This window comes from Hibiscus syriacus, unplaced genomic scaffold (assembly GCF_006381635.1).
Source record: "Hibiscus syriacus cultivar Baekdansim isolate YM2019G1 unplaced genomic scaffold, ASM638163v2 tig00110678_pilon, whole genome shotgun sequence".
Lineage (NCBI taxonomy): Eukaryota > Viridiplantae > Streptophyta > Magnoliopsida > Malvales > Malvaceae > Hibiscus > Hibiscus syriacus.
The window spans coordinates 1156153-1228241 of NW_024062822.1; the positions used below are offsets into that span (position 1 = coordinate 1156153).

The 72089-nt window shown below is 33.9% G+C and overlaps 5 protein-coding genes, 1 long non-coding RNA gene and 3 pseudogenes across 7 annotated transcripts; 5 read left to right on the forward strand and 4 right to left on the reverse strand.

The window, feature by feature from the left end:
• The first annotated feature begins 335 nt into the window (after positions 1-335).
• On the forward strand, positions 336-878 carry LOC120138194 (protein JINGUBANG-like). Its single transcript, XM_039153760.1, has one exon. The coding sequence runs from the start codon at positions 336-338 to the stop codon at positions 876-878; it is 543 nt and encodes a 180-aa protein (XP_039009691.1).
• A 5903-nt stretch (positions 879-6781) lies between these two features.
• On the reverse strand, positions 6782-18778 carry LOC120138115. Its single transcript, XR_005517492.1, has 3 exons — positions 18766-18778; positions 18438-18444; positions 6782-6905 (listed from the first exon to the last, which is right to left on the reverse strand). It is a non-coding gene; the product is annotated as an uncharacterized LOC120138115 (long non-coding RNA).
• On the forward strand, positions 11746-13107 carry LOC120138114 (annotated as a pseudogene).
• A 217-nt stretch (positions 18779-18995) lies between the features above and the next one.
• Positions 18996-20197, forward strand: LOC120138155 (dof zinc finger protein DOF3.4-like). The gene has a single exon (XM_039153732.1). It carries the CDS (start codon positions 19231-19233, stop codon positions 19933-19935), a length of 705 nt encoding a protein of 234 aa, XP_039009663.1. The 5' UTR covers positions 18996-19230; the 3' UTR covers positions 19936-20197.
• A 4962-nt stretch (positions 20198-25159) lies between these two features.
• Positions 25160-26961, reverse strand: LOC120138097 (annotated as a pseudogene).
• A 3418-nt stretch (positions 26962-30379) lies between these two features.
• Positions 30380-31469, forward strand: LOC120138095 (methylesterase 10-like). Its single transcript, XM_039153689.1, has 3 exons — positions 30380-30780; positions 30859-30996; positions 31075-31469. Exons 1-3 carry the CDS (start codon positions 30412-30414, stop codon positions 31357-31359), a joined length of 792 nt encoding a protein of 263 aa, XP_039009620.1. The 5' UTR covers positions 30380-30411; the 3' UTR covers positions 31360-31469.
• Positions 31470-33300: 1831 nt separating this feature from the next.
• On the reverse strand, positions 33301-35956 carry LOC120138096 (autophagy-related protein 101-like). Of its 2 annotated transcripts, none has more exons than XM_039153691.1 (7): positions 35769-35956; positions 35616-35652; positions 35378-35463; positions 35156-35251; positions 34825-34990; positions 34551-34710; positions 33301-33609 (listed from the first exon to the last, which is right to left on the reverse strand). In XM_039153691.1, exons 1-7 carry the CDS (start codon positions 35799-35801, stop codon positions 33597-33599), a joined length of 591 nt encoding a protein of 196 aa, XP_039009622.1. In that variant the 5' UTR covers positions 35802-35956; the 3' UTR covers positions 33301-33596. The 2 variants fall into 2 exon arrangements, with proteins under 2 accessions (XP_039009622.1, XP_039009621.1); XM_039153690.1 differs by having other exon boundaries at positions 33301-33548; positions 35769-35948.
• A 31252-nt stretch (positions 35957-67208) lies between these two features.
• Positions 67209-68590, forward strand: LOC120138108 (dof zinc finger protein DOF5.7-like). The gene has a single exon (XM_039153702.1). The coding sequence runs from the start codon at positions 67462-67464 to the stop codon at positions 68470-68472; it is 1011 nt and encodes a 336-aa protein (XP_039009633.1). The 5' UTR covers positions 67209-67461; the 3' UTR covers positions 68473-68590.
• A 1134-nt stretch (positions 68591-69724) lies between these two features.
• LOC120138153 overlaps positions 69725-72089 on the reverse strand; it is a 14998-nt pseudogene continuing 12633 nt past the window's right edge.

Sequence of the window (72089 nt, forward strand, 5' to 3'; positions counted from 1 at the left end):
CTAATTATTTGCACCTCTATTTTTACTTGAGTATAGTTTAAACGACGTGAGTTCAAATTAATCTGAATAATATAATCTTTACCTTTAAAATAATGGGCTTATCTTCTTTGGTTGTCTAAATGATAGAACGAGTCATACTCATTCAACGGTTAAACTACTAATATAATGGTGATAATGGTGGTGTGATGTCAAACAAGTGAATATGAACCCTGGCATTGTTCAAAGCTGAACCGTCTGATATAATAATTGCCTTTGAATGAAAATTTTGAAAGAGAAATTATTGAAGATAGATTTCTAAATGAGAAAAGAAAACACTTTTCTTTCTCTATTTCTAAATGGGACGGTCAAGGTGTGGAGGAGAGAGTACCCAGGGAAAAGAACCCAGCATTTCTTTTCAGACATTGCTGAAACAAGACTGTTCTGTCACGGCACTGGCTTTGAGCCCGGATGCTACGGTTGTTTACTGTGGCTCGTCCGATGCCTTGGTTCACTTCTGGGAACCTGAAAACCAATTCTCTCACGTCGGTGTTTTGAGATGCCATAAACAGGCCGTTCTCTGCTTGGTTGCCGCCGGAAAGCTTGTTATCAGCGGATCAGCTGATATGGGGATTTCTGTGTGGAAAAGATCTGGGAAGGAGCATTTTTGTTCGTCGATTTTAACCGGACACAGCGGTCTGGTTAAGTGCTTGGCCATCGAAAGAGATCAGGAATCGACATCGGGTGAAGTACGATGGATTCTTTACAGCAGTAGCCTAGATAAGGCAGTTAAGATGTGGCGCATATCGGAACTAGCACCGCCGATTAAGCAAGAGCAGCTTCGGTCCGATAACAAATGTATTCCCTCGTGGCAGTATAATAAGCTACCAAAATCTTTTTGACATTCAATTTTTCAACGTGTATGCTAAACATGTACAAAACTTTTAATTCATAGAAAATTTTCGCATTTACGACACCAAACCTCATTAAACAAGTAAATATATTACAGAAAATATTAGTATGATATTTATTCATCAACCAGGGGTCCGGATTTTCCAAATAAAATCTCCGGAATTGAACTTACTGGTTATTTCTACGTACGTCGAACCTACTTCGTGGTTTGCCAATTCAAAGCAATGTAAGGCGCTGGCCAGTGACAAATGAATTACTTGTAGAGCTCTACGTCCGGTACCCAACGGAAGGAGTTCGAAATTCCTACCCTTCAAATGTGCGTTGTTAGAGACCTCTTGGGCTTGAACTCATCGGGATTGGTCCGCAGGCGCTCGTCACGCTGAATCTGCCATACATTTAGCAGCAGACTTGTGCTAGGACTCACTCGGTAATCGTTTGAACCCCTATCTGCTTGAAGTTGCAGTGGTTAGAGAGAAGCTCCAGTAAGATCGGTATAGAGCGAACCCGAACGTGGCATAGTCATAACCGAGTAGCTTGGAGGCAGATAGGCTTGACCTGGTAGCAAAAATCTTATCTTGGATGGTTAAAATTTCCGAATTACCAACCACCAAAGCTTTATGGGATCCTAGTCTGAGACTCAACACGGGTCCATACTTTTGAGGTAAGGCATATAAAATGGGTGCCCCAATACTAGATTGAGAACAACTTCCGTAGTAGACCTTCAAATTATGAAATGCGAACTCGATCCCACGACTTCAAGATTTAGAACATTGTGTTCTACCAACTGAGCGGGAGGTAAGACATATAGTGTTCTGTAAAGTTTTTGTTGCTTAAGAGGTAGAGGTGGCTGACGACCGGTCAAGCACACCGCCGCTCTTTGGCCTGAAGCTGGTAAGTTTCTTTGAGAAACCATAGATGAGGAGGCTACAAGGGTAGCAATGAGAATAATGGGGAACTGGAAGGGTATAATCTATATCCTGAACCAGTGGTATATTAAATGCAGGAATGGACGTTTGGATCAAAATGAAGAGAGATGAATGTTTTTCATTCAAACAAGGGATAGAAGAATTTTGTTTCCAATGGATATTGAACTTATAGTGTAATTTTGTTCTTAATGAATATTGTACCCATAGTATAAGGAAAATAAAATGGGCTAATCGAGAACTTCTAACCATTTATCCTTGAGATTATTGAAAAGAGAAGTGAATGTTAAAGTTATTATTTAACCATTTACCCTTGGTGTTGGTGATATATGTGAAACCTTGAAGACTCGTTCTGGTTGTTTTGTGTATGATGAGTTTCTTAGAACAAACTTACAAGTTAAAAAGCTCAATCATAACGAAATTTAGAACAAACTTGCAAGAAAACTAATAGAATGTAAAATCAACTGCGCCATTTTCTGCTGAAAAATACTTATTCCCATAGCAACACAGCATCTACGATTAAGAAAGATAATAGGAACCCAGACTGTACGTCAGTTTCAACAAAGCCAAGAGCAGAATCTAAACATTACCGTGCTTAGCTTCCCTTTACTATTCTCCTTTCCCTTCTGTGAACTGCCTTAGTAAAGAGTGGGGATTTTTTATTTTTTATATTTTTGAATACAAAGGAATGGCAAATCAGCTAGATTTCAATACTAGAGCCAGGCTCTTCACTGAGTAGAGAACGAGCAGTAGGAAGCGGGAGAACAGAGCTGTGTAGACCAAAGTATAAAAACCAAGACAGCTTAGCCATAGCGTCTGCGAAAAAATGGGGAATTGCTAGTAATTAAAGAGCAACTAATACGATTTTAATGATATACCAGCTATTCAATGTTGATTTACTGTTTGCAGTACGGTAGAAATAAAAAAAAATCGATTCATTAATGACAGAAACAGTTATGTTCTGCCACTGCAGCTAGGGTGTGCATTATCGGATATCGGATATTATTCGATCCGAATTTTTGGATATCCGAAAATTTCAGATACCTAAAATAATGATCCGTATCTGATCTGAAATATTCGGATATCCGAATATCCGGATCCGAATCCGAATTTTTTTTTGTGCAAAAAATTTAAAGTACAACAGCATAATAAAAGCATTAATCAACATAAAATTAAAAATTTAAGTATTAAAATTGATAATTTAGATACTAAACGCATAAATTATCCTATTATTATTCATAATCTTATACTAAAATAACACATTTAATAAGCATAAAATTAATGTTCTACTTCACTCCTCGTTTTTACTATATTGTATTGAATCATAACTATTTATCTCTAATGTATATATTTTATTTTTTTACCATTCTCATTGCAAATAAAATCCAAATCCAATTTCCCAATCGGAGCGTTTAAGGAATTTTGGTTTATATTTCTTTCTAAAATAGAAAATTGTACCCATCCTTATTTCTTTGGAACCTAAAAAAAGTCGTATCCATCTCTGGGGCAGTCGCTTCAATTTAATGACCAAAATCAAGTCCTGGTCATATGCTCGAGTTGTTCAATGACTGGTTAGATACCTGGCATACAATAATAGAAGACAACTGCAACTAACTTGAAAAAAAAGAGTTGGAACATTCTGTGTAAACCATGAAATTAAATAGCTCCACTTTAAACGTATTTGAGGACTGCATATAACGAGTCTTTCTATAAAACATAGTAAAAGCAGAAAAACAATAGGACCGAACTTCACAAGATGTTCATATTAAAAATACCACACAAGAGTATCAAATCTTAACAACACAATCAAATCAACACAAGATGTTCAAAATAAAATACCACACAAGAGTGTTAAGTCTTAATAACATAAAAAAAGAGATAGGATCACTAAGTACTTAAAAATTTCAAAGTACAAATTTTACAAATCATCCAAAGTATTAATTGTCTCGTCAATTATGATCTCTGGTTGCTCTAAAGCTAGATCCTTTATGGCTACATCACACAAAATAAAATAAAAAAGATTAAAATATAAATTTATGTTTAAACTTTAAATATTGAACAAACAAAAAAATAAGCAATCAAACATAAAAATAAACTTACCTTCCTCCAACTCTTCCAATGCAGTTAAACTTTCTTCTATTATAATAGGTGACCGAGAGGTGCGTAACCAATCTTGAGTGCAAACAAGTGCTTCAACCATTTTTGGAGTCAATGAAGTACGAAAAGAATCAAGGACACGACCCCCGTACTAAAAGCCGACTCAGAAACTACAGTAGAGATAGGTATGGCAAGTACATCTTTAGCCATCCTATGAAGAATCGGATATCTTTTTTGTTGATCTTTCCACCATTGTAGGATATCAAAATTTGAAACATGAGACTCACAAGCATCTTCTAAATACTTCTCCAACTCATTTTTATTGGCACTAGTTAACAAACAACCCGTATCCCTTTGAAATTTTGAAGCCATAAGTTGTTGAAGATCAATCTTACCTCTACTTTGATTCCCACCTTGAGTGAAATTAGATAAAGAAGTAGAAGTGGATGAAGACATATCACTTGTCTTTTAAGAAGGCATTGAAGAAGCATATGAGTCAAATAAATATTGCAAAACCATTTAATTTTGAGGAACAAAAGAGTGGCTTGTGTTTCATCATAAGAATCATGCACAATCCAATTAACATAATTCAATTTGTGCCTAGGGTCAAGGATCACAGCCACAAACATCATAATATTGATATTATCAATGTTCCCATAATACTTATCATACTTAGACATCATTTGGGCTGCCATTTTCTTAATACCCTCTTCATCATCACTTATGTTGGAAATCATTAATCTAGTCCCGTAAATCCCGTGTGTATAATGGTTACAAGTAACATAACGAGAACCAGATAACCTTAATGTTGCATCATAAAAAATGCTCAAGAAAGGTAAAAAACTACTCACCCTCTTCCAATCATCTTTAATGGGACCACCACCAACCTTTCTAAGCTCCTTGAAACAAGAGGAGTCTTTCATGTATAAACTAGCAAATGCCTTTTTAAACTTGATAGCAGATTCGAGCATTAGGAAAGTTGAATTCCATCTAGTTTCAACATCTAAAGTAACAAGACTTTTGCTATCCTCTTTCTCCTCTTCTATGCAAGTTTTAAATTTTTAAAGTTTAGCGGGAGATGATCTAACATATCTCACAAGAGTTCAAACTTTCATAATGGAAAAATCAAGTTCTTTCAAACCCTCTTTCACAATCAAATTCAAAATGTGGGATGCACATCTCATATATAAATATCGACCCTCCAATAAACTAGACACCCAAATGGTAAGTCTTCTTCTCAAGTATTCAATTGCTAAATCATTTGAGCTAGCATTGTCTACAGCTATAGTCATAATGTTTTTCAAACCCCATTCAATCAAGCATTTTTCAACAGCTCTGCCAATAAGTTGTCCGGAATGACCAGCAATTGGACAAAAATTAATTATCCTCTTATGCAAATTCCATTCATCATCAATAAAATGGGCTGTCAAACACATATAGCTTAAATTTTGACCCGATGTCCAAGTGTCTGTGGTTAGACAAACCCTAGAATGTAAGTTCTTAACAGTCTTTTTCAACTCATTTCTTTGTTCAATAAAAAGAGCATAACAATCTCTAGTGGCAGTTGTACGAGAAGGAAGCTTAAAGAGAGGATTTAAAGCCTTGTAGAATTCAATGAAACCTTCACGTTCGACAAAAGCAAAAGGCAATTCATCCACAATAAGCATTTTTGCAAGCTTCTTCCTACACAAATCATGATCAAATTTCCAGCATTTTGGAACGCTAACTATTTCAGTACTTCCATCTTCATTTACCAACGTTTCACTTTCAAAATCAATCAATTTTTGTTTCTTATCCAAATTTGGGGGATATTTTTTGCACCTACTAATGTGATTTGCTAAAGGTGTAGTGCCATTTTTGGTTTTACAACCAATAAGTTTTTGACAATACTTACAGGAAGCAATACTGGGATCCTCCTCATCAACTGAAAAATGACTCCACCACTTGGACTTTCTCTTCCTATTTCCGGTATTTTTATCGAGAGAAGCTTTTTTTGCTGTTGAATTTTGTCTTCTCTCCTCATTAGACTCCATCATCGAGTCAACAAATACGGAATTAAAATCTCCATTCTCAGCAAAAGATGACATATTCTGTAAACAAGCAATAAAATATATTACAAAAATGTAATGTAAAAGATTTCTAACACAATTAGTTAAACTGAAACCAAATTAAGATTTGTTGCAGCCTCCACCGACAGTATATTAACACACGTGCAGTTAGAAAATAATGAAGAATGAAATCCTATTATCCAGGGAGAATTTGGTTGGATACGGATGGAAATCCATTTAATTACGTCATTAATAATTACTTTTAATAAGATTCTAACACACTCATGAAATGCCACAATAGGCTCTGTGAACCATGGACATAAAAACATGGAGCAATTTTTATATGCATATACAGATGTGGTACTGTATAAATAAAGGCATTTGATGACATGGACCAAGATGTTCCAGGACGTCAAGAATTTATGTCTAAGCTATTAAATCCGAAATATATTTTTTATTCAAAAAGAAAAAGATTTAGAAGAAATGGTTTTGCCATCAAAACACAGCACTAGTCTAGCAATTTGGATTTAACTTTGCAACTAAGAGCATATCCACCAAGATTTGAAATATATTTGCCTAAGAAATCAGATACTGATGTAAGGTTCTAAATCAAAAGGAACACTGAGAAGAATTAGCTTTCATGATACGGGTCTAGGGTCATGCTGATACTCTCAACTGCCAGAGAACATTTTAGGGGTTTTATAGTCATGCCGGTACAGTTCATATGGAGGGTTGAAGGTTGATTCTTAATTAAGCTTCGTGTTTAACCTCCCCGAGATTCGGCCTATGTTTAGGATAGTTTTGTATCACCCTAAAGAAGGTTCTTACATACTGGAGATCCAAACCAGTAAAGTAATTATGTTTCTTCCATAAAACAACTCATATTCCACAAACATACAATCCTTAGACTCATATTATAGAAATCTCTGATGCTTGGCTTGATACAATACTAACTATTCATGTTTTACTTAATCTAAAAAAGATTCGGCATCTAAAGTTCAATAGGATTGAATCCCTAGAAAATATGAAGTGATTTCGTTGATTTCTAAAGTTCAACACCCTACCCTCTTCTTTTTCATAATTAAATATTAACCATCAAACATGAAATCAAACTCAAAGCAAGAACCATTAGAAAAATTGCAAGAAGGGAAAGTTTACCGGTAGAAGTTGAGATGGTGAAGGTAGCTGGCTTGCCTCTAGCCACAGGATTAGGTGAAATGCTTTGAAGAGCGCCAAAGTCGCGTAAGAATGTAAGAGAAATAATCAAGAGAAGGGGAGTAGGGGACGACGAAAAACAGAGAAATGAAATGAGGGTTTGAAACAATCAAGCGAAATTTCGGGCGAGAATTAAAAAAAAAAGGAAATGGCACAGGCAGAACAAGGTTTGACTAGCCCAAACAGCTATGGACTAATAATATAGCCCAATTTTTTTTTCAGATTTTCGGATAATCCGAAACTGGATTTTGCTCGATCCGTATCCGATCCAAAAATCCGAAATTTTTTTTGGATATCCGATCCGAACTATCCGAAAATTAAAAAACGGACCGAATATCCGAATTTTTAGATCGAATCAACAGATCAACGGATCAGATCGATCGGATCGAATTTTTTTGCACACCCTAACTGCAGCAACCTACCTCCCGCCATTATATATATTTCCATATTAAGCTCCTTCCCGGCGTTTTACTTTTAAAACTATAAAAATATACTTTAAATTATAATTTTATGAAATATATATATATATATATATATATATATATATATATATATATATATATTTGTTGTTGTGTGAATTTTTTTTCTTGGGCAAGTCGTTTTTATTTATTATCCAGAGAAGTAGCCAAGCTGGTACAAACAGTATACCCTCACCTGCCAAACTAAACAAGGCAGATTAAAAGAACACTACATTAGTATATACATAAAATAAGGCGCTACTAATTTTATTATTATTTTAAATAATAAAATCGGTAAAAAATTATCGAAAATATCATTATTTTGACCAGTTATAATTATTTATATAGGTGAAAGCGATAAAAAAATCCGGTCAAAAAACATTAGTGTTTGGCCGGATTTTTTCTACAACATTTACCTATATAAGTAATTATAACCGGTCAAAATAATGATGTTTTCGGTTATTTTTTATCGTTTTTGTTATTTAAAATAATAACAAAACCGATAGCGTCTTATTTTAGCCGTATACTAAAACGCCGCACGTGAGCATTTCCCAACACTAAATCCCCCAATCTGCACATTAGGGTGTTCAAAATACTTGACTTGATTGACCAGATTCGATCGATCCGATCCGTTCACCTATCCACCAGATTAAAAAATATCGGATATTTATATTGAAAATATCTAATTTTTTGGGTCGGGTACTAAGCCGGTTAATTTTTTTGTGTTTCTAGGTCGGGTTCAGATCACAAAATTATGCTTACTCGATACTTGTCGACCCGATATCCGGTTTACTATATATATATATTATTTATTTGATATTAAATTTTTATTTATAATTTTCAAATTATTTCACGCTAACATTCTGAATTCTGAATTTCTTAAATTGTCACCATAACATTTTAAATTATTAATTTCTTAAATTATTTCACATTAACATTCTAAATTATTTTTAAAATATTTATATTAATTTCAAAACACTTGAAATTTAATTATATTTTTATTTTATTATTTAATAAATTCTTTTTCAATTATGGATTTGAATTTTAAAACTTTATGTGTGAATTATGTATTAAATAACTTTAAATTTTAAATTTTAGAATTTATATATATATATATATATATATATATATATATATTAAAAATAATATAATTTAAAAAAAATTATGAATCAGATACTAGTGACCTGAAAATACGAATACCCAGATCGGGAAACAGGCCGACATTTTGGTAAGGTTTTGAACACCCTTACTGCACACAACATTAAATTCACTCTATCACTCCTATCAATAAAACACCTACTCAATTTTATCCTAACCATCTCCTTAATGCACTTAACACTTGACAATATCACTCACCAGTCGGCTAGTGTTCCTAAACAATTGATAATTGCACTCCTCCCAGATGCAATAAAGAAACCCCGCCCAAGCTAACTTCAAAATTCTAACAAGTAAAGAACCACCTTTCAAATTCTCAACTGCCCACGCAAGCTCATCATCCCAACTCAATCCTCTCCATTGCAACCCGTAAACACCCAAAATCCCCATCTAAACATCCTTTGGAAAAGGAACATTCAGCGAACAAATGACTTCTAGACTCTATAGCAACATCACACAGCCCACACCAGCCATCCGTGGACATTCCAAACCGAATCAGTCTGTCTTCTGTGTGAATTTCTATGTTGCTTAACCTTTCAAGTTTTCACACATGATATATCACTTTTTATCTATAAAATTGAAAATATTATTTATCTTATTATTTATCAGAATTCATACATAACGATGTTAACAGGTTTTTACTATATAAGCTGAATAATGGATATTAATGATAAAATATTTGTATTGAATTATTATGTTTTTTATGACATATATGTTAACTTAGAGCTCTAAGAAATATGCTGTTTCTTTAACCGTCAACTATAGATAACCTGTTAATGTTGCGGTGGAAGTAAATTGAATTAAAACAATACTGACAGACATGAATATGACGGCAAGTCCCACCCCGCAAGCAACAACAAGGCGTGTAAAATTTGGCATTCAGTTCATTAGTAAAAAAGTGGCAGTTGCAAAGTAATAATGTAGCTACACAATTTCAGACTGCAGATGTTCTTACCAAACCACCGCCGGTTCAAAGATTTGTTAGTGTGGTTGATCTCAAAGAAGCTAAGAAAGGCAACATAGAGAATGTTAAGAGTGTACTTATAGTTGGGCTTACTGTTGGATTTTACAACTGGAAGCTGCACTTCGGGCTTTAAATATGTTTAGCAGTATTGGGCTAAAACACTAAACTCTAGTGATAGGGATTTAGGGAATTTCTTCCGAGTTTATGAACCCTAAAATGTTCTTTCCCTTCTAATCCCATCTTCTGTATTTATGATTTCATTTATTGTTCATAGTGTTGTGTTATTTTAAGGGCTTTTTTTTATTAGTATGGATTATTATAAGAGAATATATGTTGAAAATACTTTTAATTATTTGACAATAAACGTTCAAACACAATGTACTCGAACTCGAGACTTCAAAAGATAACAATTATTCATTTAATCATTTTTTTCTTTTGATTTCACAAAATGAGGAAGGAATTAAAAAATTCTCGTCTTTCAATTAGAGATAGACATAGGATCCAAACCAGATAAGTTTCAGCCAATCCTATGGGGTCAAGTTTTTTTTAAAAAAAGATTTAAGTTTGGGTTGGGTTTGATTTCTTTAGATTATATGTTTGGGTTGGTTAAGATTCGAATTTAATATAAAAACTTTGGTGGAAAATATATGACCTTACCTGAAAAATAATATAATTATACTTTATATATTTATAGATAATTGTAATAATATTTTGTCTATATTATTTTTAAATTAGATTCATATCTTATTGATTAGAGTTAAAAATTACATATACTTATATCAGATAAGTTCAAATACAAATTTTATATCAGAAGATAAATTGAATAACATCATCTTAAACTCGAATTAAATCAAATTTATCGAAAACTCAACCCAATTCTAATTTTGAAAATTAAACCAATTCATGCCACTCTGGTTTAGAAAATTAAACAGATGTACCTCCCCACTCTCAACCACTATGGTTTAGAAAATTAAACCAAATTGCAATGTTTAGTCATTATTCTCTCAATTAAACTCCACTACCCACAGTTCACGCCAATCCTAATCTCGTGAGTCTTTGTTAAAATTACCCTTTAAGGACTCCACACTTAACAACTCTCCTTCAATTACTAAATTTTGCTAAGAGAATATTCAATTTAGCTTCTTGGACCCTAAAGTTCAAACAAAACTCATAAAAATAGGTATAAATTGACATAAAGTTGAAATCGAGGGAATAAATTCAGTTATTTAATGGTTAGATGATCTAATCCACTCAACCACATTACGTTCGACTGAAAATAGCCAATCCTATTCTTTTTGCCGAGCTATGGGCTGTCCTGGATGGTCTCGAGCTTGCCTGGGATCGTGGCTATCGATAAGTGACAGTGGAGATGGACGGCAAACAGGCTATCCAGTGCATAAAATAGGACACCCAGACGTACACCCTTTCTTTGGTCAGGAGGATTCGGTGCCTATTGCTTCGCCAATGGTCTGTCACGTTCAATTACACTCCTCGCGAAGCAAATCAACTCGCTGATGGCATGGCCAGCTTGGGTCGGCAATTAAATTTGGAACGCTGCGTTTACACTCGACCGCCAAGAGAAGTCGAAAGTATTCTGAGACTGGATCAGGTTGAGATAAGGAGAAGACATTTGCTTTGCTAATTTAGCTCTCTATTTCTTGCAACCAAAAAAAAAAAAAAAAAAATTAATATTGGTTTTCTCCCAATTGTGTAGAACATTATTTTCCCATCACTTGTTAAATTATTACCAAAGCTGCACCTGACCCAGAGCATTCTCAATTCATCGATTTAATTATCAAATACAAAATGTTTAATCAACACCCTTTTGTAATTAACCATATATAAAATATAATCTAGGCCGCCATTGACGTATGGCCAAAGCAAGTCCTACAAAGTTGACAGAAACTATGTAACTTGTTTGATGAACTACCCTGCATCAAACCAAAATTCAAATTCCATATAAAAACACTCCGAAGTTTACTGGCAGAACACTTAATACACCATATAATCGACGGTTGATTCGAATTAGCTTCAAGTTGATAACCATGGATAGGATGAAACCTTGGGGCCCTGTTTTGGTAGTTTTGTGTATGAACAGTTTGAACTCCACGGTTAATGGTGCTGGTGGTGGTAATAATGAAGATCTAGGAGCTTCTTTCATCTTTGGCGACTCTTTGGTGGGTGCTGGTAATAATAACTACCTGCAAACTTTGTCCAAGGCAAATATTCCGCCTAATGGGATCGACTTCAAAGCCTCCGGTGGCCAACCTACCGGTCGCTTCACCAACGGCAGAACCATTGGTGACATTGTAGGTAAGCTTTTTCTCTTCTCGTTTATCTTTAACCGCAATAAACATGATGCGTCCGTAATTTTCTGGATAATGGACTAAAGGCTGTCGTTTGCATATTTCCAGGGGAAGAATTGGGAATACCGGATTATGCAGTTCCATATCTTGCTCCAAATTCTACAGGGAAAGCTATATTATATGGTGTAAATTATGCATCAGGGGGAGGAGGGATTATGAATGCAACTGGAAGCATATTTGTTAGTTTATTTTTGCAGTATTTTAAATTATCCATTTCCACATGTGTTTATGTAAATCTAGAGTTATCTGAAATTCGCAGGTTAACAGGCTAGGATTGGATTCCAAATCGACTACATCAACAACACAAGACAACAGTTGGACAAATTATTGGGACCGTCAAAAGCCAAAGATTATATTTCCAAGAGTTCCATCTTCTCAATTACAATTGGATCCAATGATTTTCTCAACAATTATCTTCTCCCACTTGTTTCCACTGGAACAAGGATTTCCGAAAACCCTGATGCTTTTATCGATGACATGATCAATCACTTTCGGAACCAATTAACAGTACGCTCCCCTATTTTAGTACACGTGCATTTGAGTCCAAGAAACATCGTCTAAAATTCATTAACTTGTTCTGTTGATGGTGGCAGAGACTATATCAACTCAATGCTCGGAAGTTTGTCATCGGAAACGTCGGTCCAATCGGTTGCATACCTTATCAGAAAACCATCAATCAATTGAAGGAAAATCAATGTGTTGGTTTGTCAAATAGGCTAGCAATGCAATACAACCGCCAATTAAAGAATTTGCTGACTGAACTAAATTGGAATCTCCAAGGAGCCATATTTGTTCATGCCAATGTGTATGACCTAGTGATGGAGCTCGTCACAAATTATGCAAAATATGGTCTTCGCATCGATACACACAGACCCTGATCTATTTTTTTCAATATTTAAAATTAAGATTCGAATTATTTATTTATTTTATACGTAGGTTTCACAACGGGCAAGCAGAGCATGTTGTGGAAATGGAGGCCAATTTGCAGGGATAATTCCATGTGGACCGATATCAAGCATGTGTGAAGATCGAGAGAAGCATGTGTTCTGGGATCCTTACCATCCTAGTGAGGCGGCCAATCTTATAATCGCAAGGCAACTTGTGTATGGAAGTACCAAATATATTTCACCAATCAATCTTCAACAGCTTCGTAATCTCTAGTTGTGCTTATTATTCTTATTATTTTATTTTCCAATTCACGGTCTGGATCAAAAATATTGTTATTCCTGCAATAGTTTATTCAAAAAAAATTAATTTTCATTGTGTTTATCAAGATTACAAACGTACCGACTAATAAAAAAAATTGTTCAAAAAAAATCATCAGGGTAACCTGTGTGCAGAGAAACAGTAGACAACCTACCTTGGTAAGACTTAAATTGCTGAGGCAAACAAACAAGTAGGTGGCTTGAATTTGATTGGTGATTGTCGTCATGTTGAAAATTAATACAATTGTGAGCTGTCCTTAATTATCGATGATTTAGTTCATAAATAATCATTATGGTTTGAACAAAGAAATGGAAGCAAATGTCAGTTATAGTGGGCGACCGAATAAGCACAGGTCGAAGATTGGTGATGGCCACAGTGCCTGAGGTTTTGTTAGTAGTTGATAACGACACATCATACGGTGCTGGAGACACTTAGATAGCTACTCGGTCCTTCGCGTGCTATCCCGGCCCCCCTAACCCCAACTTTCAACAGACAGCGCCGGTCCATTACTCACTGTGCCTTCTTCCCCTACCTACCCTTTACCTAATTACTTTGGTTTATATGCTTCTATGTACTGTTCAAATTCACACTTGTTTTGGTTTCTTCTCCATCGCATTTAACTAGGGAGTGTAAATAGATTGAGAGGTCGATGAAATATTTGTTTATGTCTATTTATTAAATTAAACAAATGCTTATAAATAAAATATTTTATATTTATTTAATAAACGAACGAACACGAATTGATGTGTGTTATATTCGTTTATGCTCACAAATAAATTTGTTTATCGGTTTGTTTATAAATTTTCTTATCGACTCGTTGATAAGCTCATTTCTTGGCTTATTTATCAGTTTATTTATTCGGTTCTCCTTTTCTTTTTAATATTTACATTTTAAATATTTGTGAAAATGAAGACTAAATTGAACATAAGATAAACTTCAAAGTTTAAATTATGAAACTTAAGTAAATTAAGGATATGTGGCATAATTTCACTATTTTTTACTTGCAAATAAAAGAAGAAAATGAGGGATGGTTGCCGAAGACTAAATGAATATTCGCGAACGTTAAATAAATAAACACGAACAATTCTAAAAATAAATAAACAAACACAAACAAGAACTGAACATAGACACATTTAAAAAATAAACAAACACTGATATAATTTTATTTATTCAAATTCAGATCATTTACATCCCTACATTTAACTACGATTTTTCTTCTCATTTTAAATGGAAATCTTGAAGAAGAAAAATTGAATTTGTATTGTTTTTGTTATATTATTTTTTGTATTTATCGAGGATACTGTGTATAAGATGATAAAATCTAGTTGTTACTTGATATGTTAGAAGGTCTTTGTCTTTGCTTGTTTTGCACATGTATATTTTACCCATTTTTCCATGGTTGATTCGAGATTATGATCCATAGTTCCAAAGTATGTAGTTGGCTCCCACAAGGCGGGTCAGTCAGTTAGGTGCGTGTCAAATATTTTGACTTATTTGATCTGAAATGAACAAAATGATTATAAATAAATTAGATTATGGTTTATCCGTTTGAATGTAGTATTTTTATGAAATGACATTTTTTTATTCACTTAGGATAAATATAAAATAGTATAAGTTCAATGATAATATTTAATTATTTGACGTTAAACGCTTAAATTTATGACATTCATGATACTTAAACTCGAGACCTCAAGATATAATAGTAATTCATTTACCGTCGAAGTTACTTAGTTCATTCTTATTAGATAAGATTTTAAATAAGATATTTTGAATTTCAGTTACTTTATATTTATTTCATAATTCATAGTTATATATACCAATAAATTATTTACATACTGAAAAATTACGCAAACACATATGGAGTTACGAAGTTGAATTATAGCACGAACCAAACGATTCGGTGGTAAATGAATTATTGTTATTCCTTAAGATCCTGAGTTCTAGCACCAGGATTTTAGAGGTGTTAGCGTTCAATGTCAAATAGTTGAGAGTTATCTTTGAACATATATTGCTTTGTACTTACCCCAGATTAATTGAAGGGAAAAAAGTTGAATTATATTTCACTTTTTGATCTTATTAAAAAAAATTAATAATTTTTAAAATAAATTATAAACTTATAATTGAAAAATATAAAACAGTATTTCTTCTTTGGAGATTAGCAAAGGATTTTTATCTTTTTTATTATTATTAGATTAAAATACATTTAATAAGATATATTAAATTCTTTCGAAATAAAATAAAAAGAATACTAACTAATTAAAGTCAAGTGCTTCTACGATTATGCATCAAATATTAAGGGTTTGTTTAGTTAGGAAAAACTGCACAGGCTTATTTAAATACGTTATAATATTTCAAGGGCTTTCTTAACAAATAAACCAGAAAATATATGGTATTTGCATTAATGTGTTCTACGTGTAGAGGGCCTGAGTGAGTTTTAAAATTAATGGGTTACACCAATATTTTTATGGGTAAACTATTTATTTGCTATCACATGGATTTTTTTTTGTAGTTTTAATTGGATCATCTAATTATTATTTTTACTTATCCAACAAAGTGGATGATTAAATGGGAACTTTTAAAACTTTGGAATGACGTTGATTAAGGTTTGAAAATCAACATGGGAATTGGATGATTAAGGTTTATAAAATCTAAAGAAATCTGGTTGAAATTTAATGAGTAAATGTTAATGGTAAATCAAATTAGAAGTAGAGAAGTCAAGAGAAAGGTAGAGATAAAAGAAGACAGAGAATGAGAAAATTGAGGTTTGATTTTTTTTAATACAAGTAGTTAGTTTTATTAAAAAAAGTAAATTATCCAAAATTATAATAAGGATTTATAACAATATCGTAAACTAAATACATAATTTGAGCATATTCTTATAACGTTGAAACTAGTCATTTTATATCATGTAAGGATCATACATAGAAAATGTTAAAAATCCAATGAAAAGATTCGAACGAAAAATTGATACACGAATAAAACTGGTTGCATCGACAAACAAACCACAAAAGGATTAAGCTATTGAAATACCACCAAGAATCGCAAATCAAAGCCAAGCATCGTAAGAAATTATCCACGAACACAAAATCATGTATCCAAATTCAATATGAGAGTCAAAAGCAAGGAATATTAACATGATTTCAAATAAGTGTCATTTTGATCAGTCGTTACGTCATTATATCTAACCCTAAAAAATATAAAAATAAAAAGAACGGTTAAATGGTCAACAAAAAAGATAAAAAATGTGTCACAATGAAATAAAAAAAACGTGTCATAAAGATAAAATTATTTTTATTAAAGAATTAAAAACAAAGAAAGAAAAAGGAGAGATGAATAATACACCATTATTATTCTTAGCGAATGGCGTAAATTATTATTTTTTAAATTGAATCGACGGTGCACAAACAACATCAAAATTTATATCGATGCGACTAAACAAAATCAAAAAAGAAAAAATTAATATAATCTATAAAAAATAACACACCCTTAAAAAAAAGAGCGGCTAAGATTTCCCCCCTTGAGTAATGTTTTAATGTTCTAGTTTATGTTGAATAAAATTCTTTACCCATATATTACTAGAATTGTAATTATCATGTTTATAAGTTGAGGTTTGACTTAAATATTTAAAATGATGATTAAATTGCTCAAATATGTAAGTTTTAGAAGATTAAAATTTTATTATATCAGATCATATCTACAATGTATTTAATTTTTTAATGTCGGTGAATAAAATAAAATAAAATATTAATATAATATTAATGATATTTTTTATAAAAAAAAGTAATTAAATAACTAAAAAAGAAACACAGAAAGAGATGAGGTACCAAATAAGTATTTAGCCTATTGTTTATTAAAAATCAGGAACAAATGAAATTGCCGCTGGGGGGGAGGAACAGAGAAAGAGATGAAGGGTGGAGATGTGAAGAGAGAAATGCGGTGACGGAGAAAGAGGAATCCAGAGGGAAGAGAGTCAATAATTACGGGCCACGCAGCCCGACAGCAATTATTCTGTCCCACCCACGCCAATCACTTCAATCTTCCTATATTATTTTAATCTGTTATTATCAAAATTACTTGTAAAATTTGATAATTTCTACGATACAACATTTTTAATATACAGTTGAAAGATAATATTATCGATTTTTTTATTATTTAAGTAATAAAATTAATAAAAATTATTTAAAATATTATTATTTTTATCTAAAATATCAATATTTTTTAATATTTTTATAAAATGTCTAACAATAACAAAATTAATAGAAAAAATAACAATATCAATAATAATAATATTAATAATAATAATCTTTTATCAATTTTATTATTTAAATAATAATAAAATCGATAATATTTTTTTTAAACTATATATTAAGACGATCACACGTACTCATCTCCCGCAAAATTTCAGATTTTGGTTTTGTGCTTTTCCTTAGCCTTAAGCAGTCCCAAGTTTGTTAGACAACGATAGCAACCCAAGGACGGCTTTGCTGGTTGACACCTATTACCGTCGGATTTAATTTTGGACTCAATTTTAATTTCTTTTTTCAATTAAAAATGCATGATTTACAGAATCTACAGACCATACTTTGTCGTTTTGTTTCTCTCTCCTCTCTCGCAACTTTTTTGTTTTCGTACCCCGTGTATTATTTTCAGTAAAACTAGCCGATTTATTTATTTTATTAACGCTAATATCATAAATAAGGATTTAAAGTATATTATTTTTTATTTAAATACTTAAAGTGTTTTCTTAGTTAAAATAAAGATCTAAATTATATCTTTGATTAACACAAGTATTTAAAATATTTTTTATTAAAATAGATATTAAAAGTATTCAATTGTTTTATTTGATTATCGAAAATATTCTTTAATTAATATCAAATGTCAAATCTTTTAAAATTTATATAAAAAATTAAATATTTTAAATATCTATTTTGAGAAAAAGAATATTTTAAAAAACTATTTTAACAAAAATAATTCTACATATTTATTTTAATAGAAAATTACTTTAAATACTTAAATAAAAAATATACTTTAGTATTGGATTCATCATCAGGGATGAAAGCAATGGAAGAGGAAGAGCCAAAGCAAATTTGGAAATGGATATACATTGGGAGTTGAACAGAAATACTCGTATATGATTGAATATTGATCCAGCGGTGAGGTGTAGTTTTCATCTCTGCTGGAATGTCCCCTCAAAGCCCTATTTTTCTACCATTGGTGAGAAAAATGTTGTTGTCAATCCTATCCAAATCACTTATAATTCAAATAAAAAGTCTATAAATTCAATCGATGTATTATTTTGGCAGTGTAATGGCATACTTTGAAGGCCATTTTTTTTTTGTTAAAAATAAAAGTTTTAGTTAGAAGTGACTCTCTCAATTTTTAAGGTATATCTAAGATCTATTTAAAATTTATATAAAAATTTATAAATTATTTTAAAAAAATAACAATAATAAAATTCAAATTTTATCTTATAAATTTAAATTTTTAAATTTTAACCATTTGTGTCTATACTCATTAAACTTCATTATCCATTACTGAGTATTTCCCCTAATGGGGCATCATTACAGGCTCTGCTTATCCATCCGATGATTATCATTTTACAAATGCCAAAACAGGTAAACAAAAATCCAGAAAGTAAAAAAGGAACAACTTAAAAACCAGTTAAACAGACACAAAGCCGCATTCCTAGTCGATCCAGCCGACCCTAATCGGACCCCTCACTGTCTAGCTAGCTCACTGTCGTGCCCAAACACAACACTGTAAAAGTCTGCTCTCCTCTCTCTCTTATGTCCCATGTAACCTTCAGAACGTGTTTTCAGTCTCTCCCATGAAATCCCCTCTTCGTATATAACACACAACAACACTGCGTAATCTACTATAATTTGAATTTGCTTCTGTTTTGGTCTGAAAATGCCAACGGATTCCGGAGATCAGAATAGGCGTTTAAGCAAGGCGGTTTATCCGGGAGCGCCACCTCCAGAACAGGAACAGCTACCCTGCCCACGTTGTGACTCTACTAATACTAAGTTTTGCTACTACAACAACTACAACTTTTCTCAGCCTCGTCATTTCTGCAAGTCATGTCGTCGTTACTGGACTCATGGTGGTACTCTCCGGGACATCCCTGTTGGCGGTGGCACCAGGAAAAACGCTAAGCGTTCACGCACTGCTGCCTCCCACGTCGTCGCCGCCACTACCAGCACAACCGCTAGTCATAATAACTTCCCTTTACCTGCTACGCCAGTTTTGTTGCCGATCTCGGGTAATCAAGCAAGTTTTGGCATTAGTGGAGAATCCAAGTGCAATGGTAGTGGTGGAAGTTTTACTTCATTGCTGAATACTCAAGGGCCTGGTTTTCTGGCTCTTGGTGGGTTTGGGTTTGGTATTGCTCCGGCACTCGAGGATGTTGGGTTTGGGCTTGGGAGAGGAATGTGGGGCTTTTCAGGAATAGGAGACGTAGCCGCCGCCGTCGGTGGCGGGGCTGCTGCTGCTACGGGAATGGGAATGGGGACCACATGGCAGTATGAAGGTGGAGAAACTGGGTTCGTTGGCGGTGGGGATTGCTTTTCTTGGCCTGATCTTGCTATTTCAACACCAGGAAATGGGATCAAGTGAATCTTCTTCCTTTTTCTTCTTTTTTTCTAGTGTAAGTTGAATTAGTGAGTGCCTGAGTAAAACATTAGCAATATCAAAGTAGATATAGGACTGTGACTCTGGTTTTTACTTCATTAGATGACTCAATGCCATGTGATTTGGTTTGTTTTGCCTACCATATTCGTGTAGAGACATGGCTCAGAGTGTGTTGCTCTTGGTTGTTGATATGCTCAAATATTTAGACAGTAGTGCTTTTGTTTAACCAGAAGGAATGCCAGTTAAACCTTATTCAATATGCAATCGTTTCAAACTGTTCTTGTTCTCAGAGACAACTGGAGCAAATTGTATAATGCAACCTTAAAAGGTGTTATAGTTACAATAAACTATAAAGAGAGGGAAAAAACGGGGTTGAATTCGGTAGACCAACATTTCGACCGTAGCACACAGATAGCAGCAAGAATATAATTTTATGGCGGTTAAATTCAGTACAAAATCTATAACTAGTGTTGTAAATGCAAGCCCCCAAACTGCAAATTTTCATCTGCATTAATGTTCCCAACTTTTAAGCTCCGTCGGCATGAAGTTTCTGGTCAAGACTCTTTGATTAACTCCTCTGAATCCAATGCACTCGATGCCCAAGAGCCCAAGTTACGCGTGTATATATATATATTGAATAATTTATAGACATTTTCCATAATATTAAATAATTTGAAGGGATTATAATATAATAATTATTTGTTATCCTTTTAGTTATGAACAACATACATTTTCATATGCCACTGCCAGGTAGGGGTGTCAAACGGGAAGGTGTGGATATCCCATTCTCATACCCACCTAATATTTTTGTATTCACCATCTACCCACCACCCATTACGGGTAATTTTTTTTAAATCTACACATGCTTACGAGGTTACATTCTCAAATCCACACCCATCCATGTAGAATCTTGTGATATCCACACCCATCCATATAGAATCATATGACCACTGACAAAATGACACGTGACAGTTTAAAAAATATTTTAAAAAATAAAACTCATTTTCTTTTACTTTGACAAAAACATAAAACACATGCATACATCGATGTGTAAGTGTTATATATTTTTGTTAAAATAGGGAGGAAATGAGTTTTTTTAAAATTAAAAATTAAAAATTAAAAAATATATTTTTATAAATTGTCACATGTCTTTTTATCATTGGTCAATAGGCTTCCATGTCACTTTCCGTGATGGAAGTGAGTGAACCCATTAATGATAATAAACACCATGTATGAAATCTAAAATATTAAAACATTATGTATGAAAGTGAGAATTTAATATACTTCATGTATGAATGGGATAATTAACCCAATTCATAATGTTCTAAAATTTTACAATGGATAATTAGTAGGCGGGCGGATGTAGGGCGGGCGGATACGAGACAGGTAAAGTCTCAAACCCATCACCTACACACTACCCACTGCGGGTATGACTTTTTACATCGAAACCCGCCCACCCCCACTAGACTTATACCCATCCCTGCCCTAATTGGAACAAGTGCGGTGCAGAATCCATAAAATTATACCCATATACCATTCCTAAATCCATATCTTCTAAGGATAACAACATTTCTTTCTACTATTAATACCACTCAATGAATTTATTTATTGAACACAATTAACTTCTCCAACGAATATAAATAAAGTAAAGCTATCTATAAGTCGTCTAAATCACTAAAAAAAGGTTCTTTAAATAGACAACTTCTTCCTTTGTTTGTGAGTAATCCTTGTAGAACTTGAAGACTGTTTGGGTGTGTTTAAAATAGAAATTTGACTATTTACCGTAATTAAATCAGAGTAAGACCGATAAGAGTTTTGGATTAAAACGAAGTTTCATTATTAGGATAAAAAATTGATTTATGCTAATGACTTCGTTCTTCAAAATTAAAGAGATTTCTTCAACTAGTTTGATATTCATATTAGGAAGTGTAATCCAAACGAGAACAATAAAATAAGGAATACAACTGTCGATGAATCATAAAACAGTGACTGTAATGTGATGTTATGGCCATTTTTTACGGTTTCACTTTTTTTTACTGTATATATAATATAATCACCATAATTACGTGTGATAGATGGGAATTTCCATAGTCATCTTCTTCCTCTAGGTTGTTCCTCCAATTCCAGCTCCTGCTGCGAGTTGCAGATTGCCATAGAAATTACCTGCACTTAAGAATTCACATTTACATTATAGTTTACATAAAGTTTACCTTTTCCTCTCTGTTAAAATTTCCCCTTCGAATGTAAAGTTGAACAACAATGCAACCTACTGGTTTTAACTAATCTATCTCAAAAAGATGAATGGAAAGGGAAAAGAAATTAAGCGAAATTGAAACCAAACATAATATAAAGCATCTATGTCTTCATTTATGACACAAAACAAACCTCCGACCACCGTTGGAACGCTTGACATAAGCCGATAGTAACACAAATATCATGATTTCAATGATGTATTCCACCCCCTGCACACCAACCCGAAAGCTGAAACCAGGAAAAGAGCTAGCTAGTCCAGTGTGCAAGAGATGGAATATAACATAAACCCATGCCAATGCCTGCTAGTATTTCTCCTAGCTAGGGATGCCGGAATTTTTATAATGGAGCAGGGATGTTGTTTTTACGTGAAAATAACGCATCAAAAGCACCCTTTTCCAGGATTCAGAAAATCCCGGTAATTTTGTTGGTGGAAAAGAAAGAAAAAAAGTGGTAGGGTGAGGTGGAAATCACCAACAATGGCCTGACATCAGCCATTGAAGGTGGGGTGTCCATAAATCTTTTACAATCTTCACTCCATTTTGTTCATGCCTACGATTGAGTGCACAATATCTTTAAGCCATCTTCAATCCTTTTAATGGACGGATTGCTTATGACTTCACCCAATAATTAATTGGTTAATGATCTTTCCACTTAGTTTACATACTCCATCTCCTTCCTTGGGTATATACATCAAACCTATAATCAAGCTCGATCGTGTATACGTCAGAATCCCAACTTTTTAATAAATTTGATAGGGAATAAAAGGTGGAAAAAATAACTAATACGGAAGATATATAAAACTCAAACCCTTAAATGCTAAACCTTAAATAACAAAAATAAACGTTTTACCACAAATTCGTATAAAAATATTAGTATGGTTCTACTAAATCCAGTTACTTTAAATTCACGTCAAGAGGAATGATCATTTATATATTGGTGCAATTTTCCAAATTTCCATGTATTTTATACTCAATTTTTTGTATTCAAGGTTGTACTAAAACAAGTCATGCATAACTGCATAAGTTTCCCATGCTCAACTATTTGTATGAAATAACAAAAAAATCCAATAATTATATTAATTTTTTGGCAAAAGGTTACCTGATTTTTTTGTATGAATCCCCTTTACTTTTCTAAAAAAATCAATGTGGTCATCGAATTTATTTGCACTCAATGTGACCCTCGAATATAGAAAAAGAACCTAATGTAACTCTTTGACCAACGGTTTCATCGTTTACCATTACGATGTTGATGCGACATTTCACAGTGCCAATGTGGCAATCCATGGTGTTGACAATATTGACATAGCAGTTAACGGTCATTAATGACGTGATTGATGGGCTAAATTAGTTTTTTTCTCAAGTTCAGGGGTTAAATTGATTTTTTTTAAGTTTAAGGACTATTTTTATTTTTTAGAAAAATATAAATATTTTAAATTTAAAACATAAAATATTAAAAAGTTAAATATAAAAATATCATTAATTTTTAGTATTATTTATTAAAAAATAAATTTTATTTAATTTAAAATATTATTATTTAATTTAATTTACTATTTTATTTTCCATTTAAATTACAAAACCCTTCGTATGATTTCTCATGTTTTTCACAAAACTGGTAGCTGGTTCACTCCATTTTCTTAAGATCATTGTTACTTGAACAACCAAGTAAAGGAGAAGCACGAATTCGACTAGATATTTTATAATTTCAATGGAAAATAAAATAATAAGTAAAATAATAATATTTTAAAAATAAACATAACCTAATTATTGAATAAATAATACTAACAATGAATTGTATTTTCATATTTAACTTTTAATATTTTTATATTCTAAATTGAAAATATTTATATTTTAAAAAAAAATCAAATAAATCCTTAAACTTTTAAAAAATAAATTTGACCATGAATTTGAAAAAAAAAACCAATTTAGTGAATCTACCACATCATCAACCACCGGGACTTCCACTTCAGCACCGTGGACCGCCACACAGAGATGGACCGAGGGGGTGGGTGGGGCAGTCACCCTTCTGAAAATTTAAAATTACTATATATTTTAGATTTTTTATATGTATTTTCTATTAAAAATATGTTTTCTTCCCTGGAATTTTATAAGTTAAAGTTCTCCCCTAACATAAGATCATATGTTCGTCCTTGTCGTCACATCAGCACCATGAAGTGCTACATTAACATCGTAACATTCAACGATAGAAACCATTGGTCAAAGATTATATTGAATTCTTTTTCTAAGTTTGAGTGTCACATTAAGTGCAAAAAAAATCGAAGATCATATTAGTTTTCTAGAAAAGTAAAAGCGTATGAGGTACTCATTTACCTAATTTTTCTTCTTCTTTTAAGTGCATGAAGAGAAGGATTATTTTATAGTCATCTTATCAAAAATACTAATCATATATAGAATTATAAAATATTTAAAATTAATATGAATTTAATATCTTTATTCATCCTTTTGACTTAAAAAAGGTCAATTTTTATGATTTCGTCATGCATTATAAATAAGTTATGAATTAATTTATATACTTTAATTTAATTAATTTTAATTTATTTATTTTAAATATTTTGAAATTTCAGTAATAAGTTACGTAAAAAATAATATAAGTAAACTATAAGGATTAAAAATGATCAGATTTTAAAAATATAAAAATTAAATATACAACAAGGATTAAAGAATGTAAAAATTAAATATACAGCTTATCCATAATACAATAATTAATAGTAAAATTTAATTGAACAAATTTAAAAACTATGCGTTTAATTAAAATTAAATTTGTGAAGTTTAAAAAATAATTAAGGAAAAAAGAGAAAAGATATACATAAGTTATGGTTGACCTCGATGATTTTCCATCTATAGGGTTTAAAAATAAGGGTTTTTCGTCCTCAATCTAAATTTCTCGACTAGTAGAACCCTATTTTTTGTTTACAGGGAGCAACAACAATGTCCCTCTTTGCAACTCCACAACCCCAGCAACCTCAGTCGTTTCAACTCCAACAGCAACAATCACCTTACCAGCATGGTGATTCGATGATCGTCTTCTCAGCCTCGTCTAATAACCCGGCTCGACAAAGCAAACTCGTCATGCAGGAATAGTTCTTGAGTCCTGCGGTGCAACCATTTCCGTCATACAAGCCCAAAAGAACCCTCCTCTCTCAACCAAGCCACTGTGACTACAAGCAGATAGGAGAGACAAAAATGTTACTTGATCTGGCTTTAGTTCATGTTTTAGGATCTCGTCAAATAGCCTCAATGCATCTTCTGCCATTCCATGGAGGCTATATGCCCCAATCATTGCATTCCAACACTTCAAATCAGGGTAAGAAACGTAGGAAAATATGGATTTAGCTGCTTGAAGGTTTCCATTTTTGGCATACATATCAATCAGGCTACCAGAAACAGACATTTCAACTTCATATCCAGATTTTATAGCCTGAGAATGAATCATCTCACCTTGTTTCAGCATTGCAAGGTCAGCACAAGCACTTAATGCACCACCGAGAACAAAGCTATCAATCTTAAATCCTATTTGACACATTTGAACCAACAATCTAATTGCACTCTCCCCATCAGCCATTCTAGAGTAACCCATAATCATTTCAGTCCAAAGAACCACATCTTTCTTCAAGATCATACTAAAAACTGCCTCAGCAGATTTACAGTTACCATTTTTGAAATACATGGACACAAGTGTGGTTCCTACGAAAACACTACTTCCCATTCCTGATTTTGTGATTTGATCATGCAGGGGCTTCCCATAATCAGAAGCTAGGAGTGCACTGGTTGCAGAAATGACAGAAGCAAAAGTGTATTCATCAGGCTTAAGAAAAGACATCCCCTTCAACACAACAAATAGCTCCATGGCTCTTATGCCATCTCCATGCTCTGCCAATCCCGCAAGCATTGAATTCCAAGAAACCAAATCAAGGTTTTCAATCCTACTAAAAACATTCAACCCCGTTTCAATATCACCACAATTGCAGTACATGTCAAGCAAGGCATTTTGCAAAGGTAAATCAACTACAATATTTGAAACAACGATTCGGGCATGGATAACTTTCCCTCAGGCATAATTCCCCTCCTTACCACAGGCATTTAACACCATGGAATATGTAAATGGAGTTGGGAAAACCCCAAACTTAATCATATAAAAAACGAAAGCCAGCCCTTCCTTTATCTTACCATTCCTCAAGTTCCTAAATATCATAGAATTCCAAGCAACATCCCTACCACCTATACAAGCAAAAATTGCATTAGCAGATTCCAAATCCCCACAATTCGAGTACACCCCAACTAAGGCATTTTGAACAATAACGTCACCTAAAAAACCGAACTTTACAACAAGAGCATGTATTGACGAACCAATCAATCTATCGTCAACCAATAAAGCAGCTTGTAATAAGCTCGTGAAAGTGGCACCATTAGGCCTTAAACACTAAAACCCCATCTGGGGAACCAATCTAAAGGCTAAGTTAGCATGGTTTGGTGCTCGAGAATACGCTGAGATGAGCACGTTGTATGAAACTACATTTCTATTGGGAGTTTTGTCGAACACTTTCTTGGCATCCGAAAGGGAGTTGCATCTAGAATACATGGAAACAAGATTGTTGTGGAGGTACGGGGAAAGGGAATGGAGGGGCATAGTGGAGATGATCAGTAGGAAAGCGTGGAGCTGTCGCGCTTTTCTTAGGGTCGTTATGGAGCTGCATCTCTGTACGAGGGACGCTAGGTAGGAGGTTTCATATGACGGTGGCATTTACGCGACGGGGGAGAGCAGGGGATATTGATCCTTACACAAAATTCATGCGCTTTGAAAGAATCCTTAGTTACTGCTGCAACATTTTGAATCACCAAAAACAAATCTTTGCCGTGGATTGGTCCTCAACCCTGTCTCCAAAATATATGACCAAATTTTATACACTCCCGAAGTTAATATAATAGTTCTCCATAGTTCTTCAAATTTTGTATATTAAAATATTAAAGTAAAAAAGTATTGATATTACTCTTCAACGAAATAGATTTTAACTCGAAAAGTGGGGAAAAAATAAAGAGAAAAAAACAGAGGAAGAAAATATAGTCTATATAATTTTTATTGAGTAGTTGGGGTTAATTCTTACACGTGCACCATTATTGATTGTTCGACCTATGGTCCTATTAACACATATTAAAATATAGGTTTAATATAAAAATAAATAATTAAATTATATATCGAAAAATATTTTAGTGTTTAATTTTTTTGTGACTAACATTTTCTTAATTATAATTTTAGGTGTCTATCGTTTATTTTTTATTTTTTAACAATACAAATATTATTTTTAATTAAAAAAGAAAAAATATTTATAAAACCCCCTAATTTTTTTACTAAAATTATAAAAAAATCTAAAAAACTAAATTATTATCAACCGTTGCCGATCATCTCCAATCACCATCGTCATAGCCGAATAGTCACCCGTCCGTCATCACCTCATTGATCAATCGTCGTCTTTACCGTCACCCAAAATCCCCAAAATCTAAATCCTTAATTCAAAATTTCAATTTCTCCACTCAAACGGTCGTTGACCATCTCCATCCATTATCTTCATCGTCGAACAATTGAGTTCTGATTGGAATTGCACGATGGTTCGAATGGTGGTGGCAGTGTGACTTATGGATGTCAGAATCGACGAAGAACGACGACAGTATTCGACGAACCTTTGAACACTTCTCTATGAAAAATGATGGCATATTATGATGAAAGATCAATGGGACTTTCATTGGGTTGACGTAGGTGCTGATGACGGTGGTGGTGACGATCACCTCTGGTTGACCGACGGTTATAGAAGGGGAAGGGAGAAGGGGGAGATTCTTTTTTACAAAAAATATTTTTATTTTTTATTTTTTAAATAAATTCTTAAAATTATCAGAATGTGACATGTGTCACTTAACGGGAATTTTTAACGACGGTTAATGTTCGGGTACCTAAAAATATAAAGTTTGAAACATTAGACACGTATTTTTAGTGAAAAATTCTTTAGGCACTAAAACATTTTTCGAGACATAATTCGGACACTTATTTTTGTATTAAGCCTAAAATATAACACGTTACTTCTGATTACTGTAATATTTAAAAAGTAATTTTCTGACTGTTTAAATTTCACATATTTTTATTGTTTTAATTTTCTATTGTAATGGTTTATCCCTATGATCTTTTCTATAAATAATAACGTTTGATTCATTGGTGTATGCACTAAAAATGGATTTTGTATCCTTCCTTTCTCCTTCAAAGTTCTCACTGTTATTGCTTCGGTTTAGTTTTTTTTCCCCAAGGCCCAAACTTTTTTATTGAAGTTGACTTTAAAGTTTGGGGCATTAATCGACTTGAAACAAATTTTTAAGCAAGATCCAAACGTTTCCAGATCATTATGCATGATGCCTTCTTGAGATAGAACCAAGTTTAAGTTAGTTTTTAAACACATTTTGAAACGTCTTAATTGGACATCGAAAACTCAAGATAAGACAAAACCTGTAGAAAATTGAGTACGGTTCCAATACGAAAATTTTGTTCAAAGAGAACAACAATAAAAGGGAAATTTTGTTTCAAAGGTATTTTTGTTCAATGTCATTCAATGTATTATAATATGAAGATAAGAGCACTAAAAGAAGAATTTTTGTTCAATGGTTTTTTTTCTTCCTGTTTAGTGTGTGTTCTTATTGTTTAGATCACTTGGCCACTGCTTTTTTTTTTTTAATTCAATCGTTGAGAGAACCAGTGAAATAAGAAAAAGACTTTAAAATAAATTTTCATAGACCTAGTCTTTTTTAAGGGTTTTCAATAAAAATCAGTGGAAGATCTTGAATTAAAAGTTTATTCTTTTAGTTTATTTTTTTTTAAAATTATATTTTGTATTTGATTAAATGACCCAATGACTCGATTCAAATTCTTATAAAATTTGAGGGCTTTCACATGGGTAGGAAATAATTACAGACATCACCCAATGATATTTTTTAGATTTGATATATTTTCAGATTCTTTCTAAAATTAACTTTTATTTAACTTTTTCCTATTCTTTAGGTTAACATTCTAGAAATACATTTTATTTTTAAACTTTTTTCTTCATACTTATGATACATTTATTTATATGCTCTATCGTTTCATTAAATCTGTCTACTGTTGATTTTTTTTAGTCAATTTTTTGAGTTTGACTCATTATTATTTAAATTTAATAATGATAAAATATGAAAAATATATATTTAAAAACTTTAAATCAAATAGTTTTCAAATACATATTTTATAAAATTTAATTGTTTAAATTATTTAAAATAATCAAGGTCAAAATTTAAAATTTTTTGACTTTTTAAAAGTCAATAATAAACACTTTTAATGGGATGGAAGAGAATTAAATATATCTTATTTATTTATTATTGCATGCTTTATAAATTTCCCTTTTTATTTTAATTTCAGTATTGGCATACCTTCTCGTTTACATTTTATATTATTTTCTTTGTTGTATTACCCGTAATCTTTTTTGCCTCACTTCTACAGATTAGATATAATTTTTACTTTTTTTTACATCCCTAATTTTCTTAATTTTACAATGGTAAGTAATTGTGTTGGTACCAAAAGGATAATGTGAGGGTGCTTATTCTTACTCACATATAATCGACTTCAAAATCCTTTTAAATGTAAATAAAGAAATATTGTACTAGTTTTTAGATATGTTCATTTTACAATTATATCAATTATAATAAAACCGTATAAGTTAAGGTGATTACAAAGTAGTATTTGTTCTAAATATTCTCAACCATTTTGACAATGAATATTCAATCATCCTACTGTAATCGTTAGTGCTTGACCTCTAGAAATAATAATAATTCCTTTAAATGCTTACTATTGATTTTGATGTTTAACGGCCGACTTGCATGATCGATGCTCTCTTTGATTCCGTCGGGAGGCGTTCAATCCTAGAAATGGAACAATGAAAGATGGGTGGTTTATAATTACACTTTTTTTTTTTGCTTATATAGAACAATAATACTCGTCTTTTAGGTATGGCGTTTTTGTTTTATAGTAAATTTTAGATGTTATTTGAGAAATTGGGAAACAGAGACTACTAGAACACACTGAAAACGACAATAAAGTTGACGTAGCCGCAAATAATTTTGAGATAAATTGGCAAAAAGGATTCCAAAGGGAAGCCGTTGAAGTTAAGAGACTGAAGCAAAAGAGATGGAGAAGAAGAAAGAGGGTCATTTCGTGCTAGTTCATGGAGCCTGCCATGGAGCTTGGTGCTGGTATAAAGTGATAGCTCAGCTCAAATCAATGGGCCATAAGGTTACAGCTTTGGACATGGCTGGTTCCGGTGTTCATCCGAAGCAAGTTCACGAGATTCACTCGTTTTCCGATTACTTCGAACCGTTGATGACCTTCATGGCGTCTCTAAAACCAGAAGAGAAGGTGATTCTAGTGGGTCACAGTTTTGGTGGGTATAGCATAGCAACTGCCATGGAACGATTCCATGAACAAGTTGCAGTTGCAGTATTCGCCACTGCTTTCATGCCTAGTCCAAATCTCCCTTATCTAACTCTTTCTCAACAGGTACATGCTCTTCTGCACTTCTTAATATAAAATCATGAGTTCCGCTCCTAATAACCGTTGTTTTTTTCTCTCGGACAGTTCGATGAAACAATGGATTCCGACAAGACCATGGACACAGAGTATGTGTTCCCCAATGGAACAGATAAGCCTCCAACATCAGGACTATTGGGGCCTAATTTCATGGCAACCAAGTTATACCAGTTATCCCCACCTGAGGCAAGAGTTCTCAAATTCAATCAACACCCTTCATCATTAACATATTTCTTTTCACTTATTAAACTCTCCATTGAGCAGGATTTAGCGCTGGCACTGACTTTGGTCAGGCATGTTGGTCTCTTCCATGATGAAGAATCAATCAAGGCTGTTGCAGTAACCAACGAGAAATATGGATCGGTTCATCGAGTTTTTTTCGTGTGCTGCAAAGATTATGTTATTAAAGAAGAATACCAGAGGTGGATGATCAAAAACAATCCACCCGATGAGGTGAAGTCAATTTCGGATTCGGATCATATGGTCATGTTTTCGAACCCCATCGACCTGTGCTCTTGCCTTCAAGAAATTGCGGACAAATATACCTGAGGAAGCCATCGATGGCTACTCTCAATACTTGGAATTGGCTTTTAGTTTACTGTTTAAGTCTTCTTGAAGGGAAACAGCTTAAATAAAATGTCAAACTTCCACTGTTTTACAATAGCTGGCGATCTGCAAGTTTCTCTGCAATCTTAAATTGCTAATCTTACACAGAAGTTGGAAAATTTCTAATACCTTAAGCCATAAATAAAAGTGGTTGTCGTTTTCACTGTGTATAAAAAATAATTCCATGATTTGTCATGCCACTACTACACTATACTACGATAGATTCATGGTGGATTTTATTAATTAAAATGCCATCTTGTCAACGTGCAATACCGTATGAAAAAAAATTAAGCATATCTGTTTGCAATGTCCAAGAGAATGTGAGGAAGTTGTTTGGTTTTGGAGAACATAGGCATATGATCGGCACCAGCGATCTCCATCACAGCTCGAGGGGGATTGTTGCTGATCATTCAGCGTTGGTGTTCCAAGTACATCGCTTTATCCTCCTCGCAAACTACAAAAACCCTCGTCACTGTTCCATACCCTTGTTCCGAGAATTTCTTCGCCTTGGACAAATCATGTTCGTACAATGATCCTGGCCTCACCAGCGTTTTCGCCAGTTCCAGGTCCTTCAGGAAAAGGAAAATACTCATCAGTTTCTTTTATTTTATGTTATGCCTTCGGAAAGTTAATTTTATTTTTCTAAATAGATTTTCTCTCGTTGCCTACTAAGATCATCTCTATAGATATGTGTTGGAAACAAAAAATCCTCAATGAGATTTTCGACAAGAAATTTAAAATTTATCAGAACAAATATATAAACTGACAATTGTGTTTATATACTCTATTTTACTAGCTTATGCATAACAATTGACTCTAGACATGACAGTTACTCTAATGATAGGAAAAAAAGTCCTCTTTCTAGAACTACTTCTACTTTGACGTAGATTCCGTTCAACTTTTCTGTCACATATGTATCACTAAAATTATTGATCAATTATCGTCAGATCACCAACTATAACTCTTCATTCAAATTAAGAAGGATTAATTACACTGATACAATCAGTCTATTCCTGTCAATAACTTACATGGGAAATATGTTTGGTATAATATCAAGATTAGTTCCCAACATTTATTAAAATGGTCACTTTAATCATTATCTTTTATAGCATTTTAGCCCTAACATTTTATTTTGCAGTAAAAAGACCCATAACCATTAATGTTATAAAATATGAGTTTTTTTTAACCTAAAATGAAATATTGAGGGTTAAAATGCTCTAAAAAAATAATGAGAGCCAAAATAACTATTCGGTTAAATCTTAGGAGCATTTATGTTCTAAAATGGAACGTTGGGAGCCAAAATACTAAAAAAATAATATAGACCAAAATAATTATTCAGTTAAATGTTAACGACATTTTTGTTCTAAAATAAAACGTTAGAATCCAAAATGTAGAACACAAATGAGTAAGTCCAATTGGAATCATGCGATGTTAAATTCTCCCAAACAATATCAGAAGTTTAAATCCTACTATTGTGAATGAAAAGGTTAAAATGGCTGCCTCTACAATAAAATCCTATAGTACCCTATCCAGATTAGTCGACTAATAAATTAAGCAATAGATCCTATACTAATGGTTATAAACAAAACAAATGATTTTTTCCATATAAGGTGACAAATTATATTTATTTTGGAAAATACTATTGTTCACCCATAGAGTAGGTGACACATTCCAGTATCATACAACATAAAAACATGACATGAGTCCAACGCTCTTAAACATGGAAACGATATAACATACACAAATTATATTTATTAAAAAATTACTATTGTTCACCCATAGAGTTCCTTGTAAGTAATAGTGTTATACAGTCAATAATGATGGCATCTTAAGAAAGTAAAAAAATAAGGATAATAGATGGCATATGATATTTACAAGCTGATGGATTCAGTTTTGCACCATGCTATTATACCTTCAGATATTAAAATCCAGCTTGTTTGCCTCGTTAGCTTTCGTCTGATCATCACTTTGCTTTGTTACAAATTCTATTTTAAGAATATCTCAAGTATAGGAACAGTTTTTTACCCGAGTTGAAAACGCTTGCCCAGTCCAATAATCAGCTGAGCATGGTTGGATGCCCGCTGTGGAGCATCCTCTTGATCATGTCCATTCCGAACGCAGAATCTGATGAACTGAGTAATGGCAGCAGAATATTAACTCACCATTTCTAAACATGTTCCTCATTGAAAATTCCTAACAAACAGAGATGAGAATGGCAACAACAGTTCATCAAACAAAGGCAAGGAAATGGGCGCCAGTCAATAGATCCTAGTCTATTTGATCAATTTTGACGATAGCTATGTTTTGCTTAGTTCAAATATCTCGGTCAGGAAAATGTCAATCAACATAAAGCGACTAGTTCCAGTTACAACCTAACTTCTTAACCATAATAAATCGTCCAAATTTCTACATCATCATAGCTAGCTGATAAAAACACTTAGAATACGATACCATTTCAATTCAATCAAAAAGAAAAGCAAGCAACATTCCAGACCTCCATTATAGATATAATACTTTATCTTCTCTTTCTTGTATTAAAAGACATGACAAACATCTTACATCCATCACAGTTCACAAGTGAGAACTTGTCACACTGGAATCAAATGGTCGGATACTCGAAGCTAGACAGACAAATGTTTTCTTGTTGGAAAGCAGGCTTCTAGTTTCCAAAAAAAAAAAATCTTATGATGCATTCTGATCCCATTGAAAGTGGACAAATACTATTAACGGTTTACTCAATCAAGCCAAAAGCCACCCAAATGTAAGTACTACAACGCGTACTCTGTAACAGATGACAATAGGGATAAATATACTTAATGTTAGAAAGTAAGTTTTACTAGATTCAGGAAGAATCTCACTGATACTTTATTCATAATTTGAGTTCGAATCTACTTTCAGATTCATCCATTAAAATTTTTAAGCATTCATCATTAGGCCGGTCATTTATTTCACAAACTTCTTAGACATCAACTCTTTGGACTTTCCAACTTGATGTTTCACAAAAGAAGATTTTGACAAGAAACACAAAAGCTCTGGTGCAAAAGAGCAGAACAAATAACAATGCAACTTTTCACTACCATAATTCATGTCACACCAAACCTGAAAAAAGAAAATTTAATGAAGAGAGGGCTGACCTTGGTATGGTAATTTCATATGGAAAATAGATAGCACCCTCGGATATAGGGGGCACATGGTCCTTCTTCTCATTAACAAACTTTATTATTTGAAACAGAACCTCTCGAAGAGATGCTTCAACCATTGCTCTGCGAGAACTTTTCTCCTCAGTAGCACTCTCTATATCGATGAACATTATCAATCATTGAGAAAGAAGAAAACAACTTAGTTTCCAAAGAAAGTAAAAACAATATACAATTCTTTCTAAAGTTAAGGGCATAAGCATGGGTGTACCTACGGGGTCAACAACCACTTTGGTATGATGAGATTTGCTCGAATGGTGTTTAGGGTGTTGAGTCACATTCAAATCGACATACCACTGCTCCCAATACAAACGCTCAGTTTTGTTAGTGAACCAAGATGGCTGCTTGCTTTTTACCTCATAAAACGATAAGCATATCTGCACCACAAGAACTCATATTTGAAACAAGATGCATGCTAAAATGTAAAAGGCGATGACCGTACATTACGGAACATAAGCAAATATAAAACATAAACGTAAAATAAGAGTCAAGGTTACTATATTCAAAATGAGATTGCAAACTATAACTTTAGAGATACAGACCTGACTTTTCTTATTGGGATGTTTTTCCAACCAACTTATGAAATGGTCAATCTTCTCGTCTATTTTCTTCTCAAGTTCCACATCCCCACATTGCACCTACTTATCACAAGTGTGAATTTGGAGAACATGCAAAAACAAAGATTTCAAACTCCAGTGAAAAATCAGGAAACAAATGCAGTAATTTTGATCGGAAAAGTAGAACTGAAAACAAAAATTACTCACATAAGTAATTTCAAAAAGCTCCAAATCAACATCTTTGGGCCGAACTAGGCCTAATGCTCCATGAAACAATGTTGTATGTAAAATGCCTGCCATCATGAATTTAATAGGAAGAAAAAGAATATTTAACAGCGTAAATTAATCAAGGGGAAAAACACTAGAAACAGAGTGGAAAAAACGTTCGATAAACAAAATTAATTATTAAAAATAGGAAAATGTAGAAATTGAACAGTGAACTTACAACGCAAAACTTCTCGTATTTCGAAATGCTCCACTTCCTAAGTAGAATTTTGTTAAAATTAGCGAAAAGTAAAGGAAAATTACAATCAGAAGCATAAACAGTACATTCAATTTGTAACATTGAAAGAAACAGTAAAGAAAAAATTTTGATTACCAGTTCTTTGAGTTGACAGACTTCGTAATTCATGATGATAGTTTCAAGAGGAAAAAAAACAAAACAAACAACTAGAAAACAAAATTAAATTAGAGAAAGATGGATCGATGAAACCCTAGATCTCGATCGTAGACTTTGATGAATTGCGATTTTTTAATCGATGAGAGTCCTACTTTGTTTAAGCTTGGAAAAATATTCTCCCCTCCCATTCTTTCCTGGTGTTTGGATAATATAATAAGGCTAAACTACAGAATTAGTCACTTGATTTTAGGTCTTGTCTCGTTTTGGTCATTAATCTATAAAATGTTTCAACTTTGTCAAACTTTTTCCAATTAATTTTTTGGGCAAATTTTTTTCAATAATGTTACTTAAAAAATGATCGAATAATAAGATATTGAGATTATTTCTTCAGATAAGTAATTTGATACAGTAACGTGAGAGTTGTATGGTGGTTCATGTTATTAGGGGTGAGTAAAACTCGACTCAATTTAAAAATCTGATTTTTTTTACTACACTCAAATTAACTTCGAGTTGTAATTTCATAAACTCAACTCGAAAAAATTTCGAGTTAAAACCTAGTTATAAAATACAACTTGAATAACTCAAAAATTTTAGTAATTTGTGTATTGATTTTCAAGTTTGAGTTGAGTATCTCGATTTTGTATCATAAATGTATATTACATATGAAAAAAAATATGAAGAAGTATGCATGTATTGTATATAGTTATAAAAATATTTAAATTGGAATCAAATAATATCGTAATATTATAAATATTTATAATTAAATTTAAATAGAAACTCGAAAATATGATTCGACTCGACTCGAATTTTATAAACTCAACTCAACTCAACTCGAAAAAATTTCAAGTCAAGTTCGATTTGTAAAATAATTGTAAAATAATACTTATCAACTCGAATAACTCAAAACTTTTTGACTCGATTCGATCGAACTCTCACTCCTACATGCGATCAAGCTTGGACGCCACCAACTCAGTGCGTCTTCAGTTGAGTGTATGGGAGATACTAGGACCGCAATGCGTCTCCCAATTGCTCCTGCTGTGACCCGTGAGTCTGCTGCCTGCACCCTACATGAACCTGTTACCCGTGAGCCTGCTGCCTGCATACATGACGCTGCATTACAGCAATAATGGTAGCATTATTTGTAACCACATAGACCCGGCTTATGCGTTTCGACTAAGTCTAGTGGATCACATTATGATTATTAAAGACATTTTTCGAAACCGTTATTCCATCAATATAAAATCACATTATAAATAACATGAAATTATAAACAAATTATACTATCAAAAATCCAACTCGTAAATATAGTACCAATAAATAATAATTTAATTTAAAACTTGTCTTCAAATTCAATATCACAATAAACCGAGCAGTATTAGCAAAAGAGTTATCATTATAAAATCCGATATTTTAAAATAAGGTCCATGTCACCAAAATAAAGTCAACTTGCCAGATAAAAACATTACAATTTGATTTACTTCAAGAGATATGTTGATCCTCCAAGTGCTCAAACCAAGGTATCTAACCAACAATATCTGAAAGGGGAAAACATTTTCAAAAGGTGAGCTAGGCTCAGTGTGTTCCAACATTTCCATAAAATCACAATAGGTACAAATCATAGTCCAGTAATCTCACAAATTCGTAAAAGAGTTTAACTTTTTGAAAATCATAGTTTAAACCCTTTTCTGGTACACCATCAGTAGTTCCCAAAAGTATTTTCCATATAGCTTACTTTATGCACATAGCAAAAAGAAAGCCGACTTAAGGATAGGCTATGAAGGTTGTATCCTTAAGCCCAAGTCAATAAGTCCATATAGCTTACCCTAAGCACACAGCAAAGGAAAGCCGACCTAATGAAACATCTTGGGGCCCTCAAGAGTCACATTAGGCCCAGTTAGCTTGATCAGAGCTATTCCATCGTAATTCAATTCCAAAATTCAATTGCACCGTGACATAAATTCCATAAATCCAAAAACATGGTAATCATATACCATTTCAAAACAAAAATTAGATAGCAGCCATATTCCATAAATTGTCACATTAAATTGGTGCATCCATAAAGCAATAACCAATGAATTCGGTGTACCACATATTAAAACCAATAAAACAGTTCAATAATAAGTAGGGAACACACCTCGACAATAGGTTCAAATAGCAAATTTACTGATTGCTGGTTTCACCACGCTCTGCTACAATTTTTGAACGGGTGAATACTGGCACACGTGGTTTAACTGATCTAGAAGAGCTGGGTCGAGCTGTCGAACGATCCGGAGAGTCTCTTGTACCTTCAAACAATAATAATCTATCAGTCCCAAATCCTATTTAATTGTTCAAAGCTAGTCTTCTTAAGTATATAAGCATTTTTCGAGTTTGACTATCAATTTGGGGTATTTCGAGTCTGAATTTGGCCAAACGGATTACGGAAACGGAATCAGGATGTCGAAAAATATAAAGTATGACTTTTCGGAAATTCAGATTCTTGGTCAAAGTCAAAGTCAACCACTTTGACCGTCGATTTGGAGACCTTCGGGTTTGAATTTGGTGAAACGGACTGCGGAAATGGATTTGGCACGTCGAAAACTATCAGGATAGGTATACTCGGAAAAGATTTACGGTCGTTTAAGGGTCGGTCAAAGCCATTTTAAGTTTTAGTCAAAGAAAGTCAACGGTCAACGGTCACGGTCAACGGTCGGGTCGGGTCAATCCGGTTCAGACCGGTCAAACCGGTTCGAACCGGTCAAACCGGTTCAAAACTGGTCAAACCGGTTTTCCAGCAGCTCACTCTCCCTGCGGCGGCGCGTGCGGCACGTGAACAGTGCCACGGTGTCGGAAAATTCCCGGAAAAATTTCTAAAAATTATTTTGAGCGATTCCGAGATACTTACAACGATCGGTTCAAATTTTTGAACGGCGGAGAGCTCGTATTTCAACTCGGCCGAATCTTTGACTGCTCCACCTCCTCACGCGCCGCCGTCGACGGCGAACAAGGTTGACACCGGCGGACTCGAAACGACACAAGGAACACGATGGTGCAGGAGGTGTCGTAAACGGAACAACGATCGGCGGTGAATTTAAGTTTTTCCCGGCGATAGAGCTAAAAAAAACGACGATGCTTTGACTGAAAATTCCCGACGTTTGGCAGCGTTTCACTTCAATTAATTTGAAGGGTTTGTTCCTCGCTTGATGATGAACACAACGGTGGTTTCAATTTTACGATTGGACGTCGAACGGCGTCGGAATCGGGCTTGGAAGTAAGGGTACGAGAGAAGGAAAATTGAGCAAATTCTCAATTGTGTTTTCTGATTTACAATCAGAAACCACGCTTAAATTATAAGCCTACCGACACTCCTTGGAGGAATTCAGGGTTTGGTCCCTGAATTTCCTTCAACTTATAAAATGGCCTATAACTTTTCATAAATTTTAGTTCAATCATTAAATTTCACCAATTTTCACAATTAACGTCCAATTTCAATTAAATATTATTTTGTAAATATTCGAGTTGTTACAATTCTCCCCCTCTACAAGAAATTTCGTCCTCGAAATTTACCTTATGAGAATAGTTGAGGAAACTGAGCCTCCATTGACTCCAATGTCTCCCAAGTAGCTTCTGAGGGGCCTCGATTACTCCACTGAACTTTGACCATTGGAATTCGCCTATTCCGAAGAACTTTTTCATCTCTTTCTAAAATCTGAATGGGCTCCTCCTCATATGACAAATCCGGTCTCAGCTCTACTTCTTCAACCTGAATAATGTGACCTGGATCTGGACGGTATCGCCTTAACATAGACACATGAAAAACATCATGAATACGACTGAGGTGGGAAGGCAACTCAAACTGATAAGCAACAGGTCCAACTTTCTTCAGAATACGATACGGCCCAATAAATCGTGGACTCAATTTACCCTTACGCCCGAATCTCAATACTTTCTTCCACGGTGAAACTTTTAAGAAGACCTGATCACCAACCTCAAATTGTATATCTTTCCTTCTCTGATCTGCATAAGACTTCTGCCTATCAAATGCCTCTTTCAAACGGTCATGTATCAATCTGACTGTGTCATCCGTCTCTCGCACTAACTCAGGTCCCAACGTTTTCCTATCACGCAACTCAGTCCAACAGATCGGAGTGCGACATTTACGCCCATAGAGTGCTTCATAGGGTGACATACGAATGATGGTCTGATAACTGTTATTGTAAGCAAATTCAGCCAAAGGCAAAAATTTCTCCCATCTACCATGAAAATCGATTACGCAACCCCACAACATATCCTCAAGTATCTGAATCACTCTCTCAGATTGACCATCAGTTTGTGGGTGAAAGGATGTGCTATAATCCAATCTTGTTCCCAAAGCCGTATGTAGCGCCTTCCAAAATCTCGAAGTAAATCTCGGATCTCGATCAGAAATAATAGACAATGGAACACCATGCAATCTGACAATCTCTGAAATATACAATCTTGCCAGCTTGTCCAAAGTATAATTTACTCGCACAAGAATAAAGTGAGTTGACTTTGTAAGTCTGTCAACAATCACCCAAACTGAATTTTTTTTCGAAGGAGTCATAGGCAAGCTAGTAACAAAATCCATAGTAATACGCTCCCATTTCCATTCAGGAATCTTAATAGGCTGTAACAAACCTGATAGATGTTGATGTTCTGCCTTAACTTGTTGACAAGTCAAACACCTCGCTACAAAATTTGAGATGTCCTTCTTCATGCCGATCCAATGATACCTCTCTCTCAAATTCCGATACATCTTATCTCCACCGGGGTGCATAGCATATGGACTACTATGAGCCTCAGTAAGGATAGTCTGTCTCAACTCAGCATCATCAGGCACACAATACCGACCTTTGAAGCATAGAACTTCATCCCGGTCAAGGGCGTAATATAAGCTTGTCCCCTGCTCTACTTGCTCAAAGATGGGAAGCAAGGAGCTATCAAAGGGCTGCTTAGCCTTGATCTCATCAACCAAGGTCGGCTTAACTTGCAATTCTGCTAACAAAGTGCCATCATCATATAAATTCATCCTGGCCATTAAAGATCTCAACTCCGATACCGTCTTTCGACTCAAAGCATCCGCTACAATGTTAGCTTTACCAGGGTGATAATCAATCACACAATCATAATCCTTCAGAAGCTCTAGCCAGCGCCGTTGTCTCAAATTAAGCTCCTTCTGGGTCAGGAGATACTTTAAGCTCTTATGATCCGTGAAAATATAACACTTCTCTCCATAAAGATAGTGTCTCCAAATCTTCAAGGCAAAAATCACTGCTGCTAACTCCAAATCGTGAGTAGGATAATTACACTCATGAGGTCGCAGCTGACGAGATGCATAAGCCACCACTTTACCTTCCTGCATTAAAACACAGCCAAGTCCTGAGTGTGAAGCATCACTATACACTGTAAAATCCTTCCCGGACTCTGGTTGAATCAACACCGGTGCTTGAGTCAAAACCGCCTTTAATTTCTTAAAGCTCTCCTGTTGTGCCTCGCCCCAGTCAAACGGCACATTCTTCCTTAACAACTTTGTCAAAGGAGAAGCAATGATCGAGAAGCCCTCAACAAAACGTCGATAATAACCAGCCAAACCCAAGAAACTGCGGATCTCAGATATGTTCTTAGGTCGTTTCCAATTCATAATAGCCTCTATCTTGCTGGGATCGACCTGAACACCTCGCGCAGAAATAATATGCCCCAGAAACGACACTTCTTGAAGCCAAAATTCACACTTGCTTAGTTTGGCATATAGACGATGCTCTCTCAAAGTCCGCAGAACGGTCTTCAAATGCTCATCATGCTCTGCCTCAGTACGAGAATAGATCAGAATATCGTCAATGAAGACCACCACAAATTGATCCAAATATGGTCGGAACACCCGATTCATCAAATCCATGAAAGCTGCAGGAGCGTTCGTCAAACCAAAAGGCATCACTAAGAATTCATAATGACCATATCTAGTGCGAATAGCCGTTTTTGCAATATCTGATTCTTTAACTTTCAATTGATAATACCCCGAACGAAGATCAATCTTAGAGAATACAGTAGCTCCTCGCAATTGATCAAATAAATCATCAATCCTGGGTAGTGGGTATTTATTCTTGACCGTCATCTTGTTCAATTTCCGATAGTCAATACATAATCTTAGCGACCCATCCTTCTTTTTCACGAACAGAACTGGAGCTCCCCATGGTGAAGTACTATGTCGGATAAATCCTCGATCGAATAATTCTTGCAATTGGACTTTCAACTCTTTAAGTTCCCTTGGAGTCATACGATAAGGTGCCATAGAAATAGGTGACGATCCCGGATAAGTCTTAATCTCGAACTCTACCTCTCTATCAGGAGGTAACCCAGGCAACTCCTCCGGAAAAACATCAGGAAACTCGCTAACTGTACGAATCTCCTCGATCGTGGACAATACACCCTTGGTGTTCAAAATACAAGCAATGAAGGTCTCATATCCCTTCCGGATCATACGATCAATTTCCATCGCTGAAACTATATTGGAGAGATAACCACGCCGTTCACCAATTAACACAACAGTCCGACCATCTGAAGTCTTCAGAGTAGCCCGCTTGTATTCGCAATCCAGCTTTACCTTGTGTTTATTCAACCAATCCATTCCAAGAATTAGATCAAACTCCTCTAAAGGAAGCTCCATAAGATCAGCGAGAAAAATTTCTCCCTGAACCTCGAGAGGACAACGCCGGAATACTTTATTCACTAATACCGCTTGTCCTACTGGACTTGTAACTGTAACAGTATTTTCAGTGTTCTCGATCGGAATTTGAAGGTTTCGAGATACTGAGCTCGATACATAGGAGTGAGTGGAACCATTGTCCAATAATGCAAAGTATGGGGTAGAATAAATAGTAAATGTACCTGCAATAACCTCAGGCTCATCTCTGTCATCACGACGTCTAGTTGCATAAACCAAAGATGGCTGTCTAGCCTCAGAAGCTGTTGGCCCTCTATTTTTGCTGAGGTCGGGCTCTACTGTCTGTCCTGGACGCTGATCCTCGAGTCTTTCTTTGACTACGATCTCTAATTGGGGTCTGTACTGTAGTCTGCGAACGCACAGGAGTTTGGGTAGTGGTCTGCTCAAACGAAACTAACTGAGGACAATCCCTCCGATAATGACCACTAGATCCACACTGATAGCAAAGACCCATCTTCTTACGACACTCTCCTGAGTGCTGTTTACCACAATACTCACAAAGGGGCCCATTATAATACGACGAGGAACCGCCTCGACTGACAGCTAAAGGTGAGGATGTTGCAGGCCTGAAATGTGTATTGCTTCTCTGAGGGGGCTGAAGTACGAGTCCTCTTTCCGGACTGTGCTGATGACTCCATCGGGCCTGAAAATTTCTTAGATCGATCTTGATCAACACGCTCTCTACCAGAAGCTAAAACCTCCACCTCTTCCGTATCTTTGGCTCTGCCCACCAGCACATCAAATATCTCATCCTGATGGGTTACAACTTGCCTACGCAGCTCGTATCTGAGTCCAAGGGCAAATTTACGACATCGATCTCTCTCCGTAGGTACCATACTGAATCCATACTTCAGCAATTTCAGGAACTTGATCTCATATTCAGAAACAGTCATGTCTCCCTGAACCAGGTCTTGAAACTATTGTCGTCTCTGAGCTAAGTAGCGCTCTCCCAGAAAACGACTCCGAAAGCGATCCTTAAAGAAATTCCAGGTCAAACGATCGGTAGGAACACTACTGGTCACTGACTCCCACCAAGTGTAGGCATTACCATCTAACATTGCTACAGCACCCAGATATCTCTTAGTTGAGTCCAAACCCAACTAATCCATGCGTCTCTCTGTATCCTGGAGCCAATCCTCAGCTTCAGTAGGAGCTCCACCAATCTGTCCCCCAAAAGTTCTAACTCCATTGGCAATCAACGTCTGTGAAATAGGAACCTCAGATACAACACCAGTAGCTCTAACTGCTCCCTGTATTAACTGCAGAAACTGTCTACTAAAATTCTCATCCAATGCAACTCCAGTAGACTCTGACTCAATATCGGTCGCTCCTATGATCGGTGTAGTCATGCCAATACCATCGGTAAGTGGCATATTCGTTGGTGTCGTAGGAGCAGGATCACCTATTGGAGGTGGGGGATCTACTCGTATCTCATCAATCGGATCTGCAAATCTAGCTACTCGACCTCGTCCACGACTAGTTCGACGACCACGTCTAGCACTCATTTTGGTAGATCTCGAGATTACTACAGAATATAAACTTAAGGTTAGATAAGCACTTGGAGTCTCGAACATAGTTAAAATCTTAATAACTTTGTGACATGGCCTTAGTAACTCGTTTTGTAAAATATTTCAAAACTGTATTTTCAATGTGGACTCATACACAGTCCGAGGGTTAAAAACCAAAAGCTCTGATACCAATAAAATGTAACCCCCTAGACCCGGCCTATGCGTTTCGACTAAGTCTAGTAGATCACATTATGATTATTAAAGACATTTTTCGAAACCGTTATTCCATCAATATAAAATCACATTATAAATAACATGAAATTATAAACAAATTATACTATCAAAATCCAACTCGTAAATATAGTACCAATAAATAATAATTTAATTTAAAACTTGTCTTCAAATTCAATATCACAATAAACCGAGCAGTATTAGCAAAAGAGTTATCATTATAAAATCCGATATTTTAAAATAAGGTCCATGTCACCAAAATAAAGTCAACTTGCCAGATAAAAACATTACAATTTGATTTACTTCAAGAGATATGTTGATCCTCCAAGTGCTCGAACCAAGGTATCTAACCAACAGTATCTGAAAGGGGAAAACATTTTCAAAAGGTGAGCTAGGCTCAGTGTGTCCCAACATTTCCATAAAATCACAATAGGTACAAATCATAGTCCAGTAATCTCACAAATTCGTAAAAGAGTTTAACTTTTTGAAAATCATAGTTTAAACCCTTTTCTGGTACACCATCAGTAGTTCCCAAAAGTATTTTCCATATAGCTTACTTTATGCACATAGCAAAAAGAAAGACGACTTAAGGATAGGCTATAAAGGTTGTATCCTTAAGCCCAAGTCAATAAGTCCATATAGCTTACCCTAAGCACACAGCAAAGGAAAGCCGACCTAATGAAACATCTTGGGGCCTTCAAGAGTCACATTAGGCCCAGTTAGCTTGATCAGAGCTATTCCATCGTAATTCAATTCCAAAATTCAATTGCACCGTGACATAAATTCCATAAATCCAAAAACATGGTAATCATATACCATTTCAAAACAAAAATTAGATAGCAGCCATATTCCATAAATTGTCACATTAAATTGGTGCATCCATAAAACAATAACCAATGAATTCGGTGTACCACATATTAAAACCAATAAAACAGTTCAATAATAAGTAGGGAACACACCTCGACAATAGGTTCAAATAGCAAATTTACTGATTGCTGGTTTCACCACGCTCTGCTACAATTTTCGAACGGGTGAATACTGGCACACGTGGTTTAACTGATCTAGAAGAGCTGGGTCGAGCTGTCGAACGATCCGGAGAGTCTCTTGTACCTTCAAACAATAATAATCTATCAGTCCCAAATCCTATTTAATTGTTCAAAGCTAGTCTTCTTAAGTATATAAGCATTTTTCGAGTTTGACTATCAATTTGGGGTATTTCGAGTCTGAATTTGGCAAAACGGATTGCGGAAACGGAATCAGGACGTCAAAAAATATAAAGTATGACTTTTCGGAAATTCAGATTCTTGGTCAAAGTCAAAGTCAACCACTTTGACCGTCGATTTGGAGACCTTCGGGTTTGAATTTGGCGAAACGGACTGCGGAAAGGATTTGGCACGTCGAAAACTATCAGGATAGGTATACTCGGAAAAGATTTACGGTCGTTTAAGGGTCGGTCAAAGCCATTTTAAGTTTTAGTCAAAGAAAGTCAACGGTCACGGTCAACGGTCAACGGTGGGGCCGGTCAACGGTCGGGTTGGGTCAACCCGGTTCAGACCGATCAACCCGGTTCAGACCGGTCAAACCGGTTCGAACCGGTCAAACCGGTTCAAAACTGGTCAAACCGACGTTTGGTAGCGTTTCACTTCAATTAATTTGAAGGGTTTGTTCATCGCTTGATGAGAACACAACGGTGGTTTCAATTTTACGATTGGACGTCGAACGGCGTCGGAATCGGGCTTGGAAGTAAGGGTACGAGAGAAGGAAAATTGAGCAATTCTCAATTGTGTTTTCTGATTTACAATCAGAAACCACGCTTAAATTATAAGCCTGCCGACACTCCTTGGAGGAATTCAGGGTTTGGTCCCTGAATTTCCTTCAACTTATAAAATGGCCTATAACTTTTCATAAATTTTAGTTCAGTCATTAAATTTCACCAATTTTCACAATTAACGTCCAATTTCAATTAAATATTATTTTGTAAATATTCGGGTTGTTACATTCCCGGCGATAGAGCTAAAAAAAACGACGATGCTTTGACTGAAAATTCCCGACGTTTGGTAGCGTTTCACTTCAATTAATTTGAAGGGTTTGTTCCTCGCTTGATGATGAACACAACGGTGGTTTCAATTTTACGATTGGACGTCGAACGGCGTCGGAATCGGGCTTGGAAGTAAGGGTACGAGAGAAGGAAAATTGAGCAAATTCTCAATTGTGTTTTCTGATTTACAATCAGAAACCACGCTTAAATTATAAGCCTGCTGACACTCCTTGGAGGTATTCAGGGTTTGGTCCCTGAATTTCCTTCAACTTATAAAATGGCCTATAACTTTCATAACTTTTAGTCCAGTCATTAAATTTCACCAATTTTCACAATTAACGTCCAATTTCAATTAAATATTATTTTGTAAATATTCGGGTTGTTACATTATTGGCACCAATAATGCTGCAATTTTGGGATATATAGGAGTGATACGAGGAACCAAAATGAAGTAAAGAGAAGAAAAAGGAAAAGAGGAAAAACAAGGTAAGAAAGAAATAAAGAAGAAGAAATAGCTTCGAAGGTAGTTTTTTTTTTTGGTTATTTTATTATAAATTAATATAGATGATTTTTTTTGTTTAAATTAGTTAGTTACTTTAGATTCTTTTTAGATTGAATTATTTTTTTTAATAATGTTTAGCTAATTTATTGTTGTGAGTGATACGAGGAACCAAAATGAAGTAAAGAGAAGAAAAAGGAAAAGAGGAGAAACAAGGTAAGAAAGAAATAAAGAAGAAGAAATAGCTTCGAAGGTAGTTTTTTTTTTTTGGTTATTTTATTTATAAATTAATATAGATGATTTTTTTTGTTTAAATTAGTTAGTTACTTTAGATTCTTTTTAGATTGAATTATTTTTGTTTAAATAATGTTTAGACTAATTTATTGTTGTTAAAAATTTATTTTTTATAGATTTATTCAAATGGCATACCAAAATCAACTTTGGGACTTGACAATCAACCCATTTATAGTTATTTGAAAATGATGGTGCTATTATTATTTAATAGAATAATATATTATTTATTTGAGTACAAATTATTATTATTAAATACTAGAAGTTTATTTTATGATTAATTGATTAATTTTATTATTTCAATAGTACAAGTTGTTCTCGAGTTTGATCAATGCGTTGATTGAACGTTGGACACCAGAAACATATACATCTCGTTTTTCGTGTGAAGAATACATGATAACTTAAGAAGATGTGACCATGCAACTCGGGGTCCCAACAAATAGGACACTAGTGGTGCTGAAAAATGATTACAATGATGTGAAACTACTTTGCAATGAGTTTCTTGGACAGACGATTGTACCACCAGAGTTAAAAGGGTGACATTTGAGGCTATCATGGTTGGATAATCAAATTATGCTCCAAAGAAATAGCATTCAACAAGAAATTTTATATACAACTCAAACATATATATTGCAGTTGATTGGGGGAGTTTTGATGTCGGATAAATTTTGAGATTACTCAATAAATTAGGGATCAATGATATTATCGTTTTTGTACTGTAAGATGTACAAGGCGTCATTAATTGTAAATAATAATAATACATCATAAATTAGTAGATGTTTGATGTTGATACAATCATGAGCTTGGCACAAACTTTTATTTTTAACACCGATTAGTTAAGTTGCAGTTTACTTTCGTTTTGTCGAAAGATAATATTTCTCTATTTTAATTTAAAATATTAATTATAATTTATTTAATTTGATTAAAAATAATTAACGAATATTTTTTTGATTGATATACAAATCGAGACATAAAATAGAAAGAACAGAGTTGGTTCATAATAATATGAAAGAGTTTAGGTTGAAGATCAATATTTATAAAATAAAGAGGCATATATAATATAATATATGATTATAATTAATATTTTATTTTTATTTTTATAAATTTATTTATTTATAATTTTTCCTAATTAATTTATATAAATTTTTAATTTAACAGTTTAATTGGAGGTTGTATGTAGATGAAGAAATTATTGCATATGTGCCGCAAGATGTTTGTAAAGGTTATCAATATTGGTGTGTTGTTTGCTTTTGTTGAGATGCAACTTCTGAATAGAATATTATGGCAGTTCGGCTTCAACTAGCCTATTTTGAAGATTCCATAAGATCATGACCGCCTCCACAAATTAGATAGACAAGGTAAACACAACATGGATTGGAATGATAACCACAACATGGATTGGAATGAAAAGCATGCGGTCTACAGTAATGCTTGGAACAATATAACTTTATCATTGTCAATTCTTAGTCTTATTCAAGATGATGACTTTGATTTTCAAGCTTACCTTAATTATTATTAAGAGAATGAAAAATTGTACATGATAACAATGGGAGAAAGATGAGAGCTTTTAAAATTTAAGAAAAAAACTGGTAAATCCAAAAAATCTATACCGAGTGGGTGTGGGGTTAATCTCACCATGAAGCAAAAACAACACATGTGAATGATAGCTCAGCACAACCGTTGAGCGATGCGGGATCATTTCATCAAGCGTTTGATGATTCTACTATTCCAGCATACATACCCGAGTTTATGCATTCTCATCCCTCAGGCACCTATCTACTCTCCCATGTTTGAATCAACGTATGGTTTTGAGCACATGACATCTACAATATCAAATACTACTATTTGTCATTGTATGTTTCCACTAGAGATGGGAGAGAGTGTGGTGGGCATATATTTACAACACCAGATTATATGCCCTTAGGGTGCGTTTGGTTCACGGAATATAAGATTACCAGTGGGAATAAAAGATTACCAGGGAATATGATTACTGAGAATGTTGTATTTTGTGTTTGGTTGGTTTAGCAGGACTGTAAGATTACCGTGTTTGGTTAAAGGAATAAAAGATTATTAGAATGTATATTTGACCAAATTGTCCTTATTATATATTTGTTTTTTTAACAAGTTGGAAAATATTTATATATTTTCTTTAAAAATTAAATTCATAAATTTTATATAATTTTTTTACAAAATTGAAAATATAAAAAGGTTTAATGAAAGGGTAAAATTTTATTTTAACCCCTGAACTTCATATAAAATTTTAATTATAAACTTTTTTCTGTAAATCTAAAATAATTTAAGGATAAATTTTTAATTTAACTTTTATAGAATTTTTATTATTCAATGACAGAATAAGAATATTTTTTAAAAGAAAAAAAATTTAAGGGTATTTTAGTCCAAAAGTTCGGTAATCCAATAATACCTAAGGAAAGGGAGGTAATGACATTCCCGGTAATATACCCAAAAAAATCCACTATTGATAATGTAAGATTACCGGGAATGACATTCCCGGTCAACCAAACGGGAGAATATGGATTCTATTCCCATGGAAATCTCACATTCCCCCAACCAAACACACCCTTAGTGAATGAGGAAGATAACTACCAGACTTCTGAGCAACCACAATGGTGAGAACGCAATCGACTTCCGCCTCAATATTATCTTTTCGTAACACCCAGACATCAACAAGATTATAGACAGTTCATTATTTTTTGTATAAAATTAATATTAAATAAAATGTTATTTACCTATTTAAATAATAGTTTAATTTCGTTTAATTTATCACATTCATTCAAATAAAATGTGAAAATCAATAACACTCATTCGAAAAATAAACAGGCAAACATTCATTCAAATAAAATACGAAAATCCATCACACTTATTCAAAAATAAATAGGAAAAGCCAAACATTCATTATTCATTCATTCAAATTGAAATAAAAATAGAAATCTGAATATTCGTTTGGTCAAATACAAATACGATTACTGATGAGGCATATATCTTGGTAGATTTGGATTTTTTTAATGACCTTCACTCCCACATAATCTGCATCTCGTCGGTTAATCTGTCTTTCTACTATGGAAATCCATAATAGTATGAATATGAGTGGACTCAGGTCGACCCTTTGGACTTCTACAAAGCATTGGATTTGGTAGTCATTCGTCATGAGCCTTTTTTGGCCAATATGATTTGTTTGGGACCTGCCCAAACACATAGTTGTAGACATTTAATATCCACTGTAGGTGAAAGCACTCATCAACATAAGTGTACGTGCTTATACCAGTATACATACATGCAGCGGCTGAATGAGCACAATGATATCTTCATTCTTGAAAGTGACCACAACCACACCATATGTGTTGTAAATTAACTTTAAATGTATGGCCTTCTACTTCGCTGCGACGTATGCATGACACAATAAAAGTATGACCAATTTGGTCGAAGTTAAGAATAAGCATTGAGGTTGTCAATCATTCGTTTGCTTCCTTTGCTTCCACCATTGTACGAGTCCAAGTTTGACCTCTATTTATGAGACACTCAATTCCCATCTCTTTATTGGACCAAACCTTAGCTAACCTAAATAATGTCTCTTTCACTACACTCGCTATTGGGAAATGCCGTGTATCTTTTAATACTGAATTAATGGCCTCAACAAGGTTTGTGTCACGTGTCCGTACCACTGACCATCATCGTATGCTTGCGATCATTTTTTCCACGAAATTTTCAAAGCCCAATTCCAAATGCTCACCATAAAGCTCATTTAACTTTTTCAACCTCTTATCAAAATTTGGTTGGCGTTATTCGTATTCTGTTTCATAATATATGTTCTGTTAAATATCAATTAAAAAACACATAACTAGATACACACATAATGAAAATAAAACTAACCCATGTTTACTATCTCGTTGCGAATGCAGACGTTATGAAACTGATTGATACTATTCTTACCAATTTGACTGATACAAAATGTGGGATATGCATACAGAGATATCCAATGACTTTCTGGTAGTTCAATTATCGATAAAATGTCAATTTCCTCGATCGAATATCAAGCAAACTCCATATTCTCGAATGACATATTGACGTAGATTGGTCAAAAAAATCTTAAGCCTCTGTTATCCCTCATTCAACAATGGCCAATGTAACTGGAAAAATATTTCGTTCACCATCTTGTGCAACTGCTATCAACAATAATGCTTATATTAAACATACAATCATGTACCATACGTTGGCAATATGGAAATAGTTCTATGCATGAGTTGAATGCCCAAAAGGGTATGAAATATTTTTTTCTCCTAGAACAAGTTGACCTTCTTTGTCGTATGCAAGCATGTCTTGATACTTCACTATGGTTCTTGGGATGAATCCCTTCATTGCTTGTAACAAATCTGGTAGCTATAAGGGATCCAAGGTGGCCAAGTCCAAGTACATTCCAGTGGAGCGATGAGGGTGTCACTAGATTCGATGGGGGAGAATGTCACACTCCACGAGTTTAAACACGATACATGTGCGCTAAAGTTGGCAATAGAGGTTCTATGTGGCATGTTAGGCTTTATCCAAACCATCAGACTTGGCCCAATCCATGGAGAAAGCTAGAGAATTTGTTCACATTGGCCTTGCAAAAAATGCAAGAAATATCATATCAAATAAGATCATGGAGGAATATGCCCATATCTAGAGAGATCTTGAATCAAATGAAAGAATGAGACTAATTGATATAGTTAGATGGTGATTTGATTGACTTTCCTTAGATTAGGAGATTTGTATTTAGTAGGGGCTCATCTTAGCCATGATTTATTTTGCTCTTAGCACTCCATTGTATAGGGATTCAATTATAAATAAAAGCATCCCCACTTCATTTGCAATTATTTCACTTTTGAGGAATACAAGAGTATTCACTCATTTCTCTCATCTTGTTCTTTGTGAGCTATCTCATTTTTATGTTTTTTTGCTTCCGTGTTTAACTAAGCATTTTGCTTAGTGTTTTTAGGTTTCCTTAGGTTCTAAACCATCCAAGAAGTGTTTTGAAGCATCTAAAGCCTCCAAGAGCTTGATAATATGATGAGGTTGAAATAAAATATGATATGTCAATATAAAATGAATAAAAAAATATTTTTAAATTTTCATATTAGTATAAAAATATCACTTCATTGTGTTGTTAAAAACTTAAAATTTGGTACAATTAAAACTTTTTTATCATTTAATAAACCAAAACAAGATGAGGAGTTTATCCTGCAATTAAAATGGCTTACGTAAGGATGAATATAACGTGTTAACTACGGGAACTTATTTTAGTTGATTTCATCATTAGAAGAGACGGATTCATTGACTGGCCGCACCAGCAGTCAAGAATTTATCAACAAGGCCATATCGAGCCAATGGGTTACTCATTTGGGTCTTTTGTGCCTAACGGCCTACAATTATTAGAATCTAATTGGACCCAATTACTGATCTGTTCAAGGGTTTCACCTGTTTCGGTTCGAGAGGCTTACAACTCCGTATAGGTGCATTTGGATGGGCGGTGACTGTTGAGGTTTATTTCAATGAGTTTAAAATAGTGGAGGCTGAAATTTGTTCACTTATATAACATATCGAATCATGCACATACAGGGAGATGTAAATGGATTCGAATTTATTTAGATTAATTATTTATTATATTTATGGTGTTCATCTTAAAATTTTATTTTAGTATTTTATATAATAATTTATATCATTAAATATTATTTTTAAATTCGACACTACATAAATAGAATTAGATAGAGAAGCAAACTTAATCACGCAATAATCAATCTATAATCATTTTGTTCCCAGCAATCTCTAACAGTCTCTTTTCCTACGTCCATCATACGGTCTACTTTATGACCCCGTCTTCTTTCTCCAGTCGCTGTTGCCTATACAACATAAATTTATTAATCGGTGACTGTTAAAAACTGACTTTTAAGACATACACGGGATGAAAACAACAGTGGAAAAACATGTGATTGGCGTCAGTTTAGTCATTACATGTTGGATTAATTTCTTAGATTTAAACAGTCTTTTGTGTATAAATTGAATTAAAACGTTCCGTCGTCGCTATAACTTTCGGTTGGTCGTTTGCGAATTCCAAGTCTACCCAGAATCTGTGATACGCTGATGTTACATGTCTGGTCTTTGGAAATGAATTTTACACGCAGACAAGACAAAGCTCGAGACAGATTTGCAGATTCATTGAATTGTTTGAACGTTTTTTTCACATTAAACAAATAAAACTACTGTTTGCCCTCCATTTCCCATGTTGGCAAAGCCATTTATATTCTTATTGAAACTAGCATCCTACACTGTAATCAAACATTCCCTCGTCTTTCCATTTTCCCAATGTTATTTGGGATCTTCAGTGAAGATCACTGTTGAGATTGACATATAATCACCTCAAATGTAATAAAAAAAAAAGCAGCAAAACAAAATATCCAAAACCCAAGTTTCATATGGGAAACAAATCTTGTCTTGGTAACTGAAATTTTAACTAAACAACTCTGATTTGAAAACCGGACCGGACCGGCCGGTTCAACCGATTCAACCAGAAATCGTTGTTTAGTCCGGTTCAATCTAAACCGGTTGAACTGCTATTAGTGAACCGGCCAGAACCGTTGAACCGTTCGAACCGCTATTGAAGACTAAAATTCGAGCTTGATTGAAGTGAAAGAATATTTCACTCAATACTCACCAAAAGGCTCCATGATTTTGAATGTCAAATTACCTCTATTATTTATAGAAGTTAGTTGTGATGCGCTTCTATGTTTCTTAGCAATGTGAGATTGTTTTGTTATCATATTTTTACTCTTTAAACTTTTGGGATACTCTTCTATGTTTCTTAGCTATGTGAGATTATTTTAAAAAAAATTAAACCAAATAATATTATTTTGTTATGATTTTTTTAACCCCAAATTTATTTTTTAATTATAGTTATATAATTATATTTATTATTTAATATGTTTTACCTTAAATATTATGTTGTAGTTAATTTGAATCATTTTGTTTCACTTGATTTTATGGTTTTTAACTTATATATGTTATGACTTGCTTTGAATATGACTTGTGATATAAAAAATTATTTTTTATTAAATATTTTTGATATTTTTATTTAATTTTTTAAATAATTATGATGTCGTCCGGTTCTTCTGACCGGTTCGACCTGTTGAACCAATGAACCGATAGCATGATTGATTCGCTAACCGATCCAATTCTGAAAACCATGCTAAACAAGGAGGGGTCCCTGTGCCTTCAACATGTCAGTATCATGCTCCAACACTTTATTTATTTTTTAAATTTTAAATCGACCCACATGCCAGCTTTGTGTAAAAAAGACATGATCTATAGTTCTGTGGTGGAAAAAAATATTGTTCCTCGTTTAGCTTTTCTTTGTCATGTTTGAATCCTCCATTGGATGTTCCACTTTGTTTTGTGGATGGCCTATTCGATCTATTTTGAGTGCCGTAGGTGAAATTCCCCCGTTGACAGTAAGATTATTATTAATAACCAAAAAAATAATTATAAACAAATATTATTCTTTATAATCACTCGAGACTATTATATATATATATATATATATGGAAGGGATAAAAAAGGTTGCGTTATGGATAAAAAAGAAGAAAGATATCATGTGAGGGTCCCTAGGGAACATACAGAAGTAGCATCTTCATCCTAGTTCATTTACCTTTCGTTTTTGAATGGTTGATTTCTTCTGTTCAAAATTTTGAATAATCTATACTCGTGGTGTTTGAATGGTTGATAAGGACAGTCAAAGGCTACTGACAATTTCCCTGTTCCTCTCCACCAAGGTTCATTTTTACGTACAAATCAGATGAGTAAATCATGCATGCAATTCGAATTCAAAGACTGGATAATGTAGAAATTTGTCATTGGAGTCGGCATGTGTTTTCTTGGTACAATCTATAAGGGAGTTTTCCAAGCATGTGGGTCATCGAATTGGCTAAAATAGCAAGTTAGAGAGAAAACGTTGTTCAATTAGTTCCAAAAGGACCAGCAATAGTGGGTCACTTAATTTGCTTAAAATTACGACAATCATTTCAGTCGGTGCAGTGAATGCCAGAGCTGTCGTTTCAGATAGAAATTTTGTCCCATGTTTACTACTTGTTATTTTTCTATACTCCATATATATTGTATTGTATTTGAAATTATAAAATCTAATTAAAATTATATTTTGATCCCATAAAGGGAAGAAGGGGAGAAGAGACTCGGTTCACCGTGACCGGAGGATAAACGACAATCATTGATGCTAGAGTTGCCAGTCATGATAATCATTGAGTTTGGTTCAAGAAATGTAAGATTACATTTGAGAATAATATTATTAGAATATAACATTACTATGAGAATATTGTATTACCTTGTTTGGTTTGTTTAGCAGGATTGTAAGATTACAGTGTTTGGTTGGAGAAATATAAGATTACTTGAATGCATATTTTATCAAATTATCATTGTGATATATATTTTTAAAGTTAAACTTTAATATTAATTTATAAATATTTGAATTAAAATTCATAAAAATATTTTAATCATTATACTATCTAACTTTTGAGGAGAAATTACATTTAGAATATAAATAATATAATTAGTATATTAAATTTATATTTTTAAATAATGTTCTTAAGTATTATATTTATTTATATAAAATAATATATAATATAAAAAATAATATTATGATAGTAAAATATTATTTTAAATAATTACATTTTTACAATAATATTATTTTTTTCATCCCATAAAATTATAAATAGTAAAATATTAAATATTAAAAATATAAAATATTTCAAATTCTCAAAATTATTAATATTTTAGTAAATCAAACTCTTTGTATATTATTATTATTTTTATAATTTTGAGTAAAGTATACAAAATAAGAAATTGGAAGGATCATTATAAAAAGAATTAATTAGTCCAAGGGTATTCTTGTCCAAAATGGTGGAAATATTGTAAAATTACCTAAGAATTTGGAGGTAATGTCATTCTCACCATTTTAACCAAAAAATACTATTATTGGTAAAAGAGTATTCCCGGTAATGTAAGATTCCGTGAACCAAACGTGAGAATACAATTTCGAAAAAAAAATATTCCTCTTGGTAATATAAGATTCCGTGAACCAAACTCACCCTGAAGGTTAAAGAAGAAAATGAAAAAGAAGAGACGAAGAGAGATTTTAGACAACGGAAACATTGAAACTTAAATTTTATATATTTCATAATAATACAATTCTAATTTAACAAACTCAGATTATATTAATTTTATATGAATCAAACAAATTTTAATAGTTAAGGAATTATATTATTATTATTATTTGAGGTCTCAAATTTGAGTACGATGTTTATTAAAATATATAAATTTTATTATCAAATAATTAAAAGTCTATTACTCTTTCGCATACGTGACTTAAATAGATTATAATTTTCGCCAAACATCTAAGTCACAGCTAGGGTGCTTATCGAGCGAGTCAATTGTGAGTTGAGCAGTGCTCGACTCGTGCTCGTTAAAAAATTTTGTTGTTCGACTCGACTCGTTGCTCGATAAGCTCGTTAAAATTTTACTCGACTCGTGCTCGTTAAGAAAATTGTTGCTTAACTCGTTACTCGTTAAACTCGATGCTCATTGCTCGCCTTGTTGTTCGTTAAGTTCAACGAAATTTTTACCTTATTATTTTCTTGATGAATACCTTATTTTCTTAATTATAGGTAAAATCTACTAATAATATATAATTAACAATTTAAAAATACATTAAAATAATAAATATGATTTGATTTTTGAGTGTATGAAATAAGGTTTTAAGATAACTACTAAAAAATTATATAAAAAATAACGAGCTGCTTACGAACTTATTAAATCGAGTTGGACTTTACTCAACTTAGCTCGTTAAGGTATCGAGTTGAGTCAAACCGAGTTGAGTTTTTATCAAAACTTTGATTGAGTCAAATTCAAATTACTCATGAGTTGCTCAACTCATTAAACACCCCTATTCACAACTTTGAACTTCCCTTATTAGGTTTTTGTCAAGTGTTACCTATAAAACACCACTCACCACAATCGTTGTAGGCTAACAAGGAAATCTTTGTCCTTTATTTTTAAATCACACTATCACTCTCAATACATGAATTCTTTTTGAAGGTTTAATGGTAGGCCCCGTTTTCCATTGTTTTCTATACCATTCCGTCCAATGAATTAATTAAATTAACAAGTGGATATGTGAGCTGTTTTGAATTTCAAGTTTAAAACATTAGCCCATTTAACTAAAATAAAGTGTTTAATGATTATGCATATATATCAGTATAGGGGCAGTCTGTTATATTCGTCATCTTTGACGAAGGAATTAGAGTGGATGACATTAATAACCATCCGAGAAATATTTTATAGTGCATCAATTATTTTAGATCGTACCTATTTTTCAATCCTGGGGGCGGATTGATGTGTATTTTATTGGGTCAGTTAACAAAATTCTTATAGAAACAAAAATGATTTAAAATATAATTTAATATATTTTGACCCATTTGATCCTAAATCTATATCAGTCATTGAATCCAAGGTCCACCGTCCATGTAATAGCTATCCCACTTGGTGAGAAGGGAAATAAAAATGAAAGAAGCTGAGGAACCCTAGAAAGCTGCAATGCTGCATAAGGGGAGACATTGAGAATGTGGGAGTGGCAGTGGATATATGTCTCTCATGGGGTGCATTCATGTCAGACTTGTACTCCAGTCCAATCAAAATAATTTGTTTCTATAAATATATTTTTATATTATTATAAGGGTAAATTACAAATTTGGTAACTCAATTTTACTCTCTCTCCTATTTTACTCACTATACTGTAAATCTTTTCAATTTCCCCACTAAACTTAATACATTGAGTTTTTTTGTTCACTCAATCATTTTCTCACTAATGCATTATAAATGGGATTTTATATAGATGTAAAACGACATTGTTTTGGTAATTTTTTTTAAAACAACATCATTTTAATGTCGTTAACTATTTAATGATGGAGTGACCAAAAATTCTAATGTATTGAGTTCATAGAGGAAATTGAAAACTTTTAAATTTTAGTAAAAAAATAGGAGAGATGATAAAGTTTAGTGAAGAAAATTGTAATTTACCCTTATATAAATACTTCAATAACTTAGCTATGTTTGATAAATAATTAGAAAATTAAATAATAAACTACTAGAATGGTTTATAATATATATAACCTATTTAATTATAAAAAAATATCGTATTTGTTTAACTCATTTAGGTTCTTTTACATTTATTAATTGGTCTAGGTTCGAATCCTCACTTGAATGATTTTATTTCTTTATTTTTCTATCATTAACAATAGTCTAAGATAAATAGAGCTTATTATAATATTTAAATAAATGAAACATTGGCCCAATGGCTTAGGTATTCCTCTTTTTACCAAGTGACTCAAGTTCAATTTTTCCTAAAAGCATATTATCTAGAAACTTTATTTACTACTTTGTTCATTTTCAAAACCGTTGAAAATTCAAGGTAATCTTTGAAACTTTATTTACTACTTTGTTCATTTTCAAAACTGACATTTAATAATTTCTTAAATAGTTGAAAATGCTGGAACGCGCAAGACTCGAGGACGTACAACTTTGAAGGAATTATACCAACTTTCTCCTGGGCATCGTGTCAAAGTTTCAAGAAACGATGCCGGTCAACCTATTGGCCCAGAATCACGTCTTCTAGCAGGTTACTTAGGCATAGTTGGATTTTATTAAGGTAATAATGTCATTATAATAGATACTCTATAGAAATTCAATACTAATTTATACTTATGGTGCACACTTATTTGCTGTATAGGAGAAATTTGTTTTAGAGGTCTCTGACGATTATGTGAAGCAAGCGTTAGGGAAGAGATGGAGGGACCGCAAGAGCTCCTTAAAGAAGAAATACTTCAAGAATGATCTCAGCCTTGAAGAGAAGTTGCAAACAGTCCCACCAGGAATGCTCAGGTACCAATGGGAAGATGCAGTCAGATTTTGGAGTTCTCAAAAAGGCCAGGTATGATGTATTTTTTATAAATACTTGTAACGAAATTTAAATCAACATTATAAGTGGTTGTTTGACATTGTAGGACCGAGAGCATGTTGGTGTTGCTAACATGCAACAACAAAAGTTTACGCACACGGCTGGATCGAAGAGCTTTGCTTGTATAGCTCATGAGGAGGTATTATAGATTATTGAAATAGTTTTTTTTTGTATTTCATGTACATACTAACTCATAGTAATGACATTATGGTACATTGTAGGAAAATACATCCGGTTCTAAAGTTGGTCGAATCCAACTCTTCGACATGACACATACGAAGAAGGATGGCACTCCTATGACTACTGACGCTGCAGAAATTATGGTACGTTTATTGGGTAGATGTTTTAAATTTACCTGACTTTATTTATATTTGTACCATGACATTTTTTATTTTAATTAATTATTTATTGTATTATTAGGAAAAATTGAGGGAGAAAAGGGCGGAGTATCATGTTACTACTTCGAGTCAAGGTATTGCTAATGATGATGACATTGAAAACCAAGCTATTAATGACGTTTTGGGTCCTGAAAGATATGGCCGGGTGCGCTGTCAAGGATCATTCGTTACTCCCACCAAATATTTTGGATCCAGTTCATCACAGTACATGTCATCACGGTCTCGATCTTCCCAATTAGAAGTTGGTCGTTTAAAAGAAAAGTTGGTTGAGATGGATCAACAAATGGCTAACTTGAAAGCGGAAAATGAAGCAAGGGAAGCCGAGAGAGCAGCAGCGGAAGCAGAGAGAGAAGCAGTGGCAGCACAGAGAGAATCAACATATCAGCAGAGATGTGAAGAATTTGAAAAATGACTCAATGATATGATGATGATACAAAAAACGCAACCTCAGAATCCACCATCGTAGCCTCATTTATGTTATGAGCATTATGTTAATGTTACTGAACTGTGTTTAACTTAACTTATATTACGTTAATGAAAACTTTTATTTATTATATTGGATTTGATGTTGCTTGTTATAGATATAGAGTTTGATGTTATTACTTTTTGTTTGTTGGATAATGGAACAGGTTGAAAAAATAGATTTGGGGTATTAAGCATAATTTTTAGAACTGTTCAATTCTGTGTTATTTAGCGGCGTTTGTATCATAAAAACGCCACTATATACCAATTTTTAGCGGCTTTTGTATTAAAAACGCCGCTAAACCTCAACGCCTATTACGACATTTTAGCTAAAAACGTCGCTAAATCTCAACACATATTGCGGAGTTTTCGCTAAAAACGCCGCTAAATCTCAAGACATATTGCAGCGTTTGTGAAGAAAACGCCACTAAATATCAACAACTTTGGCAGCGTTTTTCAACAAACGCCGCTATATGTTATGACATATTGCGGCATTTTTTGTTGAAAAACGCCGCGAACTTTAGCGGTGCTATTTTCAGTGGCGCTTTTAGCGGCTTTTGTCATAACGCCGCAGGTGTTTTTAGCGACGCTTATAAACGCCGCTATAAGTAAAAAAACGCCGCAACAAGCCACTTTTGCTGTAGTGTCTTTACTTTATTTTCCATATAATCAGAAGGTGACAAAAGTAAATTAAAATTTATAATAAAAAAACCTTCAATCAAGAGGTGACATATAACATCCCAAAAAAAGGGGTTAGTGACCAAAGTGTAAGATTTTAAAACTTTATGTCTAATTCGAAAAATTGAAAAGTTAAGGGACTTAATTGGAATATCTTTGTGTAGGATTGAATAGTAAAGAAGGAAGGATGGAAGGGCATAATAGTCATTTGATAAGAAAATTTATTTTTAATTCTTATACAAGTAGAAAGGTAAGAAAAGGGAAAAGATATCCAGAAAATTCTTCATCTTTCTTCCTCCTCTCCACCATGAGTTCATACCTAAGGTGAGAAATCTTTAACTCAGTTATTTCTTGTAAATTTTGATTGGTTTTTATTCTTGGGGTATAAGAAAGCTTGAGAAAGTTTAAGGAGAAGTAGAAACTAAAAGATTTACAAATTATGGGTGATTAAATAAAAAGGGTTTTTCAGTGAATTGATAAAAAAAAGGGTTAAAAAATGGATTTTGATGTGAAATTTGACTTGTCATAAGTTGAAATAAGAAATATAAAGTGTTAGATATGGATTTGGTACATGTTGATAAATTTAGATGATTTTTAGTTTCAAGTGAATTAGTGGGGTTTTGGATGTTTAAGTATGTTAAGGTGATATAAGTTAGTCTTGCTAAGTGTAGTTGAGTTTAAAAGCTTGAAAGGAGTTAAAAGTATTGGTACATTTTCGAATTGGAACGAGTAAATTCTAGGTAAGGGGTATCGGTACAGGATGAACAATATCGATACTTTAATGTAAAAATAGGTGGAATGTGGGTTGGGTATCGATACTAGAAGAATAGTATTGATACCATAAGGTAATTTTTTAGGAATTCTTCAACCAATATCGATATCGAAGGAGTAGCATCAATACCAAGGGTATCAATACCAATGTATAAGTATCGGTACCATTTTTAGAGATGAAATTCCATAATTGAGAATGGGTATCGATACTGAAGTATAGTATCGATACTATAAGTAAAGAAATATTGGTACTGTACCTTGGGTATCGATACTATTCAGATTGAAATTGTGAATTAAGTGCTTCGTTTATCTTATGTTATTTAGGATTAATTATAGTGATGCGAACTTATACATTTATACCAATCTTATTATTGTGTAGATATCAAACAAAGGCAAGTTTCGGATGATTCGAAGTTATAGGATTAACCAAGAGTGATAAGTGTGTTGCTTTGACCAAGTGAGGCCAATGTGAGTGCATAATAATATGTATATGGTGCTTTATGGAAATGAGACTTGCGATGAGTCTATTTCCAATGTTTTGATTGCATGATTCCATGAATACAAGCATATTATTGATGAGGTTTATATGTGTACATGAGTACAAGCATATGTCTATGTGTTACATGCATTGTTGTACATGAGCCATGTGTTACATGTTATCCTATGTGATTATATGGGAATATGACATAAGCTATGTGAAAAATGATCTATGTGACTAAATGTCTATGTGATAAGCTATGTGAAATGGTATAAATGGAAAAGCACATAAGTATGTGATATGAGAGCTAAAGGTATAATTGCAATTCCAAGAGTCGAGGGTTCTATGCGATCATTCGAGACAATTCTACGTGGTCCTTCGGGACATTTCTACGCGGTCCTTCGGGACAATACTATGTGTTCTTTCGGGACATTTCTATGTGGCACTTCGTTGTAAATTTCTACGTGGCACTTCGGTGCAAATTTCTACGTGGCACTTCGGTGCAATTTGTACGAGTTGTGGTGACAGAATTTGTGCACAACCTCAATGCGCTCACATACCTTAAGTTCTCAATGATATACCATGGGCTATTAAAAGAAATAACATGAATGAACAGTGCATAATATTACATGTTCTTGTTTGGTGAAGTGTGTGATGTTACAAGTTATTGTTTTGTGAAATATATGATGCATTCTGTATATTATGAAAATTTATGATTACATGTTTCAATGTTTCATTTATGTATGATTTGCCTTACTAAGTCAAAGACTTAGCTTGTGAATGTTTCACAAGTAGGTTCAAAGAAGTTCGGAGATCAATAATAGGGCAACTCAAGACAACATAACTCTACTGAAGATCAGATCAAAATTGAATTAAGTTGTATGTCTTTTGTTATATGGAATTTTGTTGGCATGTAAATGAATGTTTAAATTGTATAGACCTTGATTAGTTTTTGTAAACTTATTTTATTGTATCTATGAAAATTATTAAGTTTTTAATTTCAATTTGAATTTCGTAAATACTTTCATTTAAGGGTTCCACCATTTTGATATCAATAAATGTTTAAATTTTGACTAGTTATTTTAAGTAAACGATTTGAAAGGTCAATGTGTCACCTCGGATTCATATCCGGGTCGGATACTTGTTGGGGGTATTACATGACGTGTATTACAATCATATGTTGGCACATGTGATTATATTGAATACAATTAAATAGTTAAGTGATCATTTTGAAAACGTTTTAAAAATGATAGTCATATCAACACCAACCCTATAATTAGATGGTCATTCAAGTAGTTTATCCAAAATTAAAATACTTCGTATAGTTAGATGGATAGTTATTGCCCTAAGCCATACAAAATTTCTAGCTACATTTGTTTAAGATATATACTTAGTGGAAGGTGGTAGGCAATGTTTTTAAAATCGGACCGGACAGTGAACCGGTGAAGGTACTGGTTCACTGGTTCAACCGAGTTCAACCGGATTTTATATAAAATATTTTTTTTTTAATTTTACATAATATTCAAAGCAATATTAATATATATGTAACACTTTTTTTAAGTTTACAATATTAAAAGGTATAAAAATATCACAAGTCATAACATATATAAATTAAAAACCATAAAATCAAGTGAAACAAAATGATTCAAATCAACTACAACATAATATTTAAGGTAAAACATATTTAATAATAAATATAATTATATAACTATATTTAAAAAAAATAAAATTGGGGCTTAAAAATCATAACAAATGATGTCATTTGGTTTAATTGTTTTAAAAAAAATCCCACATGACTAAGAAACATAGAAGAGCATCCCAAAAGTTTAAAGAGTAAAAATATGAGAACAAAACAATCCCACATGGCTAAGAAACATAGAAGAGCATCCCAACTTACTTCTATAAATAATAGAGGTAATTTGACATTCAGAATCATGGAGCCTTTTGGTGAGCACAAAACGAACTATTCTTTCGCTTCAATTGAGCTCAAATTTTAGGCTTCAATTGAACTTCTAAATTTTTTTGAGTTCGAGCCTTTTCGATTTCAAGTTTGAATATTATATTTCGAGTTCGAGTTGAACTTGATAATTTTTAGCTCGTGAGTTTTTGAGTTGAGTTGAGCTTACTTTTAAAGTTTTCGAGTTTGAGTCGACCGTAGCAATACTCGAATTTGACTCGGCTCGTTGAACAAACAACGTCGTTTGGTTTAATTTTTTTAAAGAAAAAAGTGAACCGGCGGTTCAAACCGGTTTTATCGGTTTTCAGCCGGTTCTTTCAGTTTTTTACTGGTTTTGTGCTCATCCGGTTTTGGAAATTAACCGGACCGGACAGGCCACCGATTCACGGTTCAACCGGTCGAACCGGCCGGTCCGGTCCGGTTTTAATAACATTGGTGGTAGGTTGATAATGGATTGTTTCCTTGAAAAAAATGCTTATGCGTACATACATATTATAATGGCATATTTAAATAACTGACGTATAAATTAGGACCGATATACATGTATTAATACTAAAAATTAAATTATTTCTTGATTTTTATATTCAGTGCTATTAATTACCAATCCAATGTTTTTAAATTTATTTTCCAACATCTAATATTTTATAAGAATAATACCATATTTAATATATGTATTTCAATAAAATATCTAATGTAATATTTATATTCTAATAAAATGTTTAATATACTATTTAAACTATCATTTCATTATTATTATAATATTTAGGGTTAATTACATGAATAATCACTTATGTTTGTGTTTTGTTTAATTTTGTCACTGATTTAAAAAAAAACATAATATATAATCACTTTCATTTTTATTTAATTAAAATAGTTTGTTAATTTTCTTATTAGTTTAGGATAAATATAAAATAATATTTATTTAAAAAATTTAATCATTTAATAATAACTCTACGGCTGTTCTACTCTAACTCAAAAAAAACAAACAATATTAAGAATATATTAAGCTCGTGGATGGAGGGGAGATTGGCCCCACATAACATTGACAGCAACTAAATTGTCTACCCGTATTGCCTATTTGGTTGCTTGGGACGAAGTGTGTAATGAACTGTTTCGGTGGCTTGGGGCTTCGGTCCATGATGAAACAAAATGTCGTTCTATTTCAGAAAAATGCATGGAGATTCTTGAACCAACTATATAAGCTTTGGGTGAAGGCTCTTAAATATATTTATGGAGTTCGAAGGGATCCTTTAAAATTTGTATCCGATCCCTTGAGCAAATCCTCATCTTGGTTCGATAGTTGGATAAGCCTTATTTTCGGTCTCAAAGGACTTGAAGGAGGATTGTTAAGACGGATTGGAAATGGGGAGAAAACGTTGTTTTATATGGACAATTGGCTAGTGAAACCTCTTTGTCAGGACTTGGATGTATCCCCTAGTGTCATCGAGGTGAGTACTAAAGTTTGTGATTTTTAAAGGCGGATAACCATTGGGACCTCAACAAGATCTTTGCACTGTTACCAGTGGGACGCAGTGATAAAGGTTGTGGGCTAACCCCTCCCTGAGTTTTCGACCATGCAAGACATATATTTGGAGATACATGGCGAGTGGCAACTTCACTACACGTTCAGCGTATGTAACACTCATCACCAGGGATGCTAGTCAGTGTTATTTCTTTTCCCCTTTGTAACAAAAAATATATATCATACCAACACGTGTGAACAATCAAACGCACTTTTCATTAGAAGACTAGAAAACGAAGCAATGTGTGCCACACAATGGCCAATACATGGAGTGAAATCATCGTGGTTCACTCATGCCCTTGCGCGGGAAGAGGGGGTTGTTCTAATTATGAAGGGTGGAATTAGGTTGGAAAGCCGGCTAAATTCAAGCCATGAGTCTCGGTCAGTGGCTGTAGTTAATGGGGCACCCCACTTTACACGTACTTTCGAGCCATTAGCCCTTCGTTGAACACATAATCATGAATTTCCAATTCAAACACCATTTTTCAACATGCACACACACACAACACCGTCGGCCCCACCAACAACTTTGATTTGATCATTTATGTTTCATCATTACGTTTTGTTTTTATTAATTGTTTACCATAATAATTATGTTCATAATATTGATGTATTTTTTTAAATGAGTTTTCTAATATGGTATGATTATTCAACATTATCAGATTTGTTCAACCCCAGGCCAAGAAATGATTATTCTTTAAGGAAACTTGATTACTGTTATCATTGTATTGATTCTCTATTATCCAACCCTCATATAGTTTAATTATTCTCCACTTTCAGCACTTAAATTTAAGGTGTGCCTCCAACAAGTTTGATTTATATATATATATATAAATTAAATTAAATACATTTTATTTTATTTTATTTAAGCGACTATTTATACCCACCTATACTTAAAATGCTTGCAAAATACATATCATTTAAATCAATACACAGCGCAGAAATATAGTAGAAGAAAGGCAGGGGATTTTATGATAAAAATTACCCACATCATCAAGGGATTTATGTTAGTTATGGCTTAACTCATTATTTTTCCTCCAGTTCTAAGGTTTCGTTTTGGTTAATCTAGACGATCCAGGTCCTATATCTGATTTTGGTGGGTGAGTCTTCTAGTGGAGATTTTCTGCATACATAAAGACTCGAACTTGAGACCTTACTTAAGGGATATCAAGTTGCTTACTGCTTGAACCAACTCGTTGGTGTTTAATTCATTTTTTTAACATGAGAATAATATACTAATTAATCAAGAATAGTCTCATGGAAATATAATGTTCAAAATACAGTGACATTCAAATTCACAAACATTAACTAATTAGAGATATTAGATAATGGTATATCCAGATATTAAAGTGAAAGAAAACATTATACAAAATTATATATTAGAAATATATTATAATTACTTTTACAAATAATAAAATTTTAACATTACAAAATTCAAAGTTTCAACCTTTCCATTTGAATAAAGGGTTTTTTTTTTTAATTGACAAGGTTTGTTCTAATTAAGACAATATTGGGTCATTTTCAAATTACATTCTTTTTATATATATTACAAGTGAAGAATAACATGAGAATTATATAAGGGTAGAATAGGAAATGTAGGAGGAAAAAGAAGTATTTCACCTCCCTCCAAAAACTGCAAATGAACAGACAAATTCCCCACTTGCTTTTTTTTTTTTTATATATGAGATAGAGATGTACACTAAAATAATAAGCTCTACTTTATTTCCTTACCATCGATGGAATATATGTTATATTAAAGCATCCCAAAGTCCCGTCCTTTGCATTCTTATGCACCCAACAACAACAGTAAAGAAGAGCCAAAGTCAGCTAAATTGAAATCACCCAAGGCAAGTCATGTTTTAAATCTCTCCTCATGGTCATGTATCATGCATAAGTTGAAGACAACAAAACCAACTTTTTATCTTCTTCTTTTTTCAAGCCACTAAAATTCAAAAGAAAAAGAAACAGTTACCTGCTTCTTTGCTTTTCCTGTGCTTTTCTTTTCTTTTTTGTAGATCTATATACAAAAAGAAGGAATTTTCCAAAACATGATTCAAGAACTCCTAGGTGCCTCTTCTGGCTATAATTTTGGAGGAGGTGGCAGAAAATTCTCCATCAATGGAACCATTCTGGATGGTACTACTACAGCTACACTTATTTCTTCTCCATCATCATCACCTTCTCCTTCCTCCATGACTTCACTGTCATCGACGACTACGAATAGCTCCTCTTCTGCTTCGGCCAGAAAGTCGGACCAGAGCCAGAATTTGAGGTGTCCCAGATGTGATTCGTCGAACACCAAGTTTTGTTATTACAACAACTACAATCTCACTCAGCCCCGTCACTTTTGCAAGACTTGTCGTCGGTATTGGACCAAAGGGGGAGCTCTCAGGAACGTTCCTATTGGTGGTGGGTGCAGGAAGAACAAGAACGGTAATACTGTTTCGACGACGATGGAAAAATCAAGTGCTTCTAAGATGAAAACAGTAGTGTCTGATATTGGAAGATCTGGTCATGCAAACGGGTTCGATCATGAGATTCAATCGACTCCCAACTTTTGGGCTTCGCCCCAGAGTTCTAACCTTCTAGCCTTATTGAGAACTACCCAAAACCCTAACCCTAACACTCTGTCTAGTAATATCAAGGAAAAGACGAGCTTGGTTGGATCACATGTCATGCACGAGCCAGCTGCGTTAAATGATCGAACCCTAGGCTTGGATCCTCTTAACCAGGTCCATTCTCTTGGACTTTGCAGCCCTTTGTGGAGAAACAATCAACACCAAACTCAACTGCAACAACAGAACAATAATAATAATAGTAATTATGAATCGTTACTACTAGGTGAAGTTCAAAACACAAGGATTCAAGAACTGTATCAGAGGCTCAAATCATCATCAAATTACTACTCTGATAGCTCTGCAGTAATTCTAAGCAATATGAGTTCTTCTTCTTCATCAGTTTTGGAGTCGACTCCGATTGCAGGTGGAGAATTGGGTTACTGGAATCCGGCATTTTCATTATGGTCTGATCTCCCAACAACTAATGGTGCATATCCGTAAAGAAAACTTTTCTTTCCCTTTGATCATTTTATCTCAGCTTTCTAATATGCTAATGTTGTTGCAGTGCCTTCTGGTATATGAATATATGGCTGTAGGGGTTTTCAATTCTTCCCCCCCCCCCCCAAAAAAAAAAACTTTCTCTTTTAAGTGTGGTTTGAGGTGTGTTTAATTAGCTTTTTTGAGTGTACCAAGGATTAAGAAGTAAAAACGATGGGAAAATGTTGTTTTATTTTCAATGCTTCCAGTCCACATTGATTAAAAAGGTGACCTTCAACTGCAGGTATGAAAAGGGTTTAACTTCAACTTAAGAGTTAAAATGACATGAAAGATGCGATTTACTTACTCGGTTAAATCAATATATTTTAGGGTTTTTGCTTTTCTGATGATTTTTCATAAACTACGAGAGAGACCGAGTAGTGAGTTGCATATGAGATTAAAGATTCTTTACACTACTTTTTTTTGGGTTAAATCAGACGTTGGGGAAAAGTTTTCGTAAACAACAATTTGATTCTCGCAGTGAAAGGAGGATTCCATTGCAGCCTTATGTATAAAAACTTGTGTCTGCTCCTAATTGCCTGTTTCTCTGGAGATTGGCCAGCAGTTTTTATTCCTTTTCACTGTATCTTTTCTTTTTATATATAAAGAAAACTGATTTCAACCCTTTACTCTTTTTTCTCTATTTTTTTAACATTTTATTCAATATTTTATAAGATAAAGCCTAAGAAATTTGAGATTAAATCTAAATGTTTTCTTGGTTCTGTAAGCTACTGCGACCAAAAAGAACATTGCTGCCATGATTATGACGAAGATGTGTACCAATATTATAGTTACCTCTTTGTGCAAATTACGCTACGATTGTTGATCATGATTGTTGTTCATTTTCATCATTATTCAATCCCTTATATTATAGTTTCTAGACTTGGCATTCATGGATGAAATCATATGCCATCTAAGATTGCAGCGGAATCAATTGAAATTTGAGTAGTTTTTCGGTGTACTTGAATGAGCTGTCCATTGACCGATCAATCCAACTTGTTTCCAAGTAAAATAGATAAACTGGAAAGGGCAAAATGTTTATTGTAATTACCATGTAAAGTAATCACAGAACTTCTTTTTTGAAGCCTAAACCCCCCCCCATCTTTCATCCTAACAGTCACACCCTCGTAACTGAGAGTGAAGGGGGTAAGAATCATAAAACTAGAAGATGAAGAAAACATAAAAATTGCAGCAATGGCGCGTTAACAATGATCTATTAACGTTTAGCCTTGCCACAACGCAGTGCGTTCGGAGGAATGTCGGTCTCCGTGTACAAGCTTTTCTTGTTGTTCCAAACTCTGAGGTACGTTTGCTTGCCTAGGAATCGGTCCGACCATATTTGTGACCTCAAGTTCCACATTCCTTTGTTGTCCAAAGTAGCATAAACTGCAGTCCAGGAATTGGGATACGCCTGCCACAGGTTTTCTAGCTAAGTCCACATGTTCGGTATTGAAATTTGAAGAACCAAATATCAGACATTTTGTTTAAATGAGTGTGAATTTGTACCTGAATAGTGTGTCTCGATATCGCATCAGCCAGATTGTAGCGTCTCCTCGAGTTGGTTGTTCACTTTCCGCCACCGTACCCATTGACGAAGAAGCTCCCGCCGTCGAGATGCCAAGATTGGATGGTGGGTTCAGTGTTTAGGAAAACAATCTCGACGAAGTCATGGAGGGTGATTCCAAAGACTGATACACCCATGGTTGGTGGCCTTGAAGTAGGAAAATCCTTGATGTTGTTCAAGGTGAAAACACCAGGGATGTTAAACCAATCCGCAAGCTTCAATGGAGTTGTAGGATCCACATAAGAGATCCTGTTGACAGTATATCGCAACTTTCTATTTATCTTGGCCTTTGCATTAGCCAAAACAAGTGTCCTCACAACCTTTATTGAACCATAGTGGAATGATCCTTGAGGATTAGGCCTAGCTGCATTTGCTGTCAAGTTCAATCTAAAACACCAAAATGAGTCAACTTTAGCGTATTGTATAGGATCCATGACGACAACAATATTCGGAACGGACCAACGCTTTGAGTCGGTTCGATTACCTTAAAGTCCTGGCTTGTTTCATGGACCAGTGATCGTGATAAGTCGGCCAATATACAACGGCAAAGAGGCACGAGTGTTGGAACCCTGATACCGAAGGATACTGGTAGTTGTGGGAATAGGCTTAGTGAAACGTGTGGAAGCCACGATGTAATAGTCCTTAATCGCCCCACGTAAGGTAACCAAAACAGCTACGGACTGACCCGGATGAATATCGAGGAACTCGTACGCCTCCTGCAAACTATGTCTTCCTTCACCTTCAACTAGAATCATTTTATGACCTTGGATCCTGAAGTTAATCGAAGTCAATATACTGACATTCGAAATCCTAAACTTGTAAGTTTTCCCTGTAATCAATCATGAACCAAGTAAAAAACTCAGCATAATCCATACATAGTCCTCTTGTTTAAAGACTAGGAAATCTTTGATTAGGATGATGATTACCTTTCCGACCAATGAAAACTTAAGATCCATGGAGACCATTTATAAGAAGACCATCAGGCAAAGGAAGAGTCAAGCCTGAATTCAGCTTTTTCCTCATGGCCTGTGAAAATGTGATTGTTTAACAATTAGATAGGAGCCATTACAGATCAAATGACAGAAAAGAAAAAAAGGGTATGCCTTGTCACCAGCTTTGTACCAATCACTAACAAGAAAATTGAAATCTCCAACAAATGCAGGGTAAGGGATTCAAATCACAGATCTTTGGTTAATATTATGAGCCCCAAAGACACCAATAGTTCTATGCATTGAAGTTGAAGGGTAATACATATAGGTTCCAATCTGATCCTTGAAATGGAATTTGTATGTCCAGTTTGAGTGGGGAGGGATTGGACAATTGGTCCCAAGCACACCATCTTGTCATGAAGTCTTCCTTTGTATAACTCCATGCCTAATTTCATGTAACAAGTTCTGGGTTATTAACTTTCATCTCATAACATAAACCAAGCGAACAAACAAGTTGAGCCAAATCGCAAACTAACCATGTAATGAGGAAGGGTTCATCTGATTGATTTCTGACATTTACAATGATGTCATTAGTGACAGCTTCAATAGGAGGTCCTGGAAATCGATTGTTAATAAGAATAACCTGCAAAATTGTAAAAAACCAAACATGCCTCTCAACATTCTTCTTCAAAAAAATAAAGAAACTGGTCTCGCTACAGCAAAACAAGTTTTAAGTGGCATTTTTTAGTCCTATAGTGCGTTTTTAAGCGCCGCTAAAAACACTACTGGCGCTAGGAAGAGCACCGCAAGAAGCGCCGCTAAAACGAATGCCGCAAAAGGTAGCGGCGTTTGTGAACCTAAAACGCCGCAAAAGGTCGAGTTATATAGCGACGTCTGTTCTTTCAAACGCCGCTATATGTTATGATTTATAGTGGCATTTTTGTTAAAAAAAATGCCGCTACTTCTCATGTTTTTAGTGGCATTTTTTCTACAAACGCCGCTAATTCTCTTGTTTTTAGTGGCGTTTTTGCTACAAATGACGCTAACTCTCTTGTCTTGAGTGGCGTTTTGTCTACAAAGGCCGCTAA

What these genes read in the sequence shown, in the direction of transcription:
- LOC120138095 (XM_039153689.1), top strand. Translation starts at nt 30,412, where the DNA reads ATGGAGAAGAAGAAAGAGGGTCATTTCGTGCTAGTTCATGGAGCCTGC. An exon ending in ATCTAACTCTTTCTCAACAG is followed by an intron (nt 30,781 to 30,858) that starts GTACATGCTCTT and finishes TCTCTCGGACAG; the next exon opens with TTCGATGAAACAATGGATTC. An exon ending in ACCAGTTATCCCCACCTGAG is followed by an intron (nt 30,997 to 31,074) that starts GCAAGAGTTCTC and finishes TCCATTGAGCAG; the next exon opens with GATTTAGCGCTGGCACTGAC.
- LOC120138108 (XM_039153702.1), top strand. Translation starts at nt 67,462, where the DNA reads ATGATTCAAGAACTCCTAGGTGCCTCTTCTGGCTATAATTTTGGAGGA.
- LOC120138194 (XM_039153760.1), top strand. Translation starts at nt 336, where the DNA reads ATGGGACGGTCAAGGTGTGGAGGAGAGAGTACCCAGGGAAAAGAACCC.
- LOC120138155 (XM_039153732.1), top strand. Translation starts at nt 19,231, where the DNA reads ATGCCAACGGATTCCGGAGATCAGAATAGGCGTTTAAGCAAGGCGGTT.
- LOC120138096 (XM_039153690.1), bottom strand. Translation starts at nt 35,801, where the DNA reads ATGAATTACGAAGTCTGTCAACTCAAAGAACTG. An exon ending in TCTGTCAACTCAAAGAACTG is followed by an intron (nt 35,653 to 35,768) that starts GTAATCAAAATT and finishes AATTCTACTTAG; the next exon opens with GAAGTGGAGCATTTCGAAAT. An exon ending in AATACGAGAAGTTTTGCGTT is followed by an intron (nt 35,464 to 35,615) that starts GTAAGTTCACTG and finishes TCATGATGGCAG; the next exon opens with GCATTTTACATACAACATTG.